Here is a 72,089-nt window from a genome sequence, read left to right on the forward strand (position 1 = left end):
ATAAGTTGTAGGCACGTTATGCGATCGTTGACACACGTCGACACACGTTACATGTAAGTTACTCATAAGTCGAAACACGTCGAGGTAATGCTTAGCATACCCGAAACTTATTTATAACCTATGAGTAACGTGTTGTTGGCACGTTACACGATCGTTGACATACGTCGAGGCACGTTATGCGATCGTTGACACACATCGAGGCACGTTATGCGATCGTTGACACACGTCGAGGCACGTTACTTGTAAGTTACTCATAAGTCGAAACACGTCGAGGTAATGCTTAGCGTACCCAAAATTTATTTCTAACCTATGAGTAACGTGCTTTGAACCTATGTGTAACGTACCTCCAACACATATTGACGTATGTAGACGTATTTGATTGACGTCTTCTGGACGACCACAGATCTTACTGAACGCTTTTCTAATTTACAACTACCGTATAATGGCGCATTGGCAGCGTTAAAAAAACAACAACAATAACTTCCGATAGTTCGTCACGTGCCGTTAAATCACGTCCGATTGCCTCTTCAGTTTGCTCATGTCTTATTCTTTGTTCCTCCTCTGTGAATATTTTCTGTTTGAGGATATTGTCACGTCGACGTCGAAACTTAAAAGCAAATGTCCGAATATATTTTAAAATTCGTGATAGACTAAAAAAAAACAAAAAAAACAACAACTTCAGATATTTCATCACGTGCCTTCACGGAGCCAAGGAGAAAAAAAGAAAATGTACCTTGACGGAGAAAATAAGTTTCGGGTATGCTAAACATTACGTCGACGTGTTTCGACTTATGAGTAACTTACAAGGAACTTGTGTCGACGTGTGTCAACGATCGCATAACGTGCCTACAACTTATTCCCAGCGTAGCGGAACGTGTGAGCCATACGGCGAGTACTTCGTAAAATTTTCAGCATGCTTGAAATTTCACGACGTACTAGACGTACCACGAAATATGACAGCGTACTTCATCGTTTTTCAGCGTGCTCTTAACGTATACACAACTTACCCATAACGTATTCGACGTGTGCCCGTTTGGTTTGGCAAATTTTTCATAGGTCGGCATATGCTGGCTAAATCGTCACGGTGTGACTGCGTGGTTGACACTTTCAATTTTCAGGCGGTTATGATTTAAATCGGTGTGCGGCAGGTTTTTAACAGGCTACGCCACGAGTATGTCGGCGATACGTGCAGCGCGCTATGCCGAAGTTAAGCTATCGTTGGGCATAGGTTATGAACGCCGACAACAGGCTAAGCGTTCGTTGGTATAATTTATCTTTAAGACAACGAAACGTTCTGTGCCCGTTACTAATATGTTATGCATTCGACCAACACGTTATGAATACGACCAATATTTTAAAAAAAAACATCAAAATTTCAGCGTATGCCAACGTTTTACATACATTTTTATACGTTGCCATTGCTGCCTAAAATGTCAAGGTGTGACAGCGCCTTAAGGAAGATTCAATGGACATGAATATAATCCACATCTGCAATTGTACGAGATTCATTCTACAATTTCACTTTGCACCTACAAAGTGAAAAAATAAAATCAATGTGTGAAGCTGTTCTCAATTTATTGTCCTGAAACCAAATTCAAGATGGCTGCCCTCGCCGCCATATTAGATATCGCATCGCACTGATTATCGAAAGGAACCTTCCTCTACCCAACCCAAACACACCCTGCAAAAATGGATTTAACCGGACAAGGCGTTCTCCTCGAAATCGACGGAAACCAATTTCAAGATGGCTGCCATGGAGGCCACATTGAAAATCGCAGTGTACCCATTTTCGAAAGGAGCCTTCCTCTACTCAACCCCAACACACCTTGCAAAAATGGATTTAATCGGACAAGGCGTTCTCCTCGAAATCGACGGAAACAAAAAGTTGACAGACGGACGCCCGGACGGACGGACGCCCGGACAACGCCAATGACGACAATACCCCTTTTTCAGCCCAATTCGGGCTGAGGGGTAAAAACAGAACAAGTAGGCAACAATCACTGTGCATTGAGCCAACACAAGGAATTAAAGACAAATTATTTCACAACGAATATTGCTGTGGTCATCATACCACTTAACTACCATTGCTACGACATCCAATCTGTTCAAACATAGTTGTGTCCTGTGATTACATTGACAATGTAAATGTCCATGTGATATTGGACATGAGACGACGCATGTGAAGGGGGGCAGAGAAAGGAGTGGAGGAGAGTGAATATGGCGGTGAGTGAGTAAAGCCTGTGCACTGCACGCCAGTGGTCCAGATGTGATTTCTTACAAACACAACAAATTGGCGACAAGGACGGTGGCTTCCGTTCCCTTGCCCGTTCCGTTTCTGCCATGCATTTGGGAACTTTCCATTCCGTTCTCTCCATGGAAGAAAATGTTTGAGAACTACTTGTTATCGATGCCACTGGTGAAGCCATTCCTGAGGGATGAAGGCATGCTGTTCTATTACACTGTTTGGGGATGGAAGGACAATGGCTTTTCTACGTTTTACCAGACATAGGTAGTACTTTTGATTGTGCTTTCACTGCTTTAGAAAAGCATTTCATACCGAAAATCAATGTGGTTGCTGAACATTACAAATTCCGTCAGAGACCTCAGAGGCCTAGTGAGACCATCAATCAATACGTTGCAACCATGCATGAAATTGAGGATATGCTACATGATTAACTGTTGGAACGTGTTTCCAATACCAGGAATTGTGAAAGACTGCTGTGAGAGCCAAACCGTACTTTAATGAAAGCAGTCAATATGGCCTGTCGAGCTGAGTCAGCATTGCTGAATGCAAACCGACTATCTGATTCAGCATCTGGCCAAGCGATCAACACCAAACAAGCAATTAGTTCGCCTTAAACCTGTGCTGCAGACTTTTCATCCACAAAAAAAACACCGTACCTTCTACAGGTGTGGGTCTGCAAGCCACATTGCAAATGTGCCTTCTTGTCCTGCTTTAATGATAAAATGTAATGCATGTGGGAAAGTGGGACACTTCTCAGACGTTTGCTGCTTTGCCCAGAAAGACGCATGTGATGTTGTCATCCCTGGACTGACTGTGCTATACTTGAACGATGCTGTCCCGATAGAAGACAAAATTCTCGATACGGTACAAGTCGAGTCACTTGCTGGGCATACCTGCAATGTGGAGCTCATCACTGATACTGGCTCCTCAGTCTCTATTTTGCCAGAACAGCTGTACCAGAGATGTTTTGCCTCTATTTTATCTGCCCTCTATTTTAGTTGCCCAACTGCCCTTTGACTGCCCCTCATGTCAAACTACTCACTTACTTGAAAGATGACTTACCTATACTGGGATGCCTCCATGTTACCGTTTTTCATGATGGTGTTACAGCTCCAGCCACATTCTACATAGTTGATTCTGGTTCACCACTGCTGGCAATGGACTTAAACAAAGCATTGTGATGTCACATTACAGGTGATTCTTGCATGTCCTGTCAAATGAGCGACAAAACCATGAAAATCTTCTCTGAACTGCGTCAGCCAGTCGAACTGTCCAATGGATCTTGGCACAAAGTGGCAATACACATTGTTGAACCATTCAAACGTAGCACTTGGGAATGTCGCTATGCCATCACCTTATTTGACTATTGCAGTAATTGGTCTGAGGTGGCATTCACTTCAAGTGTAACCACAGGGGTCGTTACTGCTTTTCTCTTTGCAGTTTTCAATCTAGAAGGGAATCCTCCACCAGATTGTTCTCGACAATGGTCCGCAATTCACGTCCACCACCTTAGGTCAGTTCTTGGAAGAGAGAGCTACAGCAAACTCTACGACACTCAAGAGCAACGCTCGCATCCAGTGTGACCACTCATTGGCTTTTTTCACAAGATCTTCGCTATTCGTTGTTCACCTTGGCGTCTTGGTTTTCTATAGGTTTTCTATTATCATCGCTTTTCCGAAACCTTGTGAATTCTTGGCTTTTTTCATTGGCTCAGCTTGGCATTTATGAAAATGAGGAGTGGTCACACTGCTAGCATCTACTACACTCAAGTTAACAGAGCTGTGGAAAGGTTTCACAGGGTGTTTAAGGAGAGCATACAGAAAGCCGAATGAGAACGGAAACCTTGGAAGCCTGCGGTAACTGAATTTCTCCAGAATTATCGGGTAATGCCACTACTAGTGTATCGCCGTTGTAGTTGCTTCACAAAAGGAATATGCGCAGCATGCTGAACGTTTTTTGGGTTGTCAGTGATTCTGAACTGCACCTGAATGTGAGTGACACTGTCATCAAAAGACAGAGAAAAAGCAGAGTATTCCGACCAAAGAAGGGGAGCGAAGATTCCGACATTTAAACCAGGGGATCACGTGCGATTAAAGAAACCCGTGCATGTATGTGCAGGGACTTCAAAATACACTGACTATGTTGATTCAGGAGAAAATTGGACCGAGCACATTTGTACTTAGTGATGAAAAGAAATGGAATCCATTGCACTTGGCCCTCTATCCAGAGTCTGCACTAATGCCGACCAAAGATGGAAATGAAAGAAATGAAACGGTTACAAGCCCAGTGTGATGCAAAAGGGTTAACAGACCACCTGCCTGGCTGAAAGACTTTGAGAAATAGAATGAAACTTTGACAAGCTAAGTAAGTATCCAATGTTCATGTTATGTGCTCATATTAGTGAAGAATTACAATTCCGTTTCTTATATTTAATATCTTTACGAGTGATTACAGGAAATTTTCTCCAACGTAATGATAATTAGGGCTTCAAGCATGGCTGAAGCTCTATTGAAATCGTTAGTATTATTATTAAAGGCGTTTTTATGTTCTACTGACCGATTTTGTGGCGGATCTGGAGGGAAAACTGTTCGATGAAATTGAACGAAACTTAACAGGATAATTACTCACCACCTGAAGTTTATACTATGAAACAATTGATGACGTAGGTCACGTGGTATGGCGGCCATATTGGATTTTATCCAAAACCTAAAAACATCTTCTTCTCCAGAAGGGATAATCTGACAGCCTCAATCTTTTGCACACATTTGCTAAGTTGCATGGGAATGTAAAGTTGTTAATTTGGTTGAAATCGTTATTTAATTTATATGATTTTAAATGATGCCAATTCGCCTCATTAAATATGCAAAATATGCAAATGAGAGTTGAAAAAATTTAATGACAAATTTAGATAGCACATAAACAGGGGACTCCCAATATATTTATACTATGTCTGTATTTGCCCCCAGTGAGCCCCCAGCGCCCCCAAAAGTTGAAAATGACCCATTTTTGAAATGTCATAAAATGAAAACAATGCTTGGATTAAATTCAATGAAACTTATCCATTTAATAAATCTCCACCCGAAGTTTATACTTTAAAAATGTTGATGACGTAGGTCACGTGGTATGGCGGCCATATTGGATTTTCTCCAAAACCTAAAAACATCTTCTTCTCCAGAAGTGATAATCTGATAGCCTCAATGTTTTGCACACATTTGCTAAGTTCCATGGTAATGTTAATTTGTTAATTTGGTCGAAATCGTTACATAATTCATATGATTTAAAATGATGCCGATTTGCCTCATTAAATATGCAAAATATGCAAATGAGAGTTGAAAAAATTTAATGACAAATTTAGATAGCACATAAACAGGGGACTCCCAATATATTTATACTATGTCTGTATTTGCCCCCAGTGAGCCCCCAGCGCCCCCCAAAGTTGAAAATGACCCATTTTTTGAAATGTCATAAAATAAAAACAACGCTTGGATGAAATTCAATGAAACTTATCCATTTAATAACTCTCCACCTGCAGTTTATACTTTGAAAATTTTGATGACGTCGGTCACGTGGTATGGCGGCCATATTGGATTTTCTCCAAAACCTAAAAACATCTTCTCCAGAAGGGATAACCCAACAGCCTCAAGCTTTTGCACACATGTCCAATATTCCATGGGAATGTTAAGTTGTTAATTTGGTCAAAATCGTTATTTAATTTATGTGATTTTAAATGATGCCGATTCGCCTCATTAAATATGCAAAATATGCAAATGAGAGTTGAAAAAATTTAATGACAGATTTAGATAGTTCATTAACAGGGGACTCCAAATATGTTTATACCATGTCTGGACTTGACCCCAGTGAAGCCCCAGAGACCCCCAAAGTTTAAAATCACCCATTTTTGAAATGTCGTTAAATGAAAACAATGCTTTGATGAAATTCAATGAAACTTAACATCTTAATAACTCTCCACTTGCTGTTTATACTTTGAAAATTTTGATGACGTTGGTCACGTGGTATGGCGGCCATATTGGATTTTCTCCAAAACCTAAAAACATCTTCTTCTCCAGAAGGGGTAATACGACAGCCTCAAACTTTTGCACACATTTGCGAGGTTCCATTGGAATGTTAAGTTGTTAATTTCATCGAAATCGTTACATAATTTATATGATTAAAATGATGCCGATTCGCCTCATTAAATATGCCAAATATGCAAATGAGAGTTGAAAAAATTTAATGACAGATTTAGATAGCACATAAACAGGGGACTCCCAATATATTTATACGATGTCTGTATTTGACCCCAGTGAGCCCCCCAGAGCCCCCCAAAGTTGAAAATGACCAATTTTTGAAATGTCATAAAATGAAAACAACGCTTGGATGAAATTCAATGAAACTTATCCATTTAATAAATCTCCACCTGAAGTTTATACTTTGAAAATTTTGATGACGTAGGTCACGTGGTATGGCGGCCATATTGGATTTTCTCAAAAACCTAAAAACATCTTCTTCTCCAGAAGGGATAACACTGAACAACAAATTTCAAAAAATTTTTTTTACTGGAGATGTGTAAAGTGATTAAGACTAATTTGGGTACGCTGATTTCAAAAATCATAACCGTTTTGCTGTATCACGTCAGCATTTTCAGGAACAGAAATATTCCCATTGCCGAGAAGTCAGGATTTCAATGAAATTTACATATGTCTTTAACATGTCTATTTCGTACAATTGTTGTTAACTTGTGTTATATTTCTTTCTTTCAGATAAAGATGAGTAGGCGTTCCTGTACCAATCATCCTGACAACTTCTGTTATGTCTGTGGTCGGTATACCAAAAAAGATCAACAGCGAAGTATATCTACAGCAGTGAAAATGAAGGCTGCCTACTTTCACTACTTCGGGTGTAAGGTGGGGGACCAAGAACAGAGCTGGGCACCACACATCTGCTGCACAAGCTGTCACACAACCTTGACTCAGTGGTTGGTGGGCAAGCGCGCGAGCATGCCATTTGCGGTGCCCATGATATGGCGTGAGCCGCAGAATCATCATGATGATTGTTATTTCTGCTGCACAAGCATCGCCGGCTTCAACAAGAAGAATAAAGGTCACATCAAGTACGCTGACTGCGTCTCTGCTCGTAAACCTGTGCCTCATGATGACGAGAACCCCGTTCCAACACCTCCAGCTGATCAGAACATAGCTGTAAGCAGTGGTGAAGAGGATGGTGATGATGAACCTTTTGAACCCGACACTCAAGAATCACACCTTCTGAACCAGGGAGACTTAAATGATCTTGTAAGAGATCTCTCGCTGTCAAAGGCAAAGGCAGAGCTGCTTGGATCAAGGCTGCAGCAGTGGAATCTACTTGAACCTAACACAAAGATATCCTTGTTCAGAGCACGTCACAGAGACATGGCTGAGTTCTTTGAGATGGAAGACACGATGACATTCTGCAGTGACATCAACGGTCTGTTGAAAGAACTTGGGTGTGATCACGATCCTGCAGACTGGCGCCTCTTCATCGACTCGGGGAAGAACAGCTTGAAGGCTGTTTTGCTCCACAATGGCAACGAGAAACCATCAGTCCCACTGACTCACGCGTTCGGCATGACAGAGACCTATGAGACTATGTGGCAGCTGCTTGATTCCATCAAGTACAATGACTTCAACTGGCACATCTGCGGAGACTTGAAAGTGGTGGCGCTGTTGTTGGGGCTGCAGTCAGGCTACACGAAATACATGTGCTTCCTTTGTCTCTGGGATAGCAGAGACGACAAGAATCACTGGACGAAGAAAGATTGGGAAGAGCGAAAAGAGCATGTACCTGGTCGACACAACGTGAAGCATGTCGCCCTTGTCGACCCAGCCAAGGTTTTCCTTCCACCACTCCACATAAAGCTCGGCTTGATGAAAAGTTTTGTACGGGCAATGGATCTGAATGGGCGTGGGTTTTTATACCTCAAGGAAAAGTTTGGCAACACCTTGTCGGAGGCCAAGATCAAGGATGGTGTCTTTGTTGGACCGCAAATCCGACAGATTATGAAGGACGAAACTTTTCCGACAACTCTAAACCCCAAAGAGCTGGCAGCGTGGAGGAGCTTCAAAGCTGTGACGGACAACTTCTTGGGGAACGAGCGCGTGGACAACTATGAAGAAATAGTGCAGCAGCTGCTGGAGTCCTTCAGGAAACTTGGCTCCAGGATGTCCCTGAAAATACATTTCCTACACCAGCACCTGAACTTCTTCCCTGACAACTTGGGAGCAGTCTCGGACAAGCACGGCGAGCGATTCCACCAAGAGATTTCACTCATGGAGACGCGTTACCAAGGGCGGCACAACCCGAACATGATGGGCGATTTCTGCTGGTTCCTGCATCGTGAAACTGACACAGAGCAGCACAAACGCAAAGCCAAATGCCTAAAGCATTTTTAATTCAATTCTAGTGGAGTTTTTCTGTAATTTCTATAATTTTGAAGCATTCATGATGAAATAAATGAATAAATGAATTTTTGTAAATTTCATTGAAATCCTGACTTCTAGGCAATGGGAATATTTCTGTTACTGAAAATCCTGACGTGATACAGCAAAACGGTTATGATTTTTGAAATCAGCGTACCCAAATTAGTCTAAATCACTTTACACATCTCCAGTAAAAATTTTTTGTTGTTCAGTGAATCTGACAGCCTCAATGTTTTGCACACATTTGCTAAGTTCCATGGTAATGTTAACTTGTTAATTTGGTCGAAATCGTTACATAATTCATATGATTTAAAATGATGCCGATTCGCCTCATTAAATATGCCAAATATGCAAATGAGAGTTGAAAAAATTTAATGACAGATTCTGATAGGCCTTGACGAGGGGACTCCAAATATGTTTACGCTATGTCTGTATTTTACCCCAGTGAGGCCTCAGAGCCCCCCAAAATTGAAAATCACCCATTTTTGACATGTCGTAAAATGAAAACCAAAGAAGATAGACAAAAAGTGACCACAAATTCTGGAAGATATTTTCATGTTCTACAAGTTCGCCATTTACATTAATATGAAAATGTGGAGTTATTGGACTTTTTTGGGGACTTGAAAATTTGTCCAGCCTCGATTTGTCCAATGTGAAGTTTCTTTCTCTATCATGTATTGCTATGGGCTTTTCAATCCTTCATTGATATAACATGAGGGACCCCGTAGCTGGGCCACATTGCAGACTTGAACTAACTTTCTAACTCGGAAAACACATATCATGTGACAGGGTGATAGTGTTGAAATTTGTTAAAATGGAGGCACGCCTTGAAGCCCGGGATTACTGGTTTACCAGTTTTAATTATTAATTGATACCATACATTGATACAGTTGATATTACTAAGTAACGCGATAATTAATGTGTTTGCTTTTTGCTCTACCAGTTGCTTTCCTTATCATTTCAAAGTTCCGTTCTGCATTACATAAATGTCTTCAAGAAAAGGGGAAATGTTGTGTCCTTGCGATTACATCAATGGTGCAAATGCCCACATGATATTGGACACAAGAGGGCGCTCGTTAAGGGGGCAGTAAAAAGCAGCTAAGGAGAGTGAATATGGTGGTGATTGAGTAAAGCCTGTGCATTGTACTCCGATGGTACTGATCTGATTTCTTAGACACACAACATTAGAAACTGTCATGCCCTTTCCTGGAAATTTGTCGCAACACATATTTACAGTTCGGTTGCTCGGCCTTTGCCTTTATTTTCTGCCCTCTATTTGAGTTGTGATTTTACTGGATGGCTTCTTTCCCTTGGGACAAATTTTGTTGCAAATAACAAGTAACGCATTGTCTTCGCTTCACATTGAGTCAACTTAGATATTGTTGCTTGAGAAGCGCTAGATGTGGAGCCTGTCCCTTCATCGGTTTTGTGATTTGGTGATACATTTGCCATCCTCCTTTTTCGGCAAGGGTGACACTTTTCCAATAAGAACCTGCTCCTCCCATGTCTGTGCCATTTTGTGGTCTTGTTATGCAACCAATTGTCTTGTTTAGCTATTGTCTGTAACTGTTCAGCTGTTTCATTGCATCTTCCTTCAATTGCAGTGTATAGCATGGACAGGCTCTCCGGAGTACAATTTAACAGATTATTTGCATGTTTTCCTTGGCATATAATACACAGGGAGTGCTTAATTTGTTCCAACTTTCTCTTCACACAACGTTCGCTGTTATGTTTGAGAAATATGCTCTCACGTCATCGAGGACTGCCCATCTTAGATCTGCAAAACAACAAACAGTATTTCAGAATGACATCATACAGTACGCTAATTTTACACATATTTACATGGATGGGCATATTATTCATAATCATACAATCACATATAGACACAAACATCCCTATATATATATATATATATATATATATATATATATATATATATATATATATATATATATATATATATATATATATATATATATATATATATATATATTTGCAGGTTTTGTGTGCATTTTGTACTAATCTATGACTAAAATTGTCATTTTCTTTTTCTTCAGGCAATTGGGATGGTCAGGTCAGGTATGGGAGTATGCACTGGAGCAGCACGTCGCTGCGTCCACTTTCTGCTGGTGCTCCAGGGGCCTCCGTCTGGCCTTCCCCCAGGCAGATGCTTGACCCATCCCCATCTCGTTGAGATGCTGATCAACCTGCTGCAACCATGAGGCACCTGGTCGTTCCATTGGCCTCCTCCACTCAAGAGGCTCCCTCGCTAAGAGAATCTGGTGAGCAGGATCAGTGTCAGGAAAATGAGCCACATGTACACACAGCCGCAGCTGACGCTCACGGACTATGCAGGTAACAAATCTCATTTGAGTCTCTCTCAGCAACCGCTCGTTGGACACAAAGTCTGACTAGCGATAGCCAAGGATTCTCCGAAGAGACCTGGTACCAAAGGAATTAAGTCTCCATCTCAGATCCTTGGTCAGAGTCCAAGTCTCACATCCGGAGAGCAACACTGGAAGCACCAAGGACATGAAGACTCGGACTTTCATCCTCACCATCTCTGATTTACATTTCTATACTTTGAACAAAAATTTGCAATGGCTACACATGCCTAATTTGTTGCTGGAGTCCAAAAGAAGGTACCCACATGGTAAAACCAAAAATAGCATGTCATGTCAGGTGCACCTCATTTTAGGTTGTCTTGCCCACTCGGTAGTGAGTGTCAGAGAGACGAAGAAGACGAAGACGAAGACGAAGACGAAGACGAAGACGAAGAAGAAGAAGAAGAAGAAGAAGAAGAAGAAGAAGAAGAAGAAGAAGAAGAACTGAAGTCAGCAAGTAAGAGATTTGGGTTCAGAGACGTTAATGGGGGTAATAAAGATCGTAATAAAGATCATAGGTTACAATAGGGAATGACATGAGGTGGCAGTGCACTGCTTGCTTTAAGCCATGGAGTTAAGAGTGAGACACATGACAGCCTCTGGAAGGTGGTTCTCGATGGGAGAAGCGAGGGATAAAAGTTGAGGAGTGCAGTCAGTCTGGATTTTGTAAGTTTAACATCGAGGGTGTTAGTGAAAGAGAATGTACATCCTGGAGTTGCTGGGGAGGGTTGGAGGACTGGGAGAGTGGAAGGAGTAATGTTGGAGAATATAGATGGGATAAAACAGAGACTACCAACCTGCCTGCAATGTGAGAGCAACAAAGCCTGTGATTCAGCCTCTTCATGCGCGATTCCAATAATTTCGAGAATTTAGATTCCACAGAATCGAGGAGAGACAAATGTGAGGCTGGATTACCAGCTCTGAGCAGAGAGCAGTACTCCATTGAGCCAAAGACAAAGGCCTTGAAGATTGTAAGTAGCATTGATTGTCCACAGATAGACTTGTACCAATGGAGAAATCTGCCCATTCTGCAGCTGGCTTTGGAGACCAGCTTTGCAATGTCCTTGGCCCAGAAAAGGCCATGGTTAATTCAAGAGATTGCAGTTCTTTCAGTGGATAACCAAAGAAACAGATGTGTGGGTTGGTTTGATAATCATTGTGGAGCGATTCGTTGAGACTGTGGGATTTTTCAGGACTCAAGGATGTTTCATTTATTTGACCCAAGTCTCATCATTTCCAGATCAGGAAAGGGGGATGCAGGTGCTAGCTCTGGTGTTTGAGAGCAATTTTAGAAGAAAAAAGCCCCCAAAACTACTACAGGAAAAGAACATGTTGAGAAAAATCTTTGTTTTTTTTAAGACAAGAAAAATGAAGACATAAACAAGTTCATTGGCATACACAGAAATAAGGCTAACAAAAACAACTACAGTTGTAAAAAAAAAAAAATAATAATAATAATAATAACATTGTCTCAATCTGGCGATCATAACAATTGAGCTATTGTCTGCCACAATTAGTTCTTGCTTTCCCATATATGTCCAACTTGCAGGATACCCGGCATTGCCCGGATGGTGGGAGGTAGGTTCTGAGAAGTGGGAGAAGCAGGAGAGCCAGTAGGGCTGAGAATGGGGCAGGCGAACCGATGGGGTGGGGGTGAGGGGAGAAACTGTGGAGGGGGCAGGAGAGCCAGAACATCAGTGGATCTTCTTCTTCTTTCATATGGCAGCTTGGCTGCCGGGTAGTTAATACTTTGTTGGGGCGCGACTATGCCCCTATACCAGAACACTGGTACTCATTTCGCTGACCTCAGAAGGATGACAGGCTGAGTCAACCTCATCTGGTGTTAATTCAGTGGCTAGCGGGACTTCAACTCAGGACCCTAAGATCCCAAGCTCGCCACCTGAACCACTAAGCCAACACCAGATTTACCAGTGGGGAAAGGGTTTATTGAAGGAACACCAGTGGGTAAAGGGGTCATAGGGGTCTTCAAGGGTCTTGGGGTCTATGTGTCTTTGAAATCTACAGTTTTTTAAGGTCTTTAGGGTCTTACAGGTCATTTGGGTGTTAAGGGTCTTTGAGGTCTTAAAGGGTCTTTGAGGTCTTAAAGGGTCTTTGGGGTCTTCAAAGTCTTCAGGGTTTTTGGGGTCTTGAGGATCTTTGAGGTCTTCTGGCTCTAAGGGGTCTTCAAAAGACTTAAGTGTCTTAAAGGGTGTTCAAGAATCTTAGGGATCTTAACTGTCTTTTGGGTCCAAAGGGTCTTTGGGTATTTATGGTTTTAAAGTGTCTTAATTGTGTTTGGGGAATTGAAAGGTCTTAAGGGTCTTCGGGGTCTTATCTCCCAAGCATGTCGAAAGTCTTCTCCAAAGCATGTATTCTAATCTCTCAAGCATGGGAAAAAAAGGTCTTATGGTTCTTCGGGGGTATTTAAAGGCCGAGGTTGTGAATGAAAATACACACAGAACAACCCCCAGGTCGGACTTCGTCTGTGTGCCAAATTTGGTGGTTGTCGGTCCAGCGGTCCTTGCAAAAAACGCGAACAGACAGACAGACATCTGATGAATCTTATTTATAAGATGAAGCACCATCACTCTATCAATAATTGTGTGCTCTCATTTGGCACTCAAAGCAAAGTCTCCTGCTGTTGGCACCAGAAAAAAGGCACAAACGTGGAATTCCTCCAAAACATTCATCGCAAATCCAACTGGTGATCGAAAAACAAATCCATTGGTTACTTCGCTTTGACATTCATGTATAACCTTACCACACCTTTTGGTTGTTGTCGATAGAATCTGGTTTTAGAGGTACAGGTGCTGTCAAAATTCCCTCCACGAGCTTGCCACCCACATCTGTTAAAGCTGAAACAAAAACAGACAAAACACAAAAGCTATAGATGTGATATACCTGTCCAAAAATTCAATTGCTAATGCAGGTAAGAATAATTTGGTACTTCTCATAGTTGTCACATCCAAAACACAGTCATAAGTACTGCAGTATATCTGACATAAATATTTTTGAAATTATGACATCTTTTTCTGTTATCAATTATAATTAGTATGTTCACAGGTATGCACCGTGAGATAGGGATTTGGAGTAAAATAATCAACCCCCCCTTTTGGTGGCATAAGCTGTTTCCAGACGGTGCTCTGGCTTTGGGCGGTGACTGGCACCCTAAAAAATTATGTGGTCTTCCCGCTGCCTTGAGGACTGGGCTTTTGAACCAAAGGCTAAGGGTGGGGTCCCTGACAGAAACCTCCGGAGCAGCACCTGCCCAATAAGACACACGGCATGACCCACCAGTGTGTGGATATATCATGCTGCCTGTAAACTGCATTCCTTTATAAAGGAATAGAAAGGGATCAGAGGGGTGGGCGGGACTACGACTGTCAATCAACCTGATGGGGACGGGGCTGAGACACACATTTGTCTAAGGGCCAATCAGACCTACATGGCTGTGGCTCACATTATCAGCCCTGTCAGTGCAGGGCAGTCACAGGGCCATTGACAGCAACAACACTTTTTGCTTTTAAAATAAAGTACGTACTATTTAGAATGTTTGATCGTCCATAAAATATGTATACAGTAATGTATGAAAAAACAACAATAATAATAATAATGCAACAACAACAACAACAACAACAACAACAACAACAACAACAACAACAACAACAACAACAACGATGTAGCCCAATGCATAATGTTACATCTCCCTTTGTTACAGATAAACAAGCAAAGCAAAAGTCTCTTTATAGTTATAAACTGCTCATTGATTAACACGCAACAATCAAACTCAGATTGAATGGATCAATTAATTTTAAATGATTGCTTTTTTGTTTTTTAAGATCCAGATGTTTGGGAGGGTTCATGGCCCTGCCGCTCCTGGTGGTGTACTTGGCGTTTCTGGGTGATGCAGTGGCTCAAGGCGAAGACACTGTTGGAAATCTCCAGGATTCAGATGCTTGCATACTGGGACTTGGGGACTTGTAACCATTCTCCACCGGGGTGTCCCATTGAGGAAGAGGATCAGCAACTTCATTCACATGGGAAACATGGGAACAAGAGGGTGGCGCGCGCGCAACGCGAGGCTCCACAGCACGAACCAACGAACCAATTTCGATGCATCTTTGCCAACAGGTGCCATATGGTCTGGAAAGGTGCGCGTTTGAATTTCGTTGCCTGTCAACCACCCGTTGCTGTGCAGCGGCTGCAAAACCGTGTACAGTATTTTCAATACTTGTCCTTCAGTTTTGAATGTAGAGAAACGAGACTTCGGAATTAAACACTTCGAGATATTTACAAAATTTTACTCGAGCCGATTTTTGATTGAGGTTTTATTTTTCAAATGGTAGTCCTTCAAAAATTGGGTGTCTATTTACCATCATTTAAGGTGTCTCTACAGTGTTTGGAAGGAACTACACCGTCGTTCCACCTTCGATCTCTCCTCGATCCAAACGTTATTGACCAAAGTGAAAAGGATCCAAAATAAATGGAATCGCCGGCATTGCTGTCTTTGTGGATTTCTAATAATATAATATGTTTATTTATTTTCTGAAAACGATTCCACGACCCACACACCACCTTCAATTATTTATTTATTTACCGAAAACGATTCCACGATCCACACCACCTCCAATTATTGATTATTTAAAGTGGGACTTGCGTAGGAAAGTGGGCGTGGCTTATGAAAAATATTGTGTGGCTCAGGAGGTGTGGTCAAATAAGAGCATTGAGAGAAGTGTGTGTGTGTGTGTGTGTGTGTGTGTGTGTGTGTGTGTGTGTGTGTGTGTGTGTGTGTGTGTGTGTGTGTGTGTGTGTGTGTGTGTGTGTGTGTGTGTGTGTGTGTGTGTGTGTGTGTGTGTGTGTGTGTGTGTGTGTGTGTGTGTGTGTGTGTGTGTGTGTCTTCAACGCGAGGCTCCACAGCACAAACCAGCAAACCGATTATTTTCCAAATGGTAGTCCTTCAAAAATAGGGTGTCTATTTACCGTCATTTTTTTATGAGGAGTGCCAGTTGGCAAAATATGCAAAAGGAAAAATCTTGCCAGGCAGGGGAACAATTGAATGTGAACCAATATGTCTTGGCAATGAATCTTCGTCCGTGGATCGGTCAGAATGAAAAGCATCGTATCCAGCGCTTCAATCCCAGCGAATCCCTCGTCGCCTACCGCCTTGTTTTAGTACTTGTTGGTTCACGGAAAAGTATGTGACCACTATATTCGTTATTGCTGTGGGTCTGTCTGTCTGTTAGGATGTCGATCGAGTCGAAAATTTTTTTTTCAAAAAAAAAAAATTGAAATTTGTTCTACCCTTATCACTTTTTCCGTCGATATGTTTGTCTGTCTGTCTGTCCCTCTGTTCAGTCCAGTGCTCCGTTTATACAATGGCGATTTCGATGAAACTTGGTTGGTAGGTTCATACCATGACCTAGTCATGTGCAAATGAGAACCGTTGCTATGGACACCACCGTTGCATAGCAACGGGACTTTGAAATTTTAGAAAAATCATAAAAAATTAATTTTTTCGAAAATCAAAAATCGGGCCACGAGCGACTGTGGGCAGTACATTCAGCCATATTGTCAAAAATTTCCAGCCGGATCCTATGAAAACTGTCGGAGACGATAGACTTTGAATGAACCCTGGTCGAAAACAATAAAAAAACGAAGTTCGTTATATCTCAGAGACTATGAGTCAGATATACATGAAACTGGTATGGTAGGTTCATGGTATGTCCTAGTTAGGTGTAAGAAAGAACCGTTGCTATGGACCCCTCTGTTGCCGAGCAACGACCGAAAAACCTCTAAATGTGGGGGTATTTTAACGAAAAAACAATCTGCAGCCTTAACCCTTGAAGCTAGAATCATGAATTTTCTTGTGCTTAATCCTCAGGTCATTCCCCATCGAACAGGTCCATTGCGTCATGTTCTATTGGGTAGGCGCCTACCCATGTCCGCCTACCAGCTTGTCTGTCTGTCTGTCCCGAGCAGAGCTCCGTGGGTTTTGATCCGATTCTGATAAAATTTTGGTGGGAGGTTTATATCATGATCCAGTTGTGTTTTCCTGAGAATGGGCGTGGTGCGCCCATTATGGGCGGAGCCACGCCCAAAAAACGTGTTTTTAAGGGGCAGCCAATTTCAATTTGGAGCTTCTGCAAGGGGATTTGTCAAATCTGACAGGGGTTTTGGTATTTGGTTAGCCCAATAGCGCCTGCATAGCCCCACTGAGCTCGATTTTTTTTTCATTTTCGTCCCAAGGTAAAGGTCACAAGGTCACGAAATTAGAAAATTGCGAATTTTGACAAAAAAAAATTTCTTCTCCGAGGGGTTTGTCGAATCTGGCAGGGATTTCAGTATTTGGTGAGTCCAATGGCCCCTGCAGAGCCCCACGGAGCTCTATTTTTTATTTTCTTCACAAGGTCAAGGTCACAAGGTCACGAACTTAGAAAATTTCGAATTTTGACATGAAAATCATGCTACCGCCCAAACTTTGAGAGCAAGGATGACAATATTTTTTATGCATAATTTTGAGGTCATTCCCCACCTCAACTCTTGAAACCATTTTGCTCTATCTCGAACACCTTGCCCGTGGTGCCCCCTTCAAGTTTGTTTTTACGCTGATTTCATCAAAGTATGGATAATCCGAGGAGTGCGAAATGCCATATAGCCTCTATGACGTTATATTGTTCCTGGAATGTTCCAGAGGAAGTTTTGCACCAAAGGTCATAATGCTTCACCTTTGACCTTTAAAGTTCACAAAGGTCAAATTTTCAAAGTTGTGGGAATCGAACCGGGTTTTCGACAGTTTTTTGACGAACTAACTCCAATAAGCAATAGCACGTATCCTGTTTCCTTATTTTAATGTCCACAACATTGTTTTGTGACCTTGAAGGTGATGGAAAGGTCAAATTTTGAAAGTTGTTGAACGAAACCGGGTTTTCGACATTTTGCAGTTAATAACCCGTCACCGTACCACATCATGTTGATCATTTTTATAACTTGGCCAAAAATTATCACATTGTCTCGTCTTCGACTTCTGAAACAATCGACATCGTCAAATACCGCTCGTGAACCATCGTCGTCTTCCACAGACTTGTTTTTATTTTATTAATGTTCATCTTCATAAAGGTTTAATGACAAGTTGTTGTTGCCTACGATCATACCACCCTGAATACGCCCGATCTCGTGCGATCTTGGAAACTAAGCAGGTTCGGGCCCCGTTAGTACCTGGATGGGAGACCGCCTGGGAACACCGGGTGTTGTAGGCTTTTTGCCCCGCAGGGGGAGTCAGTCACCCTTTGTTTTCCCTCATCTGGGAATGAAAATTCCTCCTTTGTTTTTGTTTTATGTCGCAACAGAACACACTCTTCATTCCCCTTCAGGCTAAAATAAATGGGAAAAGACGCGAGTTTGTGATGTTCCTAAATCTGACTTAATTGCAAAAACACAAAAACTTTCCTCTTGTGTTTAGTGATTTTTTTCAGGACAGCTTCTTTCCCAACGACTTCAAAACACATTGAAATAATATCTTTCTTTGTCACCGTCAAAATCCTCAACGACCTCCTTTGTGCATCAATCGAGCACACTCTCACCTTCCTGCTGTTTCCATCACACTCAGTCGCTCACACCGCGATGACGTCAGGACAAGATCTTATTCTCCCCGTGGAAAGAACTTGGAATTGCATTGATAAAACCACAGAGAGCACGGACAAACAACCAGAGGTTGGCAATCACAGCGCAGCCTTGAAGGGCCTAATGGTCTCTGTTTGCATTGAAATTCCTCCTTTCGGAAACCCACAGGTACAAAAAAACTTCACAGCTTGGTCCGTGGATCGTGACCCCCTTACCGAAATGAAGGTGGATACTTTGAGGCTGCCCTGGGTGGACTCCATTCCACATTTTGAAACCCCATATGTGGACACACACACACACACACACACACACACACACACACACACACACACACACACGCACACACGCACACACACACAACACGGGATACTTCCAAACCTGGGAGGGATCCGTTCCACCTTCTGAAACGCACCTACACAAAAAAATCTGATTCTCAGCACCATGAGCCCTGCATTGGTATGGATCTCGATCTCAGCACCATCACCCCTGCATCGAGATCGATATCTCGGCAACATGATCCTTGTATTGAGATGGACCTCACTCTGGGCACCATGTGCTCTGCATTGAGTTGGATCGCAGTCTCGCCAGCATGAGCTTTGCATCGAGAAGGATCTCAGCACCACGATCCTTGTATTGAGATGGATCTCAGTCTCGCCTCCAAGAGTCCTGCTTTGAGATGGATCTCGATCTCAGCACCATCAGCCCTGCATTGAGATGGATATCCATCAATCCCACATTGTAGAGAGATGTGCTCGGGGCTTCGTGTGACTCAGGGACTTCCGGTTTACCCCGTGGACCTATGGTGAAATTTATTACTTCCTGTTCAGGTTCTATAAACACCAATACAGTTGATATGTATTCAGGAAAAAGGCCGAAATGCATACGTAATTGACAGATTGAACGCGGCATGTTACTCGGTCCATAACTCGTCAATCCCGTGTCGTATCAAAGCTGGACGTCTTGGTATCCGGTCATCACTGCCAGCAGTTATGAAGTGGCAGTTCTAGTTATTAGTTTATTAAGCCTACAAGACTGGGTAACCTATTTAATTGTTTTTTGGTACAAGAAAAATATTTTCACGAAAAACAATAAGTGACCACGATATTCGTTATTGTTGTGTGTGTGTGTCTCTCTATCTGTCTGTCTGTTGAGTAGTCGATCGAGTCGAAAAAAAATAAATTTTGACATTTGTTCGACGCTTATTATCAGTATTTAAAATGGCGATTTCAGTTAATACAATGGTGATTTCGATGAAACTTGGTTGTTAGGTTCATATCATGACCGAGTTGTTTGCAAATGAGAACCGTTGCTATGGACACCACCGTTGCCTAGCAAAGGGACTTTGAAATTTTAGAAAAATCATAAAAAATTTATTTTTTCAAAAATCAAAAATCGGGCCACGAGCCACTGTGGGCAGTACATTCAGCCATATTGTGAAAACTTTCCAGCCGGATCCTATGAAAACTGTCGGAGAAGATAGACTTTGAATGAACCCTGGTCGAAAACAATAAAAAAACGAAGTTCGTTATATCTCAGTGACTCTGAGTCAGGTATACATGAAACTGGTATGGTAGGTTCATGGTATGTCCTAGTTATGTGTGAGAAAGAAACTTAGCTATGGACCCCTGCGTTGCCCAGCAACGGCCGAAAAACCTCTAAATGTGGGGGTATTTTAACGAAAAAAACAATCTGCAGCCTTAACCCTTGAAGCTAGAATCATGAATTTTCTTGTGCTTAATCCTCAGGTCATTCTCCATCGAACGGGCCCATCGCGTCAGGTTCTATTGGGTAGGCGACTACCCATGTCCGCCTACCGGCTTGTCTGTCTGTCTGTCTGTCTGTCTGTCTGTCCCGAGCATAGCTCCGTGGGTTTTGATCCGATCCTGATAAAATTTTGGTGGGAGGTTTATATCATGATATCGTTATTTTTTCCTGAGAATGGGCGTGGTGCGCCCATTATTGGCGGAGCCACGCCCAAAAAAACGTGTTTTTAGGGGTAGCTGATTTCAGTTTGCATCTTCTCCGAGGGGGTTTGTCAAATCTGGCAGTGGTTTCGGTATTTGGTTTGCCCAATAGCACCTGCAGAGCCCCACGGAGGTCTATTTTTCATTTTCGTCCCAAGGTCAAGGTCACAAGGTCACGAACTTAGAAAATTGCGAATTTTGACTTAAAAATCCATCTTCTCCGAGGGGGTTTGTCGAATCTGACGGGTTTCAGTATTTGGTAAGCCCAATGGCACCTGCATCGCCCTACGGAGCTCGAGTTTTCATTTTCGTCCCAAGGTCAAGGTCACAACGTCACGAACCAAGAAAATTGCGAATTTTGATATAAAAATCATACGACCGCCGAAACTTTGAGAGCAAGGATGACAATATTTTTTATGCATAATCTTGAGGTCATTCCCCACCTAAACTCTTGAAACCATTTTGCTCTATCTCGAACACCTTGCCCGTGGCGCCCCCTTCAAGTTTGTTTTTACGCTGATTTCATCAAAGTATGGATAATCCGAGGAGTGCGAAATGCCAGATAGCCGATATGACGTTATACTGTTCTTGGAATTTTCCAGAGGAAGTTTTTTTTTTACCAAAGGTCATCCTTGACCTTTGACCTTTAAGGGTCACAAAGGTCAAATTTTCAAAGGTGTGGGAATCGAACCGGGTTTTCGACCTTCTTCGCCGAACTAACTCCATTAAGCTAGAGCACGTATCATGTTTCCTTATTTTAATGTCCACAACATTGTTTTGGGACCTTTAAAGGTTATGCAAAGGTTAAATTTTGAAAGTTGTTTTACGAAACCGGGTTTTCGACATTTTGCAGCTCATAACCTGTCACCGTACCACATCATGTTGATCACTTTTTATAACTTGGTCAAACATTATCACATTGTCTCGTCTTTGATTTCTGAAACAATCCACATCGTCAAATCCCGCTCGTGAACCATCGTCGTCTGCAGACTTGTTTTCTTTTTATTAATGTTCATCTTCATAAAGGTTTAATGACAAGTTGCTGTCGCCTACGATCATACCACCCTGAATACGCCCGATCTCGTCCGATCGCGGAAGCAAAGCAGGTTCGGGCCCGGTTAGTACCTGGATGGGAGACCGCCTGGGAACACCGGGTGTTGTAGGCTTTTTGCCCCGCAGGGGGAGTCAGTCACCCTTTGTTTTCCCTCATCTGGGAATGACAATTCCTCCTTTGTTTTTGTTTTAGGTTGCAACAGAACACACTCTTCATTCCCCTTCACGCTAAAATAACTGGGAAAAGACGCGAGTTTGTGATGTTCCTAAATCTGGTTTATTTGCGAAAACACAAAAACTTTCCTCTTGTGTTTGGTGATTTTTTTCAGGACAGCTTCTTTCCCAAGAACTTCAAAACACATTGAAATAATATCTTTCTTCGTCACTGTCAAAATCCTCAACGACCTCCTTTGTGCATCAATCGAGCACACTCTCACCTTCCTGCTGTTTCCATCACACTCAGTCGCTCACACCGCGATGACATCAGGCCAAGTTCTTATTCTCCCCGTGGAAAGAACTTGGAATTGCATTGATAAAACCACAGAGAGCACGGACAAACAACCAGAGGTTGGCAATCACAGCGCAGCCTTGAAGGGCCAAATGGTCTCTGCTTGCATTGAAATTCCTCCTTTCGGAAACCCACAGGTACAAAAAAACTTCACAGCTTGGTCCGTGGATCGTGACCCCCTTACCGAAATGAAGGTGGATACTTTGAGGCTGCCCTGGGTGGACTCCATTCCACATTTTGAAACCCCATATGTGGACACACACACACACACACACACACACACACACACACACACACACACACACACACACACACACACACACACACACACACACACACACACACACACACGCACACACACACAACGGGGGATACTTCCAAACCTGGGAGGGATCCGTTCCACCTTCTGAAACGCACCTACACAAAAAATCTAATTCTCAGCACCATGAGCCCTGCATTGGTATGGATCTCGATCTCAGCACCATCACCCCTCCATTCAGATGGATATCTCGGCAACATGATCCTTGTATTGAGATGGACCTCAGTCTGATTACCATGTGCCTTGTATTGAGATGGACCTCACTCTGGGCACCATGTGCTCTGCATTGAGTTGGATCGCAGTCTCGCCAGCATGAGCTTTGCATTGAGAAGGATCTCAGCACCACGTTCCTCGTATTGAGATGGATCTCAGTCTCGCTTCCATGAGTCCTGCTTTGAGATGGATCTCCATCAAGGCAGATGGATCTCGATCTCAGCACCATCAGCCCTGCATTGAGATGGATATCCATCAATCCCACATCGTAGAGAGATGTGCTCGGGGCTTCGTGTGACTCAGGGACTTCCGGTTTACCCCGTGGACCTATGGTGAAATTTATTACTTCCTGTTCAGGTTATATAATCACCAGTACAATTGATATTTATTCAGGAAAAAGGCCGAACTGCATACGTAATTGACAGATTGAACGCGGCATGTTACTCGGTCCATAACTCGTCAATCCCGTGTCATATCAAAGCTGGACGTCTTGGTATCCGGTCATCACTGCCAGCAGTTATGAAGTGGCAGTTCTAGTTATTAGTTTATTAAGCCTGCAAGACTGGGTAACCTATTTAATTGTTTTTTGGTTCAAGAAAAAATATTTTCACGAAAAAAAATAAGTGACCACGATATTCGTTATTGTTGTGTTTGTTTGTCTGTCTGTCTGTCTGTCTGTCTGTTGAGTAGTCGATCGAGTCGAAAAAAAAATAAATTTTGACATTTGTTCGACCCTTATTATCAGAATTTAAAATGGCGATTTCAGTTAATACAATGGTGATTTCGAAGAAACTTGGTTGGGAGGTTCATACCATGACCGAGTTGTTTGCAAATGAGAACCGTTGCTCTGGACACCACCGTTGCCTAGCAAAGGGACTTTGAAATTTTAGAAAAATCATAAAAAATTTATTTTTTCAAAAATCAAAAATCGGGCCATGAGCCACTGTGGGCAGTACATTCAGCCATATTGTGAAAACTTTCCAGCCGGATCCTATGAAAACTGTCGGAGAAGATAGACTTTGAATGAACCCTGGTCAAAAACAATAAAAAAACGAAGTTCGTTATATCTCAGAGACTATGAGTCAGATATACATGAAACTGGAATGGTAGGTTCATGGTATGTCAGTAGGGTAAGAATACTGATTCTGGCTCACTTTTCCCCATGTAAATGAATGGGGGATTTTCAGCAATCCATATTTTTTTTCCCTAAAATAAACCCCCTTTTTATCCCAAGGTATATTTATTTGTCTCCCCTTTTAACTTGGAGGTTGAACCTCATTGAATTGAACACCTGGGGGTTGAACAGCTCACTCATTGAACCTATAAAGATTTGTTCATTCTCAAATTCCTTCAATAGTTTAATTTTCTTTGCACAATAATCCCCATCTAAAATATTGACAAACAAAACATTTGAATCTTTATATTTTTGAAGATACCCCTTTTGTGCCATTACGAAATGATAAACTTCTCTTAATGCTCTTGTTTGACCACCTCCTGAGCCACAGGTTATTTTTTTGTTAAGCCCCGCCCACTTTTCTTTAAGCCCCGCCCACTTTTGCTAAGCCCCGCCCACTTTCCACAAGGTATTCAATAAGCCCCGCCCACTTTTCTTTAAGCCCCGCCCACTTTTGTTAAGCTCCACCCACTTTTTGTGAGGTATTTTTTTAAGCCACGCCCACTTTCTAAGCCCCGCCCACTTTGCTAAGCTCCGCCCACTTTTCATGAGGTATTTTTTCTAAGCCACGCCCACTTTTCCTAAGCCCCGCCCACTTTTGTGAAGCTCCACCCACTTTTCGTGAGGTATTTTTTCTAAGCCACGCCCACTTTTTCTAAGCCCCGCCCACTTTGCTAAGCTCCGCCCACTTTTCATCAGGTATTTTTTCTAAGCCACGCCCACTTTTCCTAAGCCCCGCCTACTTTTGCTAAGCCCCGCCCACTCTTACATCATTTCCAGTTCATCTCTGACTCACAAAGAAATCACTAGAAAATTACAGGATGTTATGGTTTTGAAAAATTTCCCAATGAAGGCTTGCCTAGGCTTGCCCAGGGAATTTCCAAAGGAAACCACACCCACCAGTCTTTCTCTATAAAAGCTTCAAGCCTAGGCTCCATTTTAAACATTTGTTTTTGCTGGCAATGGTGTGCTGTGTGCTTGCCTGGAACTCTCTGTCTTGTATGGAACTAAACCTTCAAGTTGATGAACTGGATTCAAACCTCTTATCTGTTGAGGTAAGATTTTTATTTTCCTATTTTCAAACTTTGATTGAAGCATACTCATTTAATAATTAAATAACTTAATTAATACATTATTATTTTCTCTCACAGGAAATTGTGTCTGAAATACGAAATGAAAATACTGCTTTTGCTACAACTTGGGGCGAAATTGTTGGCTTGGTTGAAGACCTTATGAGCGACCAAGACCCACAGAACGAGTTCGTCCTTGATGACCCAACCAAAGAGTTATACCTTGGAGACCAGCAAAATCCTGAAAAAGAGTTTTACAGCAATAGTACTCATTGTGAGTTATCAAGACAATACCCACTGAACAAGTTATACGTTGATGAGCCAGAATACAAGTTTTACCTTGGAGACTCACAAATTTTGAAAAAATCAGTAAATGAGTTCTGCCTTGATGGTTTAAATAACTACCTTGGAGACTCAGGAAAAGGGTTCTGCCAAGATGGTTCTAAATATGGGAACTACCTTGGAGACTCACAAATTTTGAAAAAATCAGTAAATGAGTTCTGCCTTGATGGTTTAAATAACTACCTTGGAGACTTGGAAAGTTGGGTTTATTTTGAAGACTTGAAATGCTACCACTCTTTGGGATTTAAACCTATCAATAAAGTTCTTACTCCCTCTTTCTATGTCATCAAACCTGAAAGCCTTAAAAGACAGAATTGGAAGAAGAGAAAAAAAAAAAAACGTAAAATATATATATATATATATAGGTGGAAATCTCATTTTGAAAAAGACATTGTGTTGGGTGAGGATTGAGTTGGGGTTGAGATTTTGAATGTGAGGGTTGGGGTTGAGATTTTGAATGTGAGGGTTGGGACACACACACACACATACACATCAACAAACAAAAATTAAGCCTTGACTATTTAGTTGAGGATTCTGTGTTTGGGGTTCACAGATCTAAGAACGTCCACCCCTTGACACACATTATATACTGTAATACACCTCGGACTTGTCCCTCTAGTGTCCACAAAGGTGTATTATCTGCTTAGTTTTGTCTTTTGTAATTCCTGTGAATAAAATGAACCTAAAATCTCTTCCCCTTCCAAATCATATATTTTATAAGTCCAAGGAACCGTATCTATTACATCAACAATTTAAAAAAGTTCTTTCGTCCATCGTTCAGTAAAACCCTTTTCAAAATGAGATTTCCACCTATATATTCTTACGATATCACCAACTTTGAACTTAGGTTTTCTGACATTAATCTCTTTTTCATATTTTAATTTTGTAAATGTTTCTTATTTTTTTTTTATATAGTCTCTCTTTTAAGGTACGATTAAAACGTTCAACAACAACTGCCTTTCCTTCATTAAAGGTACTGTATAATGTAATACTGTTATTTTTTAGAAAATTCATAAATGTCTTGTTATAAAACTCTCTACCCTCATCAGTCCACAATTTTTTAGGTTTTCTCTTACTTTTATTAAATATCTGTTGAAAAGCTAACATAAGAGTATTACCTGTTTTGTTTTTTAAAGGGACAACCCACGCATATCTACTCCTCAAATCAATAACGGTTAAAGCATACTTGTACCCCTTATCATTATTGAGTTCAATCAAATCAGCAGACCAGATATAATCAACTTCCTTGGAATAAACTTTCCTTCTCTGAAACTTTGTGAATATTGGTTTATGTAATTCATCAGCTAATTGCTCTTCAGTCTTAATGGCATCATTAGAGCCTATAAGTTTTTTGAATTTCCAAGTCCAAGTTTCAATTTAGCACTAATCATCTTCTTCACGATGAACCTATCAACTTTTTCTCTCAAGGTTGGATTTTGTATCAGAGACAAATTATACAACATTTCTCTATCGGCTTCATGCTTTTCTTCCAACGTTGTGGTATTCCCATAATCAATATCGTGTCTCATGCACACTTCATCAACTCTATTGATTGGTTTACTCCAGGATTTAGGATTGTCTGCCTCATCTAATCTTTTATCCAAGTTTGTGCCTGGACCACAGAAAGAATACCCTGGAAGATGTAATTCCCCTGGTATTCCAGTAGTTGTAAATTTACTTCCTGATAAAAACTTTTGTATATCTCCTCCGAGTTTGTGTTTGGAGATAAATTGATTTTTTTTGAACCACACACCAAACATATACCTTTTTGTATAACCCTGTTATTTTTACTTTTAATATATGACATATTTTTAGCATTAGTTTTCTTTTTACATTTGAGACAATAACTCATTTATTTATGTGAAAAATTCCTGCAGAGTGCAAAAACCTTTTTAGTTTCCAACATGCACATTTGAATCTTAATTTTTAAAACATAAAGAATCCTAAGAAATGCCTTCACTCTCTCCTCCATTTATTTAAGAAAAAACTTGAATTAAAATGAATAGCTTGACGATGCCAATAGTTTTGTCGAAAGTATTGCAAATAGACTTGTTAATTCTTTGTATTCCTCCTCGGTGGGTTGAGTTATTTTCTGTAATACCTCTATTCTTTTTTGAATCTCACTGGTTTCCATACTATAATATTTATTTATTCTCTCTCTTTCCTCCCTCTCTCTTCTCCTTTTCCTCCTTCTCTTTCTTCTCCCTCTCTCTCTTCTCTCTTTCCTCCCTCTCTCTATTCTCTCTTTCCTCCTTCTCTCTCTTCTCCTTTTCCTCCTTCTCCTTTTCCTCCTCTTCCCTCTCTTCTTCAACTCCTTCCTCATCCCTTACTATCCTTGAATCGTTTACACCCCATAGAATATTATACATATATTCATCAGGATTTCTTGTTATTCCTGTATCCAAAATAATTTTTTTTACAACAGGAAACCAATAAAATTTCTTTTGAATTTCTAAAAGAGCCTTACCTTTTCTTAACCTTATAATTTTTTCATTATTTAACATTCTAATTAAATCTAAAGTTGTCGGTTTATCAACATCAGCATAATGCCAATCTTTTATTGAAAATACCTCATTCTTATGTTGTAGAACATATTTATTAAAATAACGAATACCCTTTTCTTGAAGGTATGCTTGGACACAGAAATGATAATTTTCTTGAAGCCTTCTTGCTGTCATTTATGTATTAGAAATATATGTCAGAATAATATTATGGCACGAAACACCTCCCCATCTTCCCATAGTTAAATCATTTTGTATTTCCTTACTTATTATATATAATCCTGTTTTTTCTGTTTTCATGAGATAAACAAGGGCAAAACCATTATTATATTTACCCTTATTAAATTCTTTTATTTGTTGTTTACTAATCGTGGCTCCACAAAACTCATTCTCGATACCAAGTGCATAATATTCTTCCTTACGAGACTGATTTAATTGTTCCAGGTCTTCGAGGTTAATTTTAAATGACCAATTATACCCTAAATCATTCATATCATACCCCCATTGTTCTATTCTCATACAAACGATACGCCCTTCTTTATAAAAATTTATTTTAATTCGAACTGTGAATTCTGTATGACCTGTAGATAATATCAACACTTCTGTATCTTTGGAATACACAGCCGTTTTATTTAAGTATATATATTGTGATAAATCGCTTAATCTCACCAAGTCATTCGCGTCAGTCGGGCTTGGATAATTTTTTAATTTATAAGCATTTTTCATGTTAATATTTTTGTTTATATTATATTTATGTCGTTCAGCCTGTGCCTTTGTATAATAATTTGATAAATCAATATCCAGTTCTTGAGATACACCAAAGATAGAACCATCTTTACCAACATAAGTCATTTATATTAGATTAAAAATAATATCATAAAAATTTTTATTTTTGTTGAGTTGAAATAACACATATAGACATAATTGACCACAACACTTGGAATTTAATTCTTGGACTTGAAATGTTTGATAAACACCATTCTGTAAGAATTTTATAACTTCAACAGGTGGTGGAAGACCAAAACTATCAAAATAATATTTGTCTTGACTATTAAAAATACAAACCCAATGAGAACCGTTCCCATTATTATCTTCTAAGTTCATAATAATATTCTTTGTATGTTTCAGCACATTTGTTAATTCATCTCTCATACAAATAACCACATTATGAATTTTTAATTTCTTACAATATTTGTTAAGTTGTAAATTTGATGTTTTATTCTTTCCAAATTTTTTCAACCACTCATCAATGCTCATTTATTTATTAGAAAGATATAATCCATTACCTCTTTTCGTTAATTTTACACCTGCTTGTGCTATAGAAGAAAGCATATCTCCAACTAACAATCTCGCTTTATCAGGCAGACCTTCAAGTTTTTCAGCAAAATCTACAATTACACCACTCCACTAATTTGTTTCTCCAACTCTTTGTTATGTCTTTCCAATTCTTTTTGAGCCTGGAGTTGAGCCTTCCTTTCGTTGGCAGTTTTCACCGCTGTTGAAATACCACCCGTCAATGCTCCAACCGCACTTAAACCAGCAAATAAAGGAATTAGAAATGGGAGAAATCCTCCACTCGTCTCTCTTATTGAATATTTTTTCAACATTGGTTTTGTCATTTTAATTTTAAGTGAGCCAGTGTCATTCAAGATTTTAACCTGTTCTCTTGTGAGCAAAACATCAATTCTTACTGCTCCTTTTCTCTGAATTGTATTAACGTTAATCGTACAAGGCTTTTGATTTTGAACACAAGATGATAGTTTATGAAGATTGATTTGATTAACATATACCCCAGTTGGTACTTTGCCACTCATTTATTTAACAAAAAATTATGTGAGACTAATCATCACACCATTATCTGTATTAATCTGCAATTCTGTTTCTTCCAAAAGCAAACAATATGTATCAACTTCTTCACTCTCTCCTCTTTCAATGTATAGGGAAGTATCCACTCGATTAGACTTTATAGTTTCCTTTTGAGTGCTCAGGTCAAACGCATAGATTGTATACAAACTTTTAAATGCTGTCATATCCAAAATAGGTTCTTTATTTCCATTACTTTCACACACCTTTTGGTAAGACTTGTATGCTTCAGCAAAATCATTTTTTTCCCAATTAATTTCCAATCTATCTCGTGGATAAAATGTTCCATCTGGAGAAACGCGAAGTTGTTTCACCTTAGCATTATCACTCAATGCATTATTCTTATCAGTCGCAGTATCACCATCTGGCTTTTTAAAAATCATCCACAGATATCGTGGCTTTCCTTCCAGAACACCCAAATTCCACGTGTAAGTAGTTTGATTGAGTTTAACGTGTTGACATCTTCTTTTGAGGTATGATACACTGAGTGGTTTCTTTGAGTTAAGTCTTCGATTCAACATCTCTTCTGTTTTAAGATTAGGAGTATATTCACTGATATACCAACTCATCTCCTCAATTACAAATTTATTCTGTTCACCAAAAGCACTACCAACACCAAAAAGCAATCTATTTTCATTATCATTCCTTTGTAGTTGAAATCTAATTTGAAGACCATACAGAACTTTATCATAATCACAAAATCCAAATATACCTTTAAGAGGAACTGCCACAGTAAAACTATTTTCTGCTTTTGTATCATCATTATACATTCCTTTCCTTTGAATATATCCAGGGTCTGTGTTTGTTCCCGTTGACATATCAGGAATAAAACCTTCGACAGACCCCTTTCCCATTCTATCACTGAATGTATAGAGTGTAAATTTCATCATTTCAGATACAGCAGAGACATAATCAACCGCTTCAACTTCTTGTGTTCCAATATACAATCGCACACTATCAAACATTTTCCAGAAGAAATCATTGACAAGTGTAGCGTTTGTGTTATTCCCAGCCTTAGTGAATTTAAATTTACACAACAAGAAACTTTCGGAGAGATTCAAATAGGTTTGTTGATTATTTATTTCAAAACTTTTTGTACCATTTGTATTCCAGTCTGTTCCAGTTATTGCACTTACCTTGAAGTAATCTTCTTTTTTAGTGGAGTTTGAGATAATAATAGTATCATCCAAATCATAGATACTATCAATTGCTTCCATACTTGTATTTATTTAGGAAAAAAGATGTTAAAACTTTTGAAACCCTGATCCAAGTATTTGAATTATTTTCTGTCGTTCTTGGGGACAACTGAGTTTTACCTTTCTTAATTTCTTTTATTGCTTGTAATTTATGAGATTCCTTCTGAGCATCTTTTATACTCTTTACAGCACCTGCTACATTTCCCACAGCAGAAGCAGTTGAACCAATTAGGTCTTTATGTTTAAGAATAGTTGAACCAATACCCATGAGAGTATCAATTATCCCATCTCCTCTAAATTGATGTCCGACACCCCTTTGTCTCTTAGGTTTATAGTATCCTCTACCAAGATACATACCTTCACCCTTGTAGTACGGGGAAAGGAACATCCCATCCCCTGTAATTATTTTATATTTTCCCAACTCGTGTTTCCTCACAATAACCATCATATTTATTTATTGGAAAACTTCACGTAGGTGAATTCTGATGGATATAACTTCTCCATTAAAAGAAATCACACGATTATCTTGGTCGGTTATCCTAAAATTTACTCTGTGTATGGTTTTTCCTGACACAGGTAGATAAACCAAATTTTTAGGTTCCATATTGAATTTATAACCAATTGGGGTTGAGTATGCGCTGAATGAATATATTGTATTTGTTTTTTTTCCATCATTATAAGCACCATCAATCAAATCACAGTGAATTAACACCGAATTTATTCCTGAGGATATTTGAATGACATTATCACTGTAAAACGTCCCATTAGTTTCAATCTTTTTTGAGGAGAAACCCAATAACTCTCGAAATGAATTATCAATTGTGAAATCAACCTTGTAGTTATTTTTAACTTTAATCGTTGATTTTGAAGTATGTTTTTGAATGTTTATAACAATATTTTTTGGTTCATCACCCTGTTCTTTTATAAGACGAGCAATTTCGGAAGATATTTGAGAAATCTCGTATGCTCCGGGTGAGACTGCTATCGTTTTGTATCCACTTCCCGGATTATAACTAAACTTGTCATTTTTCTCGGTTATATTAAATAAGGTATTATAAGTTTCCATGGACAATAAAGATGCCTCATATTCTTTTGTTGTGTCAAGTTGTAGTGGGTATGGGAATGAAGATGTGTGGTCGCTTGTTGTGAAATTAAAACTCAGGATTGTGCTTCTCATCTTATTTAATATGAGATAAAATGTCTTTATATTGAGATTTATTAATTATTTTCATGTTCATCAACTGGTCTAAAATGGCTGATGCTTCATTAAAACAATTGTTATTTCCAGCCTTCTTACTGCTTAACAACAATAACAGTCTATTAACTAATTGCGATGGGTCATTTGGAAGAAAACTAATACCTGAACCAAGGATACTTAAAGCCTGAATAATGTGTTTCTCCTTCTCATTCTTCCTACTTTTACCAGAAAGAATAACCTTATAATTTAGAGTGTTCAGCAAATCAATATATACTCTATCATCATTATTTTCCATATCCAATGGTTTATCAATATACTTTGATTCATCCCTCACAGTTGAACCTTGTCTTCCATCTTTTGTGAGAAGAAACATTAATCTCGGAGTTAGTTTAACAGGGGGTTGAGCAGAACTTAAGAACCTTAATTCATCATTAAATATCAATACCTTTTCTTGAACAAGATGAAATATTGCTGGTTGTTCTGTTGGAATGACTCCTGCTTTGGTTTTTGAATCCGCTGAATATTCATTGTTTTGAACAGCATTCACAATATAATCAGGGGGTTGATTAATCTCTTCCAGTTGTTGAAATAAACCTTCATCATCATATTCTAATTCTCCAAAATGCTCTAATTCTTCCTCCGTCATTTGACTGAAATCTTTTAACATTTGGAGCTTTCTGGGAGTATATTCTACTGTGGGAACTGTGGAAACATCTTTCATTTTTTCTTGGGAAGTTTTTAAAAGTGGTTTAAAAAATTTCTCTTGTTTTCTTTCAAATACTTCTTCGCCCGTTAGTTTCTGTCTGCGTTTCTTCTTTATGTCTTCCTGCTGTTTTACAACTTTTGAAACCAACTCTTGATGTTCCTTAAATCTTCTTGCTCTTTCTTTTGTATCCATTTATTTATTGTAAAATATCATTTAATGAATTGTAAAGATTAACAGGGAAATTTTCCTTTTCTTCATCATTCAAGTAGATGTGTTCAAATAAATCCTTTTCTTTAAATATTTCATCAAATTCTTTATTAACATTAATGCGAGTTGTAATTTCTTCTTCACTAATCCTTGCATCTCTGCTTTTCATACGTTTGCGTTGAGTTTCTTCATCAACATCAAAACCGAATGATAAAATCTTCACCCCGCTCAGATATTTAATAATTTGTCTCGTTCCTTCTGGATTAGTTTCTAATATCCCAACACCACCAGATTTTAGTTTCCTTAACTCACTCTTACAATGTGAATATTTTGTTGTACCAAGAGAAACCTCCTCAAATATTTGTCCTTCATTCCTCAATCGCATATGTTCCTCCACTGAAATATAGTGATAATCTTCACCTTTTATTTCTCCAGGTCTTATTGCTCTAGTTGTTGTTGATACAATGCGTATCACGGGGTGTTTTTTAAGTAAATTTACAATATTCTCATTTGTACTACACAAGAACCTTGATTTATGAACGTTTTTTCCAGAAGCAGATTTACCCACAAGATTTATAATAATAGTTGTCATTTATATATGTAATTGTTTATAAAACAAAAAATATATCCCTTAATATCTCATCTTGTTTCACAACAATATATTTATATTTTTCAGTCGTGTGCTTCATGTAATCCTCAAATTTCTTTTTACTACATAATGTAGAACAATTATCTCTCCAAAAATTATTGATATCTATTGAATTTAACTTGAATAAAATAAAAGTATTAGCATTGTTTCTGATGGAACGACGAGGAAGTTGAAAGTACGATTGACTAAGATAAATACAATTACAAGAAGAATGTCTCCCTCTTGTGTAGTAGCTGTCCATTACCGTTTGGTTTCTCTCATTAACACAATCATCAAAGATAACGAGGTTCTTTTTTGATTTATCCAAATCTTGGGGAGACGGTATATCATCCGTATTATCACTAAGAATACAAGTTATAGGATTTGATTTCTTTTTACATCTCTGTGTATCACAAAATAGTTGAATTATATCTTCAATGTTATAATCATTTAGGTTTTTTTGACGTTTAAATAAACCGATTATATCTTCTTTTTGAAGACCAGCATTAAAACCTTGTGAGAGTAGTTGATACTCTGGTTGAAAACTCGACTTTGTGAAAATTATTAAATTATCATAATCTAAAAAGTTGGGAGTGAGGAGCATTTTTAAAAGTAAGCAGGTTTTTCCACATCCACTTGAACCAACTATGAGACATCTTAATGAATTTGGGAGATTTTTATGGTTGTTAAATTTTATCTTATTTTCCCAAATAGGTAAAAAATCATTCATTTATATATTCAGAAAACAAGTTATTGAATTTATTATTGGCTTTTTTAGAAACTCTATATTTTATCCTAAGTTCAGGTTTAATTTCAAGATAATCCATTATTTTATTTATACAATATCTTGTGTTGATATTTCCCTGAAAATTACATCCATGAATAATATATAACAACAATCCTTTGAACATTTCTCTTATACGTTCAGTTTCTTCCCTTGTAAGGAAAGGTGTGTTATCACCCTCATACTTTACATTCATTTCTCTAATCAATCTTGTAAAGTAATTCATTTTTGGTGTAAATCTAAAAGAATTATTTTCCTTTTTATATTTTTTATTATCATTAATTAGAAGATAATCACAGAATATACATTGTTTATAGGCTTTTGACTCTGTGTTTAATCCCCCTCTTTCACACGCAGGACAATTCTCAAATTTGTCATATGAAGAATCAGGAAAGTCTAGCATATTTATAAAGTAAAACTTTACTTAAACTGAAATTCATCTATACTTTCAGTTGTATATTACCATCGATATCGATATACTTTTTTTCATTATCAGATTCAACGACAACATTTTTTATATTAAAGGTAATTTTAAAATTATCGTTAACTACTATTGAACGAAATGTCATTTCACCTGATATATTAACATCCTTTATTTCATCAGGATTTACATCTTTAGGGTTGTTGAAAAAAATACAAATTTCTCCTTGCATATTACAGATGGTCTTATCTTTTCTTTCTAAAGCTTCATCCATAAGGTTTTTGTTCTTTGATACTTTTTCTTGTTTCATTGCTTTTTCTAGTTTTGAATATATTACTAGAAGGAGAGGAGAAACTTTTGTTAGAGATACTTTAATTGATGTTCTACCAGGTATACTAAAAGCCCTTCCACTGAAGGAAATTGAAAAACTCATATTATTTACCATAATAGTTTTTATCCAATAGTTGTTATATTTATCTTTGTTCAATTTTACATCCTTGACATATTTCTCAGTATCTTTAACAGATGAAGAGATTGATTGAAACTTGTCTTTTGTGTCTTGAAACATTGTATTTATTAAGTGAAAAAGTTGGAGGATAAAATGTTTTTAAGCACAGATTCACCTATAAATTAAACGAAATTTTCATCAAGAAAATTTTAGTTTAAGCAAAGTTTTATTCTATAAATATGGTGAATACAACGTACTGCGATGTTTGTAATCACGAATATAAACATTATAGAAAACACCTCCGAACCAACAAACACACATTTAATCTATTTCATCAAATATCTCCTCTTGAGTTGGAAAGAAAACATTGTGATATCTGTTCAAAGGATGTTTTGAAGAGTAGTTATAATAAACATCTTCAATCACAAAAACACAAGAAAAATGAGTTTAAAGTAAAGGGAGACTATTATATTAAAAACACTGATGGGGCATTTAAAGGGCATATAAAAATAAGGATTTTTCAATTTGGAGAACCCGGTCCATCATCAATAGCTGAATCAATTGAAATAGTGAAACCCGATGTTGAAAATTTTATTAAAAAGACATTAAAAGAAATGAAAACTTTAAAGTTTTATATGGGAGTGAAAATGAATATGAAAAGACAAGATGAAGAACATACTCCTTATATGAGAACAGGTCTTCATTTTATAACATCATTTCAAGATTTTTTGAATAGTGGGGTTTATGAAGAACTATCAAGACAAGAGGAGAATGTTGATAATACAGTGGTAGGAAGTGGATTCAATATTAAAAAAATCATCTTTTTAGATATACACATTCTAAAATCAAACCCTCTTAAAGCTTCTTCTTATATTGAATTACCAAAAGAAATAAAACGAAAGAAGGCAGTTGTTAATATTAAGAACAATGATAATAAATGTTTTCTCTGGTCTGTTCTTGCTCACTTTCATCCACCAAAATGTAATTCAGAAAGAGTAAAACAATATATGAAATATGAGAATACCTTGGACATTAAAGATTTTAAATTCCCAATGCCACTAACAGATATTCCTAAATTTGAGAAAAAGAATAATCTTTCTATTAATGTATATGGATTAACGGATACAAACAAAGTTCAAATATTAAAAATTTCAAACAACTATAAAAATGAAGAAACACACATTGACCTTTTATATTTTAGTGTTGGAAAGAATTCACATTACACATACATCAATAATTTATCAAGATTAATCTCTTCTCAGGTATTCAGAACAGCAAACAAAATATATCCTTGTAAACGATGTCTTAATTCATTTCATACAAAAGAACGATTAGAACAACATTCAAAATATTGTAGTAATCATAAATCAGCTGTAATTACAATGCCTAAACCTGGTGAAAAGATTTATTTTGAAGATTATAATAAATCTATCATGCACCCATTTGTGATATACGCTGATTTTGAATGTATCCTTAAAAAGATAAATACTGCTTCTCCTAATCCAAAAGAACCATATACAAATAAATATCAAAAACATATTCCTTGTGGTTTCTGTTATTATATCAAATCATCTGTTGGAGAAAAGTATAACAAACTTGAACATTATCGTGGAAAAAATGCTTCACAAGAGTTTGTAAAACGATTAGAAAAGGATTGTATAAGACTCACTAAATTAATGAAAGAAACAAATGAACCGATGAAATTAACCAAAGAAGAAAACTTCGAATTTAGAATGAACAATATCTGTCATATTTGTGAGGGGGAAATTAAGGAGTCTAAAGTTAGAGACCATTGTCATCTTACTGGAAAATATAGAGGTCCCGCTCATTCCTGTTGTAATCTTAATTATAAATTACCTTCTTTTATTCCAGTCTTTCTTCACAACAGCGCCAACTATGATACACATCTATTTATAAATGAACTTTCAAAAACACCAGGGAATATTTCTGCCATAACAAACACAAGTCAAAAGTATATTTCATTTTCAAAAATGATATTCACAAAACCTTTAACTCGTATTAGGTTTCTAGATTCTTACAAGTTTATGGGAACACCACTAGCCTACCTCGCATCAAATCTAAGCTCCACGGACTCTTTTCCAAATCTTAATTCATTCTTTCCAAAAGAGGAAATTCTCACTAAAGAGGAAATTCAGATTAAAGAGAGAATTCAAAGTAAAGAGGAAACTCTAATTAATGAAGAAATTCTAACTGAAGATGAAATTCTAATTATTAAGAAAATTCGAACTAAAGAGGAAATTCAGATTAAAGATGAAATTCTGATTAAAGAAGGAATTCTTACGAGAGAGGAAATTCAAACAAGGAATGAAATTCAAAGTAAAGAGAAAATTCTTACAAGTAAGGGAATTTATCCTTCTGATTATATGGATTCATTTATGAGATTTAAAGAAACACAACTTCCTTCAAAAGAAAGTTTCTATAATAACCTTTATGAAGAAGAGATAAGTGATAAGGAATATAAACACGCACAAGAAATATGGAAAATATTTAAGATAAAGAACCTTGGAGAATATCATGATTTATATCTAAAAACAGATGTTTTATTGTTAGCTGATGTGTTTGAGGCATTTAGAACACTCTGTCATAATAAAAATTGTTATGGATTAGACCCTGCCCACTATTTCACAGCTCCTGGTTTAGCTTGGAGTGCAATGTTGAAAATGACAAAACAAGATATAGATTTAATCAGTGATGTTGATATGCTTTTGATGATTGAGAAGTCCAAGAGAGGTGGAATATCACAAGTATGTTCAAAAAGATATGCGAAAGCAAATAATAAATATCTCCCAAATTATGATAGTGAAAAAGATAGTAATTATTTGATGTATTTTGATGCTAATAATTTGTATGGATGGGCAATGTCTCAATCTCTGCCTTATGGTAAATTAGAGTGGGTGGAAGAAAAGGATTATGAAAAGGTTTTGATGAATATTGTTATTTCTTCTCAAGAGGAATTGAATGACGAAGAAGAAGGTTATTATTTTGAAGTTGATTTGAGGTACCCGAGTGTTCTTCATAATAAGCATAAAGACCTTCCTTTTGCATGTGAGAAAGAAACCCCAAAGAAAGAATGGTTCAGTGATTATCATAAAAGTTTTAATATTAAAGGCAAATCAACAGAAAAGTTATTAACAACATTCTATGATAAAGAGGGATATGTTTTACATCAGAGAAGCTTAAAACAGTTTTTGAGAGAAGGATTGAGAGTAGCTAAAATTCATAGAGTTTTAAAATTTAAACAAAGTCCTTGGGTGAAAAAGTATATTCAATTCAATACAGATATGAGAGCAAATACAAAAGTAAAATTTGAAGGGGACTTTTATAAATTAATGAATAATGCTGTATTTGGAAAGACTATGGAAAATGTTAGAAACAGGCAAAACATTAGATTCGCAACATCTTGGAAAGAAGCTTCGAGATTGATAAATAAACCAAGTTTTGAGAGAGAAGAGGTTTTTTCAGAGAACTTTTCTGCAATTCATATGAAAAAGGAAAGTATTGTAATGGATAAATCAATTTATATTGGAACAGCAGTTCTTGATTTATCAAAGATATTGATGTATGATTATTTGTATAATGACTTAAAGAAAGAGTATGGTGAAAATGTTTCATTGTTGTATATGGACACTGATAGTTTTATCCTAGATATAAAAACTGATGATGTTTATGAAGATATGAAGAAAAATATTGGAGTATATGATACAAGTAATTTCAGCAAGAAGAGTGAGTTATTTTCCAAAAAGAATGAAAAGGTTATTGGTAAGTTTAAGGATGAGTTGGGTGGAAAAGTAATGACTGAGTTTATTGGATTGAGAGCAAAGGCATATGCTTATAAGTATGGTGAACAGATTGATAAGAGGTTAAAGGGAATAAAGAAATATGTAATAAAGAAATCAATAACTTTTAGAAATTATTATAATTGTTTGATGAATAAGAAAGAAGAATATAGGAAAATGAATACAATAAGAAGTTATAAACATAACATATATAGTGAAGAAGTAAATAAAAAGGCATTAGGAGCCTTTGATGATAAGAGATTTATTTTAGATAATGGAATAGATTGTGTTCCATATGGATATTGTATGATAGAGTGAATAGAATAGATTGTGTTTTAACGATGGGAAGATGGGTTAGGGTTTTTTAAGGGCTACCGCCGCGTTTTTTCACAATATATAAATGGTTAAACCAAGTATTAATCAAACTAAAGAGTGGAGAAAATCTCAGTCTTGGTATATAAATGGAAAACATAATGAATGTGAAAAATATCAAATAAGTCTTATTGAAAAAATAACTAAAACAAAGGTAAATAAAACAAATAAGCGAATTAATTTAAAAACTAGTAAGTTAGAGGATGTAAAGAAAAAAATGAATATCCTTGAATGGACTGAAAACTTTGATGGTTATCAATTGAACAATGAAAAAACAATTTACTATAATCTCAAAATGATATGTGGCTCAGGAGGTGGCCAGATGAGAGCATTAAGAGAAGTTTATCATTTCGTAATGGCACAAAAGGGGTATCTTAAAAAATATAAAGATACAAATGTTTTGTTTGTCAATATTTTAGATGGGGATTATTGTGCAAAGAAAATTAAACTATTGAAGGAATTTGAGAATGAACAAATCTTTATAGGTTCAATGAGTGAGCTGTTCAACCCCCAGGTGTTCAATTCAATGAGGTTCAACCTCCAAGTTAAAAGGGGAGACAAATAAATATACCTTGGGATAAAAAGGGGGTTTATTTTAGGGAAAAAAAATATGGATTGCTGAAAATCCCCCATTCATTTACATGGGGAAAAGTGAGCCAGAATCAGTATTCTTACCCTACTTATGTCCTAGTTATGTGTGAGAAAGAACCTTAGCTATGGACCCCTGCGTTGCCCAGCAACGGCCGAAAAACCTCTAAATGTGGGGGTATTTTAACGAAAAAAACAATCTGCAGCCTTAACCCTTGAAGCTAGAATCATGAATTTCCTTGTGCTTAATCCTCAGGTCATTCTCCATCGAACGGGCCCATCGCGTCAGAACTTGGAATTGCATTGATAAAACCACAGAGAGCACGGACAAACAACCAGAGGTTGGCAATCACATCGCAGCCTTGAAGGGCCTAATGGTCTCTGTTTGCATTGAAATTCCTCCTTTCAGAAACCCACGTTAGTCCAGCAGCGTAGTCTGATATTTCAGATCAATTGTTCATATATGCATAAAAGCACAAAAATTGGTACACATGTTTGATAATGTATTCCGAACAATTCTAGATATGGAGCCACCCGAGATTGTGCCTTGATCAGCTTCGGCGACCATTTTCCAAAATGGCCACCATTCTACTTTTGCGAAATTGACGAAATGCCCTTCTTTTCTTATTGTATTGGTGGTAGGTAGAAGGAAAGTGTAAAATTCAGTGAATTGACCATGAAAAGGCGAATTCAAATATTATGAGCCAGTATTTTCGGTAAAAAAGCCATTATTTGATTTATAAATTGCTGCTCTCCTGAAACTTTTCACCTGAAAGTACCCATAATTGCCTGGAGAACAAGAGTCAAATTATAAAACATCTTACCCACACAAGTAGGGTAAGAATACTGATTCTGGCTCACTTTTCCCTATGTAAATGAATGGAGGATTTTCAGCGATTCCCTTTTTTTTTCCCTAAAAATAAACCCCCTTTTTATCCCGAGGTATATTTATTTGTCTCCCCTTTTAACCTGGAGGTTGAACCTCATTGAATTGAACACCTGGGGTTGAACAGCTCACTCATTGAACCTATAAAGATTTGTTCATTCTCAAATTCCTTCAATAGTTTAATTTTCTTTGCACAATAATCCCCATCTAAAATATTGACAAACAAAACATTTGAATCTTTATATTTTTTAAGATGCCCCTTTTGTGCCATTACAAAATGATAAACTTCTCTTAATGCTCTTGTTTGACCACCTCATGAGCCACATATCATTTTGAGATTATAGTAAATTGTTTTTTCATTGTTCAATTGATAGCCATCAAAGTTTTCAGTCCATTCAAGGATATTCATTTTTTTTCTTTACATCCTCTAACTTACTAGTTTTTAAATTGATTCGCTTATTTGTTTTATTTACCTTTGTTTTAGTTATTTTTTCAATAAGACTTATTTGATATTTTTCACATTCATTATGTTTTCCATTTATATACCAAGACTGAGATTTTCTCCACTCTTTAGTTTGATTAATACTTGGTTTAACCATTTATAAATTGCGAAAAAACGCGGCGGTAGCCCTTAAAAAACCCTAACCCATCTTCGCATCGTTAAAACACAATCTATTCTATTCACTATATCATACAATATCCATATGGAGCACAATCTATTCCATTATCTAAAATAAATCTCTTATCATCAAAGGCTCCTAATGCCTTTTTATTTACTTCTTCACTATATATGTTATGTTTATAACTTCTTATTGTATTCATTTTCCTATATTCTTCTTTCTTATTCATCAAACAATTATAATAATTTCTGAAAGTTATTGCTTTCTTTATTACATATTTCTTTATTCCCTTTAACCTCTTATCAATCTGATCACCATACTTATAAGCATACTTTGCTCTCAATCCAATAAACTCACTCATTACTTTTCCACCCAACTCATCCTTAAACTTACCAATAACCTTTTCATTCTTTTTGGAAAATAACTCACTCTTCTTGCTGAAATTACTTGTATCATATACTCCAATATTTTTCTTCATATCTTCATACACATCATCAGTTTTTATATCTAGGATAAAACTATCAGTGTCCATATGCAACAATGAAACATTTTCACCATACTCTTTCTTTAAGTCATTATACAAATAATCATACATCAATATCTTTGATAAATCAAGAACTGCTGTTCCAATATAAATTGGTTTATCCATTACAATACTTTCCTTTTTCATATGAATTGCAGAAAAGTTCTCTGAAAAAACCTCTTCTCTCTCAAAATTTGGTTTATTTATCAATCTCGAAGCTTCTTTCCAAGATGTTGCGAATCTAATGTTTTGCCTGTTTCTAACATTTTCCATAGTCTTTCCAAATACAGCATTATTCATTAATTTATAAAAGTCCCCTTCAAATTTTACTTTTGTATTTGCTCTCATATCTGTATTGAATTGAATATACTTTTTCACCCAAGGACTTTGTTTAAATTTTAAAACTCTATGAATTTTAGCTACTCTCAATCCTTCTCTCAAAAACTGTTTTAAGCTTCTCTGATGCAAAACATATCCCTCTTTATCATAGAATGTTGTTAATAACTTTTCTGTTGATTTACCTTTAATATTAAAACTTTTATGATAATCACTTAACCATTCTTTCTTTGGGGTTTCTTTCTCACATGCAAAAGGAAGATCTTTATGCTTATTATGAAGATCACTCGGGTACCTCAAATCAACTTCAAAATAATAACCTTCTTCTTCGTCATTCAATTCCTCTTGAGAAGAAATAACAATATTCATCAAAGCCTTTTCATAATCCTTTTCTTCCACCCACTCTAATTTACCATAAGGCAGATATTGAGACATTGCCCATCAATACAAATTATTAGCATCAAAATACATCAAATAATTACTATCTTTTTCACTATCATAATTTGGAAGATATTTATTATTTGCTTTAGCATATCTTTTTGAACATACTTGTGATATTCCACCTCTCTTGGACTTCTCAATCATCAAAAGCATATCAACATCACTGATTAAATCTATATCTTGTTTTGTCATTTTCAACATTGCACTCCAAGCTAAACCAGGAGCTGTGAAATAGTGGGCAGGATCTAATCCATAACAATTTTTATTATGACAGAGTGATCTAAAAGCTTCAAACACATCAGCTAACAATAAAACATCTGTTTTTAGATATAAATCATGATATTCTCCAAGGTTCTTTATCTTAAATATTTTCCATATTTCTTGTGCGTGTTTATATTCCTTATCACTTATCTCTTCTTCATAAAGGTTATTATAGAAACTTTCTTTTGATGGAAGTTGTGTTTCTTTAAATCTCATAAATGAATCCATATAATCATAAGGATAAATTCCCTTACTTGTAAGAATTTTGTCTTTACTTTGAATTTCATTCCTTGTTTGAATTTCCTCTCTCGTAAGAATTCCTTCTTTAATCAGAATTTCATCTTTAATCAGAATTTCCTCTTTAGTTAGAATTTCATTCATTGTTCGAATTTTCTTTATAATTAGAATTTCATCTTCAGTTAGAATTTCTTCATTAATTTCCTTATTTATTAGAATTTCCTCTTTACTTTGAATTCTCTCTTTAATCTGAATTTCCTCTTTAGTGAGAATTTCCTCTTTTGGAAAGAATGAATTAAGATTTGGAAAAGAGTCCGTGGAGCTTAGATTTGATGCGAGGTAGGCTAGTGGTGTTCCCATAAACTTGTAAGAATCTAGAAACCTAATACGAGTTAAAGGTTTTGTGAATATCATTTTTGTAAATGAAATATACTTTTGACTTGTGTTTGTTATGGCAGAAATATTCCCTGGTGTTTTTGAAAGTTCATTTATAAATAGATGTGTATCATAGTTGGCGCTGTTGTGAAGAAAGACTGGAATAAAAGAAGGTAATTTATAATTAAGATTACAACAGGAATGAGCGGGACCTCTATATTTACCAGTAAGATGACAATGATCCCTAACTTTAGACTCCTCAATTTCCCCCTCACAAATATGACAGATATTGTTCTTTCTAAATTCTAATTTTTCTTCTTTGGTTAATTTCATCGGTTCATTTGTTTCTTTCATTAATTTAGTGAGTCTTATACAATCCTTTTCTAATCGTTTTACAAACTCTTGTGAAGCTTTTTTTCCACGATAATGTTCAAGTTTGTTATACTTTTCTCCAACAGATGATTTGATATAATAACAGAAACCACAAGGAATATGTTTTTGATATTTATTTGTATATGATTCTTTTGGATTAGGAGAAGCAGTATTAATCTTTTTAAGGATACACTCAAAATCAGCGTATATCACAAATGGGTGCATGATAGATTTATTATAATCTTCAAAAGAAATCTTTTCACCAGGTTTAGGCATTGTAATTACAGTTGATTTATGATTACTACAATATTTTGAATGTTGTTCTAATCGTTCTTTTGTATGAAATGAATTAAGACATCGCTTACAAGGATATATTTTGTTTGCTGTTCTGAATACCTGAGAAGAGATTAATCTTGATAAATTATTGATGTATGTGTTATGTGAATTCTTTCCAACACTAAAATATAAAAGATCAATGAGTGTTTCTTCATTTTTATAGTTGTTTGAAATTTTTAATATTTGAACTTTGTTTGTATCCGTTAATCCATATACATTAATAGAAAGATTATTCTTTTTCTCAAATTTAGGAATATCTGTTAGTGGCATTGGGAATTTAAAATCTTTAATGTCCAAGGTATTCTCATATTTCATATATTGTTTTACTCTTTCTGAATTACATTTTGGTGGATGAAAGTGAGCAAGAACAGACCAGAGAAAACATTTATTATCATTGTTCTTAATATTAACAACTGCCTTCTTTAGTTTTATTTCTTTTGGTAATTCAATATAAGAAGAAGCTTTAAGAGGGTTTCATTTTAGAATGTGTATATCTAAAAAGATGATTTTTTTAAATATTGAATCCACTTCCTACTGTATTATCAACATCCTCCTCTTGTCTTGAGAGTTCTTCATAAACCCCACTATTCAAAAAATCTTGAAATGATGTTATAAAATGAAGATCTGTTCTCATATAAGGAGTTTGTTCTTCATCTTGTCTTTTCATATTCATTTTCACTTCTTGAAATGTCCATCTTCTCTTCGCCATGTTCCCCGTCCCATCCCCATCCCTCTCCCTTCCACAGTTCACCTAATGTGTCTGTTCCCCACTGTTTTGTCCCTTCCACTCCCGCCCCTCTTGTCTCATGCCTTCTTGCTGTGAGTTGTGTGTTAGCTCTCATACGAGCCTCGACCAAGGTATACAAAAAAAAAAAATGACCTCCAAAGCTGACCAAGGCAAAATCTCGAGTGGCTCCATTTCCAGAATTGTTCAGAATACATTAGTCAACATATGTACCAATTTTGGTGCTTTTATGAAAAGTCGAACAATTGACTTGCTATGCTGCAGTACTACGTGTACAAAGAAACTTTACAGCTTGGTCCGTGGATCGTGACCCCCTTACCGAAATGAAGGTCAAAACTTTGAGGCTGCCCTGGGAGGACTCCATTCCACATTTTGAAACCCCATATGTGGACACACACACACACACACACACACACACACACACACACACACACACACACACACACACACACACACACACACACAACGGTGGATACTTCGGAACCTGGGAGGGATCCGTTCCACTTTCTGAAACGCGCATACACAAAAAATCTCATTCTCAGCACCATGAGCCCTGCATTGGGATGGATCTCGATCTCAGCATACACACACACACACACACACACACACACACACACACACACACACACACACACACACACACACACACACACACATACACACACACACACACACACACACACACACACACACACACACACACACACAACGGTGGATACTTCGGAACCTGGGAGGGATCCGTTCCACTTTCTGAAACGCGCATACACAAAAAATCTCATTCTCAGCACCATGAGCCCTGCATTGGGATGGATCTCGATCTCAGCACCATTAACCCTGCATTGAGATGGATATCTCGGCAACATGAGCCCTACATCGAGATGGATCTCGGCAGCATGATCCTTGTATTGAGATGGACCTCAGTCTGAGTACCATGTGTCTTGTATTGAGATGAATCTCATTCTCAGCACCATGAGCCCTGCGTTGGTATGGATCTCGATCTCAAGGCCCTGTCACACCTTGACGATTTAGCCAATGTATGCCTGACGTATGCAAAATTTGTCTAAAACGCTGAGACACGTCGATTACGTTATGGGTAAGTTTTGCTAACGTTAAGAGCACGCTGAAAAACACTGCCATACGTCATAGTTGTCGTGTCTTGGCAGAGGTGCGAACAGGCAGACACGAGCCGGAGGGTAACACAACTCCGCTTTATTGTCTCGAGCGAGAGGGTAGGCGTCGGATGCCCATAACTCCGCTTTAATACGCACTTGATGCACCGTACAGGCCCACGACCTGCAAGACACCACGAATGATACCACATGCTGCGACTGATGCTACTGGTGCTTCAAGTCCCTAGCGGGCGCGAACAGCTATATGCATTGCAGACACATGACTACCATCACAACTCCTCCACGCCCCCACAACGCTCTACGCATTGTGCTTTGCACGCGTATGCCAATACGCCACACTCCTCCCTCCTAAAAGTATGATTATAAAATGACAATCATAATGACAAGCATAATTGGCAAAGAATACTTCGACATAAAAAAAGCAGAGGAACAAAATGACATCAACCAAGTAAAATCCTCGCAGTACCACGTCACTTGATCTCACCCTTGGGTGATGGTCGGCTGTGAATCGGCCGGTGTGAGTGAGTTGCACTCCAAATGCGGTAGACTAGAAGCGCCCCCAGGCGGCCCATGCTTACACGCCTACCTGCGCGGTCGAGGTGACACCCCAAGCGAACCTCCCCCGGCACCATCAAATGCCCCCTGTCGACAAGTTGGCACATCTCCCTCAGACAGGACCGAATCAGGTAAACATCCCGAGCCCGCAAGCCCCGCCGGCGCCAGCGCGGCTGACCTTGGCGAGACCAGAGGTTTGCGCTCCATGGCGCCAGACACATCTGAGCTTGGCGATATCAGGGGTGGGGGTGACGCTGAACAGCGACCCGACTCCGGCTTCCCGCCATCAACTCGAAGCAGGCAATTAGCCGGCTCCCTTACCAGCTGTCCCACGCCAAAACCGCGCACCAATGCCGGGCGCAACCCCGTCCCTGCCACCGACCCCTTAGGTCGCAGCAAATCCAGCTGAGACTTCAACGCACGTCCACACGGACGATCAGCGTACACTGAATGCTCAGCAATGTCATAAAGCAGCAAAACTATCCTCTGCGCAGATGCAAACTTCTCTTTACGTACAGCACGCTCCCACAGTATAATTCTAACACATGAGAGTGCAGCGAACTGCGGACTGTCATCGAAGATCGGGATTGGGAAGACCTCTTTATTCGCAACGATCTTCCGCATGTTCTTCACACCAAAGCAAGCATTGATTCCAATCAAACACATTTTGCTCACATGCGGACCGTCGGCATTTGCTTTAATAACGCTAAGCTTAATCACTCGTGCTGCGAGAATCAAACACACCACAATTAACAAATTATGAACCATGCTGCGCGCAAGTCTCTTGGTTGTCACGATGTCGAGGCGACTTGCGTGCAGGTCCTCATCTGAACGTCGAAGAGGACACCCTCGATCGTCGCGTTCCGCGAACTTCTTGAACGTGACCGGTTCGCTCCAATCCCCCGTTGAAATCGCCTGAACGACACGGGCGTGCACTGTATCATGAGTGCAGTGCAAGCGCGAGAGCCCGTCGCAGCTGGCATGCTCCCCGTTGCTCCAAAACCGTATATCGTAGTTGCAGGAAGCAATGAACAGAAACCCATGTTGTATCTCCGCGGCCCCTGCTGCTGGGACCTCGCGCTCGGGTCTCGAGGGAGGCCCGGGCCCAAACGGAGGTAAGGGGCCCGAAGGAGACACAGGTGCACCTGGAGGTACGAACTCCGAAACAGGAACCTCTTCCCACCGACACTCTAATCGGCTCGGCATGGGACGTCCAAGGCCACTGGCTGGCGCCGTCCAGTCTAGCCTGAGGCTAGCCAGCCAGTCTCGGCCCAAAAGGGCGGGGCCCTCCCCTCGTACCACAAACAATGAGAGCAGGGCGCTTTGACCTTGGAAGACCACCGAGACGTCTGTCACAGCAAGTGGCGTAATCGCTTCGCCGGTGTACGTGTACAGCGAAAGGGTCGCCCTGACCAGGTGAATACCGCGGAGTTCACAAGCAGTCTGTTCGCCCATGATCGACACCGCGGCCCCGGTATCAACTTGAAACACGATCGGTGCCCCGTTCACCTCGACCTCCATTGTCATTGGTCTTGTTACCTTCGGACCAATTGAAAACAAGCTCAACATTGGCTGCATTTCCTGCTCCGGGCCACCGGGATCGCTACGCCCAGGCTGCAGGCCGCGCTCCAGGTCGCTGGGGTCGTCCCGCATCTCGCGATCCATGACCTTAACGGCGGCCACCGCCATTCGACACACATGCTTCAGATGTCCCACCTTGCGACAATGCAAACACATGGTGTTTTTATACGGGCACACCCGCCGCAGGTGCTGTCCTCCACACCCCCAGCACCCCTGTGTTCATCTCGCTGCCCGCGCGGCCGCGCTGCGGCGTCCGGCCCCGGCCCGCACCGAAAGGCGTGCGCGTGGCCTGGGGCACCTGGGTCATCGCGTGGACCCCGGGGTCACCCGACATGCCCCAGCTGGGATCACCCGTCACGCCCTGGCCGGCGATGGCTCGGACATATCCGAGAGTCTGCTCGACAGCTGAAGCAGTCTTGACCGCCGACTGGAATGTAACGTCGACACCTCGCATCTGCAGAATCACCGACATCATTTTCGCATCTTGCAACCCAGAAATAAAGCGATCCCTGAGTCGAGCTGGACGCTCCCCCGCCGTGAACTTGCAGGCCACGGCCGAATGCTTCACTTGAGCCACAAAATCTGCGACGCGCTCCTGCGCACCCTTCGCGAGGTGATCGAACTGGTATCGAGCCAGCTGCAATGACTTCTCCGGCGCCATGTGGGCTTTCATCTTCTCGACCACGTCCTGAAACGACAGCCCTTTGTCACTGGGCTTGTCCGGCGCCACCAAATCATCAGCAGTCGATAATGTTCCGTTGATAGCGAGGCGAGCAAGATCGATTTGCGCTTGCTCTCGTCGTCTACATCATTCGCGTGGAAATAGCACCCCAACTGCTCTGAAAACAATTCGAAGTCATCTCCGACGAAGACGGGCACTCGTCCGTACGCCATGCCCCGACCTTCAACCATCCTCGAGCCTGTCCTGCCGTTCACTCGACGTGAATTCGCAGGCAACGGTGAGATGTCTCACCCGTGCGGGAAAACTCGCGATGCGCTTCCCTGGGCGCCTCGCCAGGTGATCGAAGTCATACCGCGCGAGCTGCGCTGATTTTCCCAGCGCTCCGTGCGCCCTACAATCTAATTGCTCCGGCAATGACTCAAAGTTAATACCGAGGAAAACAGGCACTCTGCAAGCGTCGATCCGAAACAGCCTCGTCACCAAGTGTAGTGTCATGGCAGAGGTGCGAACAGGCAGACACGAGCCGGAGGGTAACACAACTCCGCTTTATTGTCTCGAGCGAGAGGGTAGGCGTCGGATGCCCGTAACTCCGCTTTAATACGCACTCGATGCACCGTACAGGCCCACGACGTACAAGACACTACTAATGATACCACATGCTGCAACTGATGCTACTGGTGCTACAACTCCCTTCCGGGCGCCAACAGCTATATGCATTGCAGACACGTGACTACTATCACAACTCCTCCACGCCACCACAATGCTCTACGCATTGTGCTTTGCACGCGTATGCCAATACGCCACAGTCGTACGCTGGCTTTCATCGTTGTACTTTGCAGTTCTCCTCAAATTTTAGCATGCTTGAAATTTTACGACGTATGCCAGCGTATGACTCACACGTTCTGCGACGTTGGCCATAAGTTGTAGGCACGTTATGCGATCGTTGACACACGTCGACACACGTTACTTGTAAGTTATTCATAAGTCGAAACACGTCGAGGTAATGATTAGGGTACCCGAAACTGATTTATAACCTTTGAGTAACGTGTTATAGGCACGTAACACGATTGTTGACACACGTCAATGCACGTAATGCGATCGTTGACACACGTCGAGGCACGTTACTTGTAAGTTACTCATAAGTCGAAACACTTCGAGTAAATGCTTGGCGTACCCAAAACTAATTTCTAACCTATGAGTAACGTGCTTTGAACCTATGCGTAACGTACCTCCAACGCATATTGACGTATGTAGATGTATTTGACATGTTCCGGACGACCACAGAACTTACTGAATGTGTTTCTAATTTTCAGCTACCGTATAATGGTGTTTGGGCAGCGTTTAAAAAAAAAACAACAATAACTTCCAATATTTCGTCACGTCAGATTGCCTCGTTATTCATCATTGTCACATTATTCCCAGCGAAGCAGAACGTGCGAGCCATACGGCGAGTACGTCGTAAAATTTTCAGCATGCTTTAAATTTCACGACGTACTAAATGTGCCACGAAATATGACAGCGTACTTCATCGTTTTTCAGCGTGCTCTTAACGTATACACAACTTACCCATACCGTATTCGACGTGTGCCATCGTTTTAGACACATATTTCATAGGTCGGCATACGTTGGCTAAATCGTCAAGGTGTGACTGCGTGGTTGACACTTCCAATTCTCAGGCGGTTATGATTTAAATCGGCGAGCGGCAGGTTTTTAACAGGCTACGCCACAAGTTCGTCGGCGATACGTGCAGCACTCTATGCCGAAGTTAAACTATCGTTGGGCATAGGTTGTGAACGCCGACAACAGGCTAAGCATTCGTTGGGAAAAGTTATCTTTAAGACAACGAAACGTTCTGTGCCAGTTACTAATATGTTATGCATATGACCAACACGTTATGAATACGACCAAAACTTTAAGAAAAACATCAAAATTTTAGCGTACGCCAACGTTTTACAAACATTTTTATACGTTGCCATTGCTGGCTAAATCGTCAAGGTGTGACAGCGCCTTCAGCACCATGAGCCTTCCATTGAGATGGATATCTCGGCAACATGAGCCTTGCATTGAGATAGATCTCAGTCTTGTCACCATGAGCCTAGCTTTGAGATGGATCTCGATCTCAGCACCATCATCCCTCCATTGTGATGGATATCCATCAATCCCACATCGTAGAAAGATATGCTCGGGGCTTCGTGTGACTCAGGGAGTTCCGGTTTACCCCGTGGACCGATGGTGAAATTTATCAACCTCCGCCATCGAAGATGGACGTAGGTTACTGTTTCCACCCCTGTCTGTTTGTTTGTTTGTTTGTTTGTTTGTTTGTGAACAGTATCACGGAAAAAACTCCTCGACGGATTTCGATGATACTTGGTGGGGGATTAGCTATGGTCCAAGGATCATGCCATGAGATTATGGACTTGGTCCAAAGTCCAATATGGCCGCTATGGCGGCCATTTTGAAAAAATATTTGAATTTTTGTTTTTGCATTTTACATGTTTTAAGTGATTTCCAACCCCCCGCCCTCCCAAAAAAAATTGTAAGAGAAAAAAAACAGAAAATTTTGCAACTTTTTTTTCAAAAAAATTTCGATTTTTTTTTTTTGGCATTTCTACATGTGCGTCGATCGAGTTTAGTTTATTCAATTGCGGTTCAGTAAAGTGTGATCCGTTTTGGCCATTTTGAAAAAATATTTGATTTTTCTTTTTGCATTTCTACATGTTATAAGTGATTTCCAACAAAAAACATGCCAAAATTATAATTGCGGCTAATTTAGGAACTTCAGGTGGATAGACACACGTAAAATCAATTTCTGTCTCAAGGAATCAAGTTTTGACGAATGAATTGAGGATGTAAAAGTTAAAAGTAAAAGGGAAAGTTGCAAACTATAACTCTGTGAGCACTGTTGACATCAAATTGAATGAATAGGATATCAGGTTCACTTGAGTGACCCAGCAGTATTGGCAGCGGAGGTTTTGACCTCTACCGAGTGCTCCCCCTCTAGTTACTTCTGTTCATGTTATATAAACACCAATACAATTGATATGTATTCAGGAAAAAGGCCAAACTGCATACGTAATTAACAGATTGAACGCGGCATGTTACTCGGTCCATAACTCGTCAATCCCGTGTTGTATCAAAGCTGGACGTCTTGGTATCCGGTCATCACTGCCAGCAGTTATGAGGTAGCAGTTCTAATTCTTAGTGTATGAAGCCAACAAGGCTGGGTAACCTGTTTAATTGTTTTTTGGTTCAAGAAAAAATATTTTCATGAAAAAAATAAGTCACCTCTATATTCGTTATTGTTGTGTGTCTGTCTGTCTGTGTCTGTCCCGAGCATAGCTCCGTGGGTTTTGATCCGATCCTGACAAAATTTTGGTGGGACGTTTAAATCCTAGTCTCGTTGTGTTTTTCTGAAAATGGGCGTGATGCGCCCATTATGGGTGGAACCACGCCCCAAAAACATGTGTTTTTAGGGGACAGCCGATTTCAATTTGCATCTTCTCCGAGGGATTTGTCAAATTTGACAGGGGTTTCGGTATTTGGTTAGCCCAATGGCACCTGCAGAGCCCCACGGAGCTCGAATTTTCAATTTCTTCCCAAGGTCAAGGTCACGAACTTAGAAAATTTCGAAGTTTGACATAAAAATCATGCGACTGCCCAAACTTTGAGAGCTGGGATGACATTATTTTTTATGCATAATCTTGAGGTCATTCCCCACCGAAAGTCTTGTAACCATTTTTGCTCTATCTCGAACACCTTGCCCGTGGCGCCCCCTTCAAGTTTGTTTTTACGCTGATTTCATTAAAGTATGGATATAATCCGATGAGTGTGAAATGCCATATAGCCTATATGACGTTATACTGTTCCTGGAATGTTCCAGAGGAAGTTTTGCACCAAAGGTCATAATCCTTGACCTTTGACCTTTAAAGCTCACAAAGGTCAAATTTTCAAAGTTGTGGGAATCGAACCAGGTTTTCGACCTTCTTCGCCGAACTAACTCCAATAAGCTATAGCACGTATCCTGTTTCCTTATTTTAATGTCCACAACATTGTTTTGTGACCTTGAAAGGTGATGGAAAGGTCAAATTTTGAAAGTTGTTGAACGAAACCGGGTTTTCGACATTTTGCAGTTAATAACCCGTCACCGTACCACATCATGTTTATCATTTTTATAACTTGGCCAAAAATTATCACATTGTCTCGTCTTAGACTTCTGAAACAATCGACATCGTCAAATCCCGCTCGTGAACCATCGTCGTCTTCAGACTTGTTTTCATTTTATTAGTGTTCATCTTCATAAAGGTTTAATGACAAGTTGCTGTTGCCTACGATCATACCACCCTGAATACGCCCGATCTCGTCCGATCTCGGAAGCTAAGCAGGTTCGGGCCCGGTTAGTACCTGGATGGGAGACCGCCTGGGAACACCGGGTGTTGTAGGCTTTTTGCCCCGCAGGGGGAGTCAGTCACCCTTTGTTTTCCCTCATCTGGGAATGACAATTCCTCCTTTGTTTTTGTTTTATGTCGCAACAGAACACACTCTTCATTCCCCTTCAGACTAAAATAAATGGGAAAAGACGCGAGTTTGTGATGTTCCTAAATCTGGTTTAATTGCGAAAACACAAAAACTTTCCTCTTGTGTTTGGTGATTTTTTTCAGGACAGCTTCTTTCCCAAGAACTTCAAAACACATTGAAATAATATCTTTCTTCATCACCGTCAAAATCCTCAACGACCTCCTTTGTGCATCAATCGAGCACACTCTCACCTTCCTGCTGTTTCCATCACACTCAGTCGCTCACACCGCGATGACGTCAGGACAAGTTCTTACGCTTACATTCAGTGTACGCTGATCGAAGGGCCGAATGGTCTCTGCTTGCATTGAAATTCCTCCTTTCGGAAACCCACAGGTACAAAACAACTTCACAGCTTGGTCCGTGGATCGTGACCCCCTTACCGAAATGAAGGTGGATACTTTGAGGCTGCCCTGGGAGGACTCCATTCCACATTTTGAAACCCCATATGTGGACACACACACACACACACACACACACACACACACACACACACACACACACACACGCACACACACACACACAACGGGGGATACTTCCAAACCTGGGAGGGATCCGTTCCACCTACTGAAACGCACCTACACAAAAAATCTGATTCTCAGCACCATGAGCCCTGCATTGGTATGGATCTCGATCTCAGCACCATCACCCCTGCATAGAGATGGATATCTCGGCAACATGATCCTTGTATTGAGATGGACCTCAGTCTGAGTACCATGATCCTTGTATTGAGATGAATCTCACTCTCAGCACCATGTGCTCTGCATTGAGATGGATCGCAGTCTCGCCACCATGAGCTTTGCATCGAGAAGGATCTCAGCACCACGATCCTTGTATTGAGATGGATCTCAGTCTCGCCTCCATGAGCCCTGCTTTGAGATGGATCTCCGTCAAGGCAGATGGATCTCGATCTCAGCACCATTAGCCCTACATTGAGATGGATATCCATCGATCCCACATCGTAGAGAGATGTGCTCGGGGCTTCGTGTGACTCAGGGAGTTCCGGTTTACCCCGTGGACCTATGGTGAAATTTATTACTTCCTGTTCAGGTTATATGAACACCAATACAATTGATATGTATTCAGGAAAAAGGCCGAACTGCATACGTAATTGACAGATTGAAGGCGGCATGTTACTCGGTCCATAACTCGTCAATTCCGTGTCGTATCAAAGCTGGACGTCTTGGTATCCGGTCATCACTGCCAGCAGTTATGAAGTGGCAGTTCTAGTTATTAGTTTATTAAGCCGACAAGACTGGGTAACCTATTTCATTATTTTTTCGTTCAAGAAAAAATATTTTCACGAAAAACAATAAGTGACCACGATATTCGTTATTGTTGTATTCTGTCTGTCTGTCTGTCTGTTGGGTTGTCGATCAAGTCGAAAAAAAAATAAATTTTGACATTTGTTCGACGCTTATTATCAGAATTTAAAATGGCGATTTCAGTTCATACAATGGTGATTTCGATGAAACTTGGTTGGGAGGTTCATACCATGACCGAGTTGTTTGCAAATGAGAACCGTTGCTATGGACACCACCGTTGCCTAGCAAAGGGACTTTGAAATTTTAGAAAAATCATAAAAAATTTATTTTTTCAAAAATCAAAAATCGGGCCACGAGCCACTGTGGGCAGTACATTCAGCCATATTGTGAAAACTTTCCAGCCGGATCCTATGAAAACTGTCGGAGAAGATAGACTTTGAATGAACCCTGGTCGAAAACAATAAAAAAACGAAGTTCGTTATATCTCAGAGACTATGAGTCAGATATACATGAAACTGGAATGGTAGGTTCATGGTATGTCCTAGTTATGTGTGAGAAAGAACCTTAGCTATGGACCCCTGCGTTGCCCAGAAACGGCCGAAAAACCTCTAAATGTGGGGGTATTTTAACGAAAAAAACAATGTGCAGCCTTAACCCTTGAAGCTAGAATCATGAATTTCCTTGTGCTTAATCCTCAGGTCATTCTCCATCGAACGGGCCCATCGCGTCAGGTTCTATTGGGTAGGCAACTACCCATGTCCGCCTACCAGCTTGTCTGTCTGTCTGTCTGTCCCGAGCATAGCTCCGTGGGTTTTGATCCGATCCTGATAAAATTTTGGTAGGAGGTTTTTATCATGATTTCGTTGTGTTTTCCTGAGAATGGGCGTGGTGCGCCCATTATTGGCAGAGCCACGCCCAAAAAAACGTGTTTTCAGGGGGTAGCCAATTTCAATTTGCATCTTCTCCGAGGGGGTTTGTCGAATCTGGCAGTTGTTTTGGTATTTGGTTAGCCCAATAGCACCTGCAGAGCCCCACGGAGCTCTATTTTTCATTTTCTTCCTAAGGTCAACGTCAGAAGGTCACGTACTTAGAAAATTGCGAATTTTGACATAAAAATCCATCTTCTCCGAGGGGTTTGTCGAATCTGACGGTTTCGGTATTTGGTTCGCCCAATGGCACCTGCATAGCCCTACGGAGCTCGAGTTTTCATTTTCGTTCCAAGGTCAAGGTCACAACGTCACGAACTGAGAAAATAGCGAATTTTGATATAAAAATCATACGACCGCCGAAACTTTGAGAGCTCGGATGACAATATTTTTTATGCATAATCTTGAGGTCATTCCCCACCTTAAGTCTTGAAACCATTTTGCTCTATCTCGAACTCCTTGCCAGTGGCGCCCCCTTCAAGTTTGTTTTTACGCTGATTTCATCAAAGTATGGATAATCCGTGGAGTGCGAAATGCAATATAGCCTCGATGACGTTATATTGTTCCTGGAATGTTCCAGAGGAAGTTTTGCACCAAAGGTCATAATGCTTCACCTTTGACCGTTAAAGTTCACAAAGGTCAAATTTTCAAAGTTGTGCGAATCGAACCGGGTTTTCGACGTTTTTTTGACGAACTAACTCCAATAAGCTATAGCACGTATACTGTTTCCTTATTTTAATGTCCACAACATTGTTTTGTGACCTTTAAAGGTTATGCAAAGGTCAAATTTTGAAAATTGTTGAACGAAACCGGGTTTTCAACACTTTTCAGCTCATAACCTGTCACTCATACCATATCATGTTGATCATTTTTATAACTTGGTCAAACATCATCACATTGTCTCATCTTTGACTTCTGAAACAATCGACATCGTCAAATACCGCTCATGAACCATCGTCGTCTCCAGACTAGTTTTTGTTTTATTAATGTTCATCTTCATAAAGGTTAAATAACAAATTGCTGTTGCCTACGATCATACCACCATGAATACGCCTGATCTCGTCCGATCTTGGACGCTTCGCATGTTCGAGCCTGGTTAGTACCTCGATGGGAGACCGCCTGGGAACATCGGGTGTTGTAGGCTTTTTGCCCCACAGGGGGAGTTTGTCACCTTTTGTTTTCCCTCATCTGGGAATGACAATTCCTTCTTTCTTTTTTTTGTCGCAACAGAACACACTCTTCATTCCCCTTCACGCTTAAATAACTGGGAAAAGACGCGAGTTTGTGATACTCCTAAATCTGGTTTAATTGCAAAAACACAAAAACTTTCCTCTTGTGTTTGGTGATGTTTTTTTCAGGACAGCTTCTTTCCCAATGACTTCAAAACACATTGAAATAATATCTTTCTTTGTCACCGTCAAAATCCTCCACGACCTCCCTTGTGCATCAATCGAGCACACTCTCACCTTCCTGCTGTTTCCATCACCCTCAGTCACTCACACCGCGATGTTGTCAGGCCAAGTTCTTATTCTCCCCGTGGAAAGAACTTGGAATTGCATTGATAAAACCACAGAGAGCACGGACAAACAACCAGAGGTTGGCAATCACAGCGCAGCCTTGAAGGGCCTAATGGTCTCTGTTTGCATTGAAATTCCTCCTTTCAGAAACCCACGTTAGTCCAGCAGCGTAGTCTGATATTTCAGATCAATTGTTCAAATTTACATAAAAGCACAAAAATTGGGACACATGTAGAATAATGTATTCCGAACAATTCTGGAAATGGAGCCACCCGAGATTGTGCCTTGGTCAGCTTCGGCGACTATTTTCCAAAATGGCCACCATTCTACTTTTGCGAAATTGGCAATATGCCATTCTTTTCTTATTGTGTTGGTGGTAGGTAAAAGGAAAGTGTAAAATTCAGCAAAGTGACCATGAAAAGGCGTATTCAAATATTATGAGCCAGTATTTTCGGTAAAAAAGCCATTCTTTGATTTGGAAATTGCTGCTCTCCTGAAAGTTTTCGCTGAAAAGTACCCATAATTGCCTGGAGAACAAGAGTCAAATGGTATTCATCACATTCAATGGGTTTGGAATCAACAAAAATTGCATTATAGATTACATACTTTACTCTATTTTGAAAAGGGAACTGATAATTGTGATAATGACAAACTCAAAATGACAAACAAACACACTAATGACAACTGACAAAATGGAGTCAAATTATTGCGCACTTCACTTTGAAGCAGCTACGGTTTACTGTCTCCTACCATTCTACCAGAACACATGGTACACGCATACATCAGTAGAGTACAATATGAGTTTCTGAGCTCAAGTGTACTGGCTCTCGATCAAGAAGTCAACACTTTTACAAGCAATGCGACTTTGCATTTGCACATTCTGAGCCAGGCCGATATCTCAGTCTGTATCTACTGCGTCTGTCTACTGACATTCTCCTTCACAATCACACAGTCCATTGCATTGCAGATTAGCCTTCTTGCATTTGCAGCTGTTTCTGCAGCCTTTTTTGCAGCCACACAAAACCAGCTCGAAGCAGCTTTTTGAAGCCTCAGGGAGTGTGGTCCAGAGCAGTTCGTAGGACCCATCTTCTGTTTGCCGCCAGCCCCAGCTTGGTGGTGATGTAAGCACGGGTTGAGGGACCAAGACCTGCCCCCAGACATAGCCACCCTGGAAGACTGATCTCTTCACATGCTGTTCCAAAGCATTGTGGGTAGGTGGGATGCGCTGGACGGAGTTCCTCTTGGCGAAGAGTTTCTTTCTGGCCTCGTTGACGTCCGTATATGGACTGGTGCGGTCATAGAGGAGCACCACAAACCTTTCAATACAGTGCATTGTGTCATCCTGGATGTTGACTGACGTGGTGGTCAGGGTCACAAGAGAATCTGTTAGTTCTGGAAACGAGTTCCATGTGGCCCAGGCAGATTTCTTCCCATGCCCCACAAATGCTGATACCGTGTCACATCCGATCATGGCGTGGAAGACAGGGAGGGCACGTGCCTTCTGTGGACCGAGGGGGCAGCTATTTCATTGGCAGGGATGCAGCGGTAGTTCTTGCCCGTCCCAAAGGCAATCCAGAGTTCATCCATGCATCGTAGTGACTGGGCTTGCATCACCGCCAAGACGACGACGTCGGTGTCTACGGTTCGAACTTGAATCCGACGGTGGTCATGTTCTGCAGCATGGGCCACATGTAGCATGATGCGAGTGTCTGCCTCTTCTTGACCGCATGGATCCAGAGAGCTTTCATCTTCCTGCCTTGGAAGGCAGATGACTGCTTCACCATCAGTGACTACCAGCTCCTTTGCCTCGTCATGGAAGGACTGCACCAGCACATCGGACAGGAAGGTGAAGAGCTCCACCTTGTTTGCGTCGACACGTAGGAAACTCTGCCAGTTTCCTGGTATGGCTGCGGTGCTCATCACGTGCCGTCGCACCCCTTATCCTCGTTTCTCCCTTGTCGCCGTCTTCAAGGTGCCATCTTTGTAGCATTCCCAAACGAGGCCGAGACGTGAAGCACGACGCAGCTGCCCCTCGACGTATGGGATGAAGACTTCTACCACTACCACCACCACAACAAAATACTTCTGAACTTGTCACTGATGCTGTGTGCGAAAATGGATTTTCCCATAAAAATGACCATTTTTCCCCAATACAATGGTTGGAAATATAATAAATCAACACAAATGACATTTGTATTGTTTTCCTTTGTAAATGCACATCACATGAAGTATTTATCACCTCTAAGAAACCTACAAAGAGAATAACAATGACAGATATCACGTTGTTAAAGTGGAATGGTGGCCATTTTGGAAAATGACCTCCAAAGCTGACCAAGGCAAAATCTCGAGTGGCTCCATTTCCAGAATTGTTCAGAATACATTAGTCAACATATGTACCAATTTTGGTGCTTTTTTGAAAAGTTGAACAATTGACTTGCTATGCTGCAGTACCACGTGCACAAAGAAACTTTACAGCTTGGTCCGTGGATCGTGACCCCCTTACCGAAATGAAGGTCGAAACTTTGAGGCTGCCCTGGGAGGACTCCATTCCACATTTTGAAACCCCATATGTGGACACACACACACACACACACACACACACACACACACACACACACACACACACACACACACACACACACACACACACACACACACACACACACACACACACACACACACACACACACACACACACACAACGGTGGATACTTCGAAAGCTGGGAGGGATCAGTTCCACTTTCTGAAATGCGCATACACAAAAAATCTCATTCTCAGCACCATGTGCCCTACATCGAGATGGATCTCGATCTCAGCACCATTAACCCTGCATTGAGATGGATATCTCGGCAACATGAGCCCTACTTCGAGATGGATCTCGGCAGCATGATCCTTTTACTGAGATGGGCCTCAGTCTGAGTACCATGTGTCTTGTATTGAGATGAATCTCATTCTCAGCACCATGAGCCCTGCGTTGGTATGGATCTCGATCTCAAGGCCCTGTCACACCTTGACGATTTAGCCAATGTATGCCTGACGTATGCAAAATTTGTCTAAAACGCTGACACACGTCGATTACGTTATGGGTAAGTTTTGCTAACGTTAAGAGCACGCTGAAAAACACTGCCATACGTCATAGTTGTCGTGTCCTGGCAGAGGTGCGAACAGGCAGACACGAGCCGGAGGGTAACACAACTCCGCTTTATTGTCTCGAGCGAGAGGGTAGGCGTCGGATGCCCATAACTCCGCTTTAATACGCACTTGATGCACCGTACAGGCCCACGACCTGCAAGACACCACTAATGATACCACATGCTGCGACTGATGCTACTGGTGCTTCAAGTCCCTAGCGGGCGCGAACAGCTATATGCATTGCAGACACATGACTACCATCACAACTCCTCCACGCCCCCACAACGCTCTACGCATTGTGCTTTGCACGCGTATGCCAATACGCCACACTCCTCCCTCTGAAAAGTATGATTATAAAATGACAATCATAATGACAAGCATAATTGGCAAAGAATACTATGACATAAAAAAAGCAAAGAGGAACAAAATGACATCAACCAAGTAAAATCCTCGCAGTACCACGTCACTTGATCTCACCCTTGGGTGATGGTCGGCTGTGAATCGGCCGGTGTGAGTGAGTTGCACTCCAAATGCAGTAGACTAGAAGCGCCCCCAGGCGGCCCATGCTTACACGCCTCCCGGCGCGGTCGAGGTGACACCCCAAGCGAACCTCCCCCGGCACCATCAAATGCCCCCTGTCGACAAGTTGGCACATCTCCCTCAGACAGGACCGAATCAGGTAAACATCTCGAGCCCGCAAGCCCCGCCGGGGCCAACGCGGCTGACCTTGGCGAGACCAGAGGTTTGCGCTCCATGGCGCCAGACACATCTGACCTTGGCGATATCAGGGGTGGGGGTGACGCTAAACAGCGACCCGGCTCCGGCTTCCCGCCATCAACTCGAACCAGGCAATTAGCCGGCTCCCTTACCAGCTGTCCCACGCCAAAACCGCGCACCAATGCCGGGCGCAACCCCGTCCCTGCCACCGACCCCTTAGGTCGCAGCAAATCCAGCCGAGACTTCAACGCACGTCCACACGGACGATCAGCGTACACTGAATGCTCAGCAATGTCATAAAGCAGCAAAACTATCCTCTGCGCAGATGCAAACTTCTCTTTACGTACAGCACGCTCCCACAGTATAATTCTAACACATGAGAGTGCAGCGAACTGCGGACTGTCATCGAAGATCGGGATTGGGAAGACCTCTTTATTCGCAACGATCTTCCGCATGTTCTTCACACCAAAGCAAGCATTGATTCCAATCAAACACATTTTGCTCACATGCGGACCGTCGGCATTTGCTTTAATAACGCTAAGCTTAATCACTCGTGCTGCGAGAATCAAACACACCACAATTAACAAATTATGAACCATGCTGCGCGCAAGCCTCTTGGTTGTCACGATGTCGAGGCGACTTGCGTGCAGGTCCTCATCTGAACGTCGAAGAGGACACCCTCGATCGTCGCGTTCCGCGAACTTCTTGAACGTGACCGATTCGCTCCAATCCCCCGTTGAAATCGCCTGAACGACACGGGCGTGCACTGTATCATGAGTGCAGTGCAAGCGCGAGAGCCCGTCGCAGCTGGCATGCTCCCCGTTGCTCCAAAACCGTATATCGTAGTTGCAGGAAGCAATGAACAGAAACCCATGTTGTATCTCCGCGGCCCCTGCTGCTGGGACCTCGCGCTCGGGTCTCGAGGGAGGCCCGGGCCCAAACGGAGGTAAGGGGCCCGAAGGAGACACAGGTGCACCTGGAGGTACGAACTCCGAAACAGGAACCTCTTCCCACCGACACTCTAATCGGCTCGGCATGGGACGTCCAAGGCCACTGGCTGGCGCCGTCCAGTCTAGCCTGAGGCTAGCCAGCCAGTCTCGGCCCAAAAGGGCGGGGCCCTCCCCTCGTACCACAAACAATGAGAGCAGGGCGCTTTGACCTTGGAAGACCACCGAGACGTCTGTCACAGCAAGTGGCGTAATCGCTTCGCCGGTGTACGTGTACAGCGAAAGGGTCGCCCTGACCAGGTGAATACCGCGGAGTTCACGAGCGGTCTGTTCGCCCATGATCGACACCGCGGCCCCGGTATCAACTTGAAACACGATCGGTGCCCCGTTCACCTCGACCTCCATTGTCATTGGTCTTGTTACCTTCGGACCAATTGAAAACAAGCTCAACATTGGCTGCATTTCCTGCTCCGGGCCGCCGGGATCGCTACGCCCAGGCTGCAGGCCGCGCTCCAGGTCGCTGGGGTCGTCCCGCATCTCGCGATCCATGACCTTAACGGCGGCCACCGCCATTCGACACACACGCTTCAGATGTCCCACCTTGCGACAATGCAAACACATGGTGTTTTTATACGGGCACACCCACCGCAGGTGCTGTCCTCCACACCCCCAGCACCCCTGTGTGTTCATCTCGCTGCCCACGCGGCCGCGCTGCGGCGTCCGGCCCCGGCCAGCACCGAAAGGCGTGCACGTGGCCTGGGGAACCTGGGTCATCGCGTGGACCCCGGGGTCACCCGACATGCCCCAGCTGGGATCACCCGTCACGCCCTGGCCGGCGATGGCTCGGACATATCCGAGAGTCTGCTCGACAGCTGAAGCAGTCTCGACCGCCGAGTGGAATGTAACGTCGACACCTCGCATCTGCAGAATCACCGACATCATTTTCGCATCTTGCAAACCAGAAATAAAGCGATCCCTGAGTCGAGCTGGACGCTCCTCCGCCGTGAACTTGCAGGCCACGGCCGAATGCTTCACTTGCGCCACAAAATCTGCGACGCGCTCCTGCGCACCCTTCGCGAGGTGATCGAACTGGTATCGAGCCAGCTGCAATGACTTCTCCGGCGCCATGTGGGCTTTCATCTTCTCGACCACGTCCTGAAACGACAGCCCTTTGTCACTGGGCTTGTCCGGCGCCACCAAATCATCAGCAGTCGATAATGTTCCGTTGATAGCGAGGCGAGCAAGATCGATTTGCGCTTGCTCTCGTCGTCTACATCATTCGCGTGGAAATCGCACCCCAACTGCTCTGAAAACAATTCGAAGTCGTCTCCGACGAAGACGGGCACTCGTCCGTATGCCATGCCCCGACCTTCAACCATCCTCGAGCCTGTCCTGCCGTTCACTCGACGTGAATTCGCAGGCAACGGTGAGATGTCTCACCCGTGCGGGAAAACTCGCAATGCGCTTCCCTGGGCGCCTCGCCAGGTGATCGAAGTCGTACCGCGCGAGCTGCGCTGATTTTCCCAGCGCTCCGTGCGCCCTACAATCTAATTGCTCCAGCAACGACTCAAAGTCAATACCGAGGAAAACAGGCACTCTGCAAGTGTCGATCCGAAACAGCCTCGTCGCCAAGTGTAGTGTCATGGCAGAGGTGCGAACAGGCAGACACGAGCCGGAGGGTAACACAACTCCGCTTTATTGTCTCGAGCGAGAGGGTAGGCGTCGGATGCCCGTAACTCCGCTTTAATACGCACTCGATGCACTGTACAGGCCCACGACCTACAAAACACTACTAATGATACCACATGCTGCTACTGATGCTACTGGTGCTACAACTCCCTTCCGGGCGCCAACAGCTATATGCATTGCAGACACGTGACTACTATCACAACTCCTCCACGCCCCCACAACGCTCTACGCATTGTGCTTTGCACGCGTATGCCAATACGCCACAGTCGTACGCTGGCTTTCATCGTTAGTACTTTGCGGTTCTCCTCAAATTTTAGCATGCTTGAAATTTTACGACTTATGCCAGCGTATGACTCACACGTTCTGCGACGTTGGCCATAAGTTGTAGGCACGTTATGCGATCGTTGACACACGTCGACACACGTTACTTGTAAGTTATTCATAAGTCGAAACACGTCGAGGTAATGATTAGGGTACCCGAAACTGATTTATAACCTATGAGTAACGTGTTGTCGGCCCCTAACACGATAGTTGACACACGTCGATGCACGTAATGCGATCGTTGACACACGTCGAGGCACGTTACTTGTAAGTTACTCATAAGTCGAAACACTTTGAGGAAATGCTTGGCGTACCCAAAACTTATTTCTAACCTATGAGTAACGTGCTTTGAACCTATGAGTAACGTACCTCCAACGCATATTGACGTATGTAGATGTATTTGACGTCTTCCGGACGACCACAGAACTTACTGAATGTGTTTCTAATTTGCAGCTACCGTATAATTGTGTTTTGGCAGCGTTTAAAAAAAAACAACAACAATAACTTCCAATATTTCGTCACGTCATATTGCCTCGTCATTCGTTATTGTCACGTTATTCCCAGCGTAGCGGAACGTGCGAGCCATACGGTGAGTACGTCGTAAAATTTTCAGCATGCTTGAAATTTCACGACGTACTAAATGTGGAACGAAATATGACAGCGTACTTCATCGTTTTTCAGCGTGCTCTTAACGTATACACAACTTACCCATACCGTATTCGACGTGTGCCAGCGTTTTAGACACATATTTCATAGGTCGGCATACGTTGGCTAAATCGTCAAGGTGTGACTGCGTGGTTGACACTTCCAATTCTCAGGCGGTTATGATTTAAATCGGCGAGCGGCAGGTTTTTAACAGGCTACGCCACAAGTTCGTCGGCGATACGTGCAGCACGCTATGCCGAAGTTAAACTATCGTTGGGCATAGGTTGTGAACGCCGACAACAGGTGAAGCATTCGTTGGGAAAAGTTATCTTTAAGACAACGAAACGTTCTGTGCCAGTTACTAATATGTTATGCATATGACCAACACGTTATGAATACGACCAAAACTTTAAGAAAAACATCAAAATTTTAGCGTACGCCAACGTTTTACATACATTTTTATACGTTACCATTGCTGGCTAAATCGTCAAGGATGTGACAGCGCCTTCAGCACCATTAGCCTTCCATTAAGATGGATATCTCGGCAACATGAGCCTTGCATTGAGATAGATCTCAGTCTTGTCACCATGAGCCTAGCTTTGAGATGGATCTCGATCTCAGCACCATGAGCCCTGCATTGTGATGGATATTCATCAATCCCACATCGTAGAAAGATGTGCTCGGGGCTTCGTGTGACTCAGGGAGTTCCGGTTTACCCCGTGGACCGATGGTGAAATTTATCAAGCTCCACCATCGAAGATGGACGGAGGTTACTGTTTCCACCCCTGTCTGTTTGTTTGTTTGTTTGTTTGTGAACAGTATCACGGAAAAAACTCCTCCACGGATTTCGATGATACTTTGTGGGGGATTAGCTATGGTCCAAGGATCATGCCATGAGATTATGGACTTGGTCCAAAGTCCAATATGGCCGCTATGGCGGCCATTTTGAAAAAATACTTGAATTTTTGTTTTTGCATTTTACATGTTTTAAGTGATTTCCAACTCCCCGCCCTCCCAAAAAAAATTGTAAGAGAAAAAAAACTTAGAAAATTTTGCAACTTTTTTTTCAAAAAAATTTCGATTTCATTTTTTTGGCATTTCTTATCTACATGCGCGTCGATCTAGTTTAGTTTATTCAATTGTGGTTCAGTAAAGTGTGATCCGTTTTGGCCATTTTGAAAAAATATTTGATTTTTCTTTTTGCATTTCTACATGTTATAAGTGATTTCCAACAAAAAACATGCCAAAATTATAATTGCGGCTAATTTTGGAACTTCAGGTGGACAGACACACGTAAAATCAATTTCTGTCTCAAGGAATCAAGTTATGACGAATGAATTGAGGATGTAAAAGTTAAAAGTAAAAGGGAAAGTTGCAAACTATAACTCTGTGAGCACTGTTGACATCAAATTGAATGAATAGGATATCAGGTTCACTTGAGTGACCTAGCAGTATTGGCAGCGGAGGTTTTGCACTCTACCGAGTGCTCCCCCTCTAGTTACTTCTGTTCATGTTATATAAACACCAATACAATTGATATGTATTCATGAAAAAGGCCGAACTGCATACGTAATTAACAGATTGAACGCGGCATGTTACTCGGTCCATAACTCGTCAATCCCGTGTTGTATCAAAGCTGGACGTCTTGGTATCCGGTCATCACTGCCAGCAGTTATGAAGTAGCAGTTCTAATTCTTAGTGTATGAAGCCAACAAGGCTGGGTAACCTATTTAATTGTTTTTTGGTTCAAGAAAAAATATTTTCATGAAAAAAATAAGTCACCACAATATTCGTTATTGTTGTGTGTCTGTCTGTCTGTGTCTGTCCCGAGCATAGCTCCTTGGGTTTTGATCCGATCCTGACAAAATTTTGGTGGGACGTTTAAATCCTAGTCTCGTTGTGTTTTTCTGAAAATGGGCGTGATGCGCCCATTATGGGTGGAACCACGCCCCAAAAACATGTGTTTTTAGGGGACAGCCGATTTCAATTTGCATCTTCTCCGAGGGGTTTGTCGAATCTGACGGGTTTCGGTATTTGGTTAGCCCAATGGCACCTGCAGAGCCCCACGGAGCTCGAATTTTCAATTTCTTCCCAAGGTCAAGGTAACGAACTTAGAAAATTTCGAAGTTTGACATAAAAATCATGCGACTGCCCAAACTTTGAGAGCTGGGATGACAATATTTTTTATGCATAATCTTGAGGTCATTCCCCACCGAAAGTCTTGTAACCATTTTTCTTTATCTCGAACACCTTGCCCGTGGCGCCCCCTTCAAGTTTGTTTTTACGCTGATTTCATCAAAGTATAGATATAATCCGATGAGTGTGAAATGCCATATAGCCTATATGACGTTATACTGTTCCTGGAATGTTCCAGAGGAAGTTTTGCACCAAAGGTCATAATCTTTCACCTTTGACCTTTAAAGGTCACAAAGGTCAAATTTTCAAAGTTTTGGGAATCGAACCGTGTTTTCGCCCTTCTTCGCCGAACTAACTCCAATAAGCTACAGCACGTATCCTGTTTCCTTATTTTAATGTCCACAACATTGTTTTTGTGACCTTGAAAGGTGATGGAAAGGTCAAATTTTGAAAGTTGTTGAATGAAACCGGGTTTTCGACATTTTGCAGTTAATAACCTGTCACCGTACCACATCATGTTTATCATTTTTATAACTTGACCAAAAATTATCACATTGTCTCGTCTTAGACTTCTGAAACAATCGACATCGTCAAATCCCGCTCGTGAACCATCGTCGTCTGCAGACTTGTTTTCTTTTTATTAGTGTTCATCTTCATAAAGGTTTAATGAGAAGTTGCTCTTGCCTACGATCATACCACCCTGAATACGCCCGATCTCGTCCGATCTCGGAAGCAAAGCAGGTTCGGGTCCGGTTAGTACCTGGATGGGAGACCGCCTGGGAACACCGGGTGTTGTAGGCTTTGTGCCCCGCAGGGGGAGTCAGTCACCCTTTGTTTTCCCTCATCTGGGAATGAAAATTCCTCCTTTGTTTTTGTTTTATGTCGCAACAGAACACACTCTTCATTCCCCTTCAGGCTAAAATAAATGGGAAAAGACGCGAGTTTGTGATGTTCCAAAATCTGGTTTCATTGCGAAAACACAAAAACTTTCCTCTTGTGTTTGGTGATTTTTTTCAGGACAGCTTCTTTCCCAACGACTTCAAAACACATTGAAATAATATCTTTCTTCGTCACCGTCAAAATCCTCAACGACCTCCTTTGTGCATCAATCGAGCACACTCTCACCTTCCTTCTGTTTCCATCACACTCAGTCGCTCACACCGCGATGACGTCAGGCCAAGTTCTTATTCTCCCCGTGGAAAGAACTTGGAATTGCATTGATAAAACCACAGAGAGCACGGACAAACAACCAGAGGTTGGCAATCACAGCGCAGCCTTGAAGGGCCTAATGGTCTCTGCTTGCATTGAAATTCCTCCTTTCTGAAACCCACGTTAGTCCTGCAGCAAAGTCTGATATTTCAGATCAATTGTTCAAATTTGCATGAAAGCACCAAAATTGGTACACATGTGGAATAATGTATTCCGAACAATTCCAGATATGGAGCCACCCGAGATTGTGCCTTGGTCAGCTTTGGCGACCATTTTCCAAAATGGCCACCATTCTACTTTAGCGAAATGCTCTTATTTTCTTATTGTATTGGTGGTAGATATAAGAAAGTGTAAAATTCAGTAAATTGACAATGAAAAGGGGTATTCAAATATTATGAGCCAGTATTTTCGGTAAAAAAGCTATTATTTGATTTGGAAATTGCTGCTCTCCTGAAAGTTTTCGCTGAAAAGTACCCATAATTGCCTAGAGAACAAGAGTCAAATGATATTCATCACATTCAATGGGTTTGGAATCAACAAAAATTGCATCATAGATTACATACTTTACTCTATTTTGAAAAGGGAACTGATAATCGTGATAATGACAAACTCAGAAAATGGAGTCAAATAATTGCACACTTCACTTTGAAGCGGCTACGGTTTACTGTCTACTACCATTCTACCAGGACACATGGTACACGCATACATCAGTCTAATACAATATGAGTTTCTGAGCTCAAGTGTACTGGCTCTGGATCAAGAAGTCAACACTTTTACAAGCAATGCGACTTTGCATTTGCACATTCTAAGCAAGGCCGATATCTCAGTATGTGTCTACTGCGTCTGTCTACTAGCATCTCCTTCAGAAACACACAGTCCAGTGCATTGCAGATTAGCCTTCTTGCATTTTCAGCGGTTTCTACAGCCTTTTTTGCAGCCGCACGACACGAGCTCAAAGCAGCTTTTTGAAGCCTCAGTGAATGTGGTCCAGAGTGGTTCGTGGGACCCATCCTCTGTTTTCCGCCAGCCCCAGCTTGTTGCTGATGGAAGCACGGGTTGAGGGACCAAGACCTGACCCCAGACATCGCCACCCTTGAAGACTGATCTCTTCACATGCTGTTCCAAAGCATCATAGGTAGGTGGGATGTGCTGGACGGAGTTCCTCTTGGCGAAGAGTTTCTTTCTGGCCTCGTTGACGTCCGTATAAGGACTGGTGCATTCATAGAGGAGCACCACAAACCTTTCAATGCAGTGCATTGTGTCATCCTGGATGTTGACTGACGTGGTGGTCAGGGTCACAAGAGAATCTGTCAGTTCTGGAAACGAGTTCCATGTGGCCCAGGCAGATTTCTTCCCATGCCCCACGAATGCTGATACCGTGTCACATCCGGTCATGGCGTGGAAGACAGGGAGGGCACGTGCCTTCTGTGGACCGAGGGGGGGCAGCTATTTCATTGGCAGGGATGCAGCGGTAGTTCTTGCCCGTCCCAAAGGCAATCCAGAGTTCATCCATGCATCGTAGTGCCTGGGCTACCATCACCACCAAGACGATGACGTCAGTGTCTTAGGTTTGAACTTGAATCCGACGGTGGTCATGTTCTGAAGCATGGGCCACATATAGCATGATGCGAGTGTCCGCCTCTTCTTGACCGCATGGAGCCGGAGAGCTTTCTTCTTCCTGCCTTGGAAGGCAGATGACTGCTTCACCATCAGTGACTACCAGCTCCTTTGCCTCGTCATGGAAGGACTGCACCAGCACATCGGACAGGAAGGGGCAGAGCTCCACCTTGTTTGTGTCGACACGTCGGAAACTCTGCCAGTTTCCTGGTATGGCTGCGGTGCTCACCACGCGCCGTCGCACCCCTTTTCCTTGTTTCTCCCTTGTCGCCGTCTTCAAGGAGCCATCTTTGTTGCAATCCCAAACGAGGTTGAGACGTGAAGCACGATGCAGCTGCCCCTCGACATATGGGATGAAGACTTCCACCACTACCACCACCACCACCACCACACCAAAATACTTCTGAACCTGTCACTGATGCTGTGTGTGAAAATGGATTTGCCCATAAAAATGACCATTTTTCCCAACACATTGGTTGGAAATATAATAAATCAACACAAATGACATTTGCATTGTTTTCCTTTGTAAATGCACATCACATGGAGTATTTATCACCTCTAAAAACCTACAAAGAGAATAACAATGACAGATATCACATGTTGTTAAAGTAGAATGGCGGCCATTTTGGAAAATGGCCTCCAAAGCTGACCAGGGCAAAATCTCGAGTGGCTCCATATCCAGAATTGTTCAGAATACATTAGTCAACATATGTACCAATTTTGGTGCTTTTATGAAAAGTTGAACAATTGGTTTGCTTTGCCGCAGTACGACATGGACAAAAAACTTCACAGCTTGGTCCGTGGATCGTGACACCCTTACCGAAATGAAGGTGGAGACTTTGAGGCTGCCCTGGGAGGACTCCATTCCACATTTTGAAACCCCATATGTGGACACACATATACACACATACATTCACACATATACACACACACACACACACACACACACACACACACACACACCCACACACACACACACACATACACACACAACGGTGGATACTTCGAAACCTGGGACGGATCCGTTCCACTTTCTGAAACGCGCATACACAAAAAATCTCATTCTCAGCACCATTAACCCTGCATTGAGATGGATCTCGGCAACATGATCCTTGTACTGAGATGGGCCTCAGTCTGAGTACCATGTGTCTTGTATGGAGATGAATCTCACTCTCGGCACCTTGTGCTCTGCATTGAGATGATTCTTGATCTCAAGGCCCTGTCACACCTTGACGATTTAGCCAATGTATGCCTGACGTATGCAAAATTTGTCTACAACGCTGGCACACGTCGAATACGTTATGGAAAGTTTTGTATTCGTTAAGAGCATGCTGAAAAACACTGCCATACGTTGTAGTACGCTGGCTTTCATCGTTGTACTTTGCGGTTGTCCTCCAATTTTAGCATGCTTGAAATTTTACGACGTATGCCAGCGTATGACTCACACGTTCCGCTATGCTCGCCATAAGTTGCAGGCACGTTATGCGATCGTTGACACACGTCGACACTCGTTACTTGTAAGTTACTCATAAGTCGAAACACGTCGAGGTAATGATTAGCGTACGCGAAACTTTTTTATAACCGATGAGTAACGTGTTGTAGGCACGTTACACGATCGTTGACACACGTCGAGGCACGTCACGCGATCGTTGACACACGTCGAGGCACTTTTCTTGTAAATTACTCAGAAGTCGAAACACGTCGAGGAAATGATTAGCGTACCCAAAACTTATTTCCAACCTATGAGTAACGTGCTTTGAACCGATGTGTAACGTACCTCCAACGCATATTGACGTATGTAGATGTATTTGACGTCTTCCGGACGACCACAGAACTTACTGAACGTGTTTGTAATTTACATCAACCGTTTCATGGCGTATTGGCAGCGTTTAAAAAAAAAAAAAAACAACAACAATAACTTCCGATATTTCGTCACGTGCCGTTACTCATGTCCGATTGCCTCTTCACTTTGCTCATGTCATATTCTCTGTTCCTCCTCTGTGATTATTTTCTGTTTGAGGATATTGTCACGTCGACATCAAAACTTGGTGGGGGAATTCGGTATGGTCCAAGGATCATGCCATTTGATTATGGAATTGGTCCAAAGTTCAATATGGCCGCTATGGTGGCCATCTTGAAAAAATGTTTAATTTTTTTTTAATTTCTTCATGCGATAAGTGATTTCCAACAAAAAACATGTCAAAATTATAATTGCGGCTGATGTTGGAACTTCAGGTGGATATACCCACGTAAAATCCAT

At 40.9% G+C, this 72,089-nt stretch overlaps 3 non-coding genes and 2 pseudogenes across 3 annotated transcripts; all 5 read left to right on the plus strand.

The window, feature by feature from the left end:
* The first annotated feature begins 18,221 nt into the window (after positions 1–18,221).
* LOC147010965 (5S ribosomal RNA) lies at positions 18,222–18,340 on the plus strand (annotated as a pseudogene).
* A 3,375-nt stretch (positions 18,341–21,715) lies between these two features.
* LOC147010966 (5S ribosomal RNA) lies at positions 21,716–21,834 on the plus strand. The gene has a single exon (XR_015052618.1). It is a non-coding gene; the product is annotated as a 5S ribosomal RNA (ribosomal RNA).
* Positions 21,835–53,459: 31,625 nt separating this feature from the next.
* LOC147010967 (5S ribosomal RNA) lies at positions 53,460–53,578 on the plus strand. Its single transcript, XR_015052617.1, has one exon. It is a non-coding gene; the product is annotated as a 5S ribosomal RNA (ribosomal RNA).
* A 3,346-nt stretch (positions 53,579–56,924) lies between these two features.
* LOC147010968 (5S ribosomal RNA) lies at positions 56,925–57,043 on the plus strand (annotated as a pseudogene).
* Positions 57,044–67,685: 10,642 nt separating this feature from the next.
* Positions 67,686–67,804, plus strand: LOC147010969 (5S ribosomal RNA). Its single transcript, XR_015052624.1, has one exon. It is a non-coding gene; the product is annotated as a 5S ribosomal RNA (ribosomal RNA).
* The last annotated feature ends 4,285 nt before the right edge of the window (positions 67,805–72,089 follow it).

The sequence above is a fragment of the Eptatretus burgeri genome, chromosome 16 (assembly GCF_056783735.1).
Source record: "Eptatretus burgeri isolate ZD-2024b chromosome 16, Ebu_testis_v1, whole genome shotgun sequence".
NCBI lineage: Eukaryota > Metazoa > Chordata > Myxini > Myxiniformes > Myxinidae > Eptatretus > Eptatretus burgeri.